The sequence below is a fragment of the Conger conger genome, chromosome 4 (assembly GCF_963514075.1).
Source record: "Conger conger chromosome 4, fConCon1.1, whole genome shotgun sequence".
Taxonomy (NCBI): Eukaryota; Metazoa; Chordata; class Actinopteri; order Anguilliformes; family Congridae; genus Conger; species Conger conger.
The window spans coordinates 56,465,295-56,537,383 of NC_083763.1; the positions used below are offsets into that span (position 1 = coordinate 56,465,295).

Below are 72,089 nucleotides of genomic sequence, written 5' to 3' on the forward strand. Positions count from 1 at the left end.
GACATTTATTTATTCAGCCCCTGAAGACACTGAAACTGGTATGGCCAGTGGAATCCTGTGAGCAACTATGGAATTGGGGAGAGTACCATCGATTGATCATAGAAACTGAAGTTCTATAAAACTCATCATAAAGATAGTTTTCATTATTTCCCTCTAGATAGATTTTTCATAGGATGAGTTTGGAAGGTTCATGAATAACTTATCGTACCTTATCTTGTGTGATATTATAAAGCTTATAAAGATTATAAGCTTTATATAGTGAGATTATAAAGCAAACCAGCTTATAGAAACATTATTGGCAGTCTTTGCTGGGCATCCACCACCTACTGTCATCTCTCATGTGCTTATGAATTATTCATGCACCTTCCAACTCATTCTACAAAAAATATGAGTTGTAATATGTTTGATTGTTGCAGCATATGGATGAATAAACTAGCTATTTTAATTGTCCTTGGGGCAAGTGGTCTGAAATCACAATGGAATTGGCATAACCCATTGTCCAATAAATACAGTGCATCCAGTAAAGCACTGAGAATACCTATTAAATACTGTTTTTTGTTTTTTTTAATCAAAACGTCTCACAGTCCTGAGAAACATTAACATACTGTAGCCTGCTAACCTCATGTAAACACACATAATCTATATAGGCCTACACTTTAACATTAATCCCAGAATCTGGGGGGTTTGTCTCTTCCATATATTAATATTCTGTAACTTAATTTTTTGTTAAATTCCTTCCATTCTGACAGAAATAAACTACATTTATTTCTGGCATACAGGGTACATAAGGATTTTCACAGGTGATACTCTTTCAGCCAGCGATTCTGTTTATTTTTGAATGGCATATGCCTTTTGACTCTGCTACAGTTTGCGTCAAGACTGATGTCAGACTGACATGTTGTTTGTCAATTGGCAACCCACAAGACTGTTCTTTCGCCAAGTTAGGTATATCAGTAACACTGTTTGTCCTGCATGGTGTATTTAGAGGTCTGCACTTTTCCTGGGGAAAAGTACAAGCAAACATCTGAGTTTGGGAGAAGATAAAGACATGAACAAAGAGAAACTCATCTACTCAGACAACTCATCTACTCAGGTGACCTACAGTATATAAAGGTCATATATAAAGATTGTTTCCTGTTGGTCTCATTCCTGGACTACAGCATGAGGGGGCTTCTCCTTTTATTCTCTGTGGCACTGACTGGTAGGTTTTGTTTGCCTGTTTGTTTGTCCTCCCCATTAAAAAAAAACATCTAATGAATGTCATTTTTTTAACCATCTCCTTCATTTCAGCTTTCAGTCAGAATATCAGTTATGGTAAGTAAATCTCTTTGGAATAATATGATTAATACTTAGGTTTAATGTCATAATTCTAATATTCTAATATACTACAATATTGTAATAATTTCAATATAATTTTGATGGGTTATATTGAGGTTACTATTGCCTCAATGAACAGCATGAAAAGGCAATCGTTTATTAATATTAATATTGCTTATTTTAAAAATCCTCTCAAATACTGAATCGTTAAAAATAATAAGTTACTTTCTCAAGTAATATATTATATTTACAGAACCGGGCTTGGACCCCAAAAAGACTTATGAATACAAGTATACGGGTGTCGTCACTGTTGGACGTGACATGCCAGATCTTGCAGAGTCTGGACTGAGGCTTACATGCTCTGCTAAAATCATTGGTGTGTCAGCTCAAAACTTCCTCCTCCAGGTAAAAATAAACTATCCATACATATACAGTTAAATGCAAAAGTATTGGTTTTGGCAAAAGTACTATAAATATATTGCACAAATATTTTGGCTCTGTACTCCAGCGCATTGAATTTGAAATAAAACAAAGAATATGAGGTTAAAGTGCAGACTATTTGCTTTAATATGAGGGCATTTTATACTGTATCAGGTGTATCAGGTGATCTGTGTAGGAATTACATGCCTCAAGAAATATACCCCAAATTTTAGGGGAGCAAAAGTAGTGGGACAAATGAACATACTCCGAAATAAAATTAGTTGCCATAGTTGTCTGAAGTCTGTGACCCGGCACTGGATATCTGTCTTGGTGATGTTTTTTAGGTGTTTTGCCTTCAGTCTTGTCTTCAGCAGCTGAAATGCTTGCTCAATTGGATTCAGACAGGTGATTGACTTGGCCAATAAAGAAGATTTCACTTTTTGAGCCTGAATATACACTCAGTGAGCACTTTATTAGGTATTTCTCAGACTTATTATTTGGACTTCTGCTGCTGTAGCCTATCCACTTAGAGGTTTGATGTGTTGTGTGTTCAGAGATGCTCTTCTGCATACCACTGTTGTAATGCATGGTTATTTGTGTTACCTTCACCTTCCTGTCAGTGTTGACCAGTCTTGCCCTTGTCCTCTGACCTCTCTCATTAACAAAGCATTTTCACCCACAGAACTGCTGCTAACTGGATGTTTTTCACACCATTCTCTACAAACTCTAGAGACAGTTGTGCATGAAAATACCATGAGGTCAGCAGTTTCTGAGATACTCAAACCTCCCTGTCTGGAACCAACAATCATTCCACAGTCAAAGTCACTTAGACCACATTTCTCCCCATTCTGACATTTGTTCTGAAACACAGCTAATCCTCTTGACCACATCTACATGCTTTTATGCATTTAGATGCTGCCACATGATTGGCTGATGAAATATTTGCCTTACCAAGCTGGTGTACCGGTCTACCTAATAAAGTGCTCACTGAGTGTACTTCAGTAATATATTTTGGGTCATTGTCTTGCTGTATGGTAAAGTGGGTTTTGAAGGATTTGTTTGGATAGATGAGATGTTTCTGAACACTTCTGAACTCATCCTGCTGCTACTGTGACCAGTCACATTCTCAATGAAGAAAAATTATCCAGTTCCAATAGAAGCCATACATAACCATACCCCACTATATTAGTAATTCACTAATATATTGGGGAGCCAAGCCTAAACTTAACAGTATATAGACAGTAAATTAACAGTATAATCTTATTATCAATTCTAAATTTAACAGGCATCCAATTAAGTGTTTTGAACACCGACTGATATGTTCACATGTCTTAGTTCTATTAAGAACCCTCGTGGCTGCATTATTTCCAAGTTGGATGTATTTCAGGGCTGAGTGCAACCAGACAGTAAACCATTACAGTAATCTAGCCGAGAGGTCGAAAATGCATGAACCATTTTCCAGCATCCCGGAGGGACACTGTTTTGTCTACGTCTAATCAATATGTTCAGATTTCTTTTCCTCATGTTGGCCTCCTTTGGCACTCCTTTGGTCCTCATTTTGAGATACAGCAGTTACTCCATGACATACATTACGTTACAGTTATTTAGCTGACGCCTAAATCCAAAGTGATTTTCATTGATTTGACTCCCCAGCCAATCCCCCTTTGATAAATGTTGGGTTAGGGGCCTTGCTCAAGGGCCCAAAAGCAGTGTATTACGGCTGCACTGGGCTTGAACCACTGACCTCCCAGTCAAGCACCTTAGCCACTAGCACCTTCCCACCAGATGCAAATGCCCCTCCCAAACTCTAGACCTTTTGTTCACCTTCTTGCGCATGAACTAATGATGCAAAACACGGCTAGCCAAGAAACACCTAAGCAGCCATTTATCCAATTACCTTTGTGCCCAAGAAATGGGGGGACTATGTGTAAAAGTTCTGTAAGGATGGCTTCATATGGATGTGAATATCCTCAAATTAAAGATGACAATCTACACTTCAACCTCACATAACCTCATATGCATTGTTTTATTTTAAATACAAGGTGACGGAGTACACAGCCAAAACAGCGTGCCTTGGTCCCAATGCTTTCGCATTTAACTATGTGTGTTTATGTGTGCTTCCGTGAGTGCGTGTGTATGCATATCTGTGTGCACCTATGTGCTTGCATGTGTATTGCGTGCTGTAAATGTTTCACAGAAACATTTTATTGACTCCATAAATATGTTGCTGTTACATAGGTTTCCAATTTGACCTTTGAAGAGTTTAATGGCCTTCCTGGGAAGGTTGGGTTCAATCCCTCACCGAAACTGAGTGAAAGGATTGCCGAACAGCTCACCAAGCCGGTCATGTTTGAATATGTGAGAGGACGCATCGGGGACATACGTGCAGCAGCTGAAGTCTCAAACACTGTGGTCAACATCATGAGAGGGATTCTTGGGTTTCTGCAAATAACAATCAAAGCTACACAAAAGGAACTTTTGAACTTCATGAGGTATGTATCCAAGTATCATGTACATTGCAAGACACATTCAAATTGCTTTACACTGCTTACATTTGATATAACATTCAATTTAGCTTTTTTGATCATGGAAGCAAGTCAACTTCTTGCTTATGTTAATGGCAGTACTGAATTTAAATGTATTGCTTCTACATATTGCACTCTAACAATACTATTCTATAGACACTGTAGTATCAGTACAAAACAATGCAAATAGAGGGGAGGGGAGAGCATATTTATTGTTGTATACATATGTATACACAGACATGGACAAATTCAAATCTCCATATCTTTACACAGCTAGGAATACATGGTATTTTCCATTGCAACTACTTAATTGAAGAAGTCCAAACCTCAAAAGAATTCTACGTTACTCAAATCGTGGATGTAAATAACTGCCAGGAGAGGGCAGCAATGTACAGTGGAATGACCCTCGCACTCCAAAATAAAAACTGCAAAGAGGTTGTTTTTTCTTTTTGTTTTGTTTACTTTTTAAATTGTAGAACAGTGAGATGATGGATAGATGATGCATTGATTATTTTCTCCTTTCCTGGGACACAGAGAGGTGACAATCTCAAAACAGCTATGAAGTACACATACACACTGAGGCCAACAGTTAATGGTGCCCTGATCACAAAAGGTCATGCCCAAGAATGGCAGTTCATCGCTCCCTTTAATGTAAACGGAGGAACTTCCAAACTAAAAGCAATGTAAGACGACTGTATGCTCTATACATTTATCTATATACACAGTGCACAGAGAGAAAATGCCTAACTCAATTTGTTTCTTCCCCCTCACTTGCAGCAAAGACATTGTGCTGGTCAGTGTAGCAGACACAGTGGGAAACCCAGTGATGGGTCCCTTGGAGAACAGTGGAAATCTGATGTACAAATTTGGAAATGAACTCAACCAGCTTCCATTGTTCTTAAAAAAGATAGATGATCCGCTGCCTAAAGTAAGCTTTCAAATATAACATCTTGAAGCCCTGTGCTTCAGAACATTCTCTATGATCTATGACATTTTTCATTAATAATTGAATTGCATTTGCCTCTAAATATTTGCTGCAGATTTCAGAACTCATTCAGCGTTTGGCGCAAGCTAACATAAATCAGGTTGACAGTGCCAGTAGTATGGATATCCTTCAACTGTATCAACTTCTGCGTGTGGCAACTCTAGACAACTTGGAAGCTCTATGGAAGCAGTTTTCTGTGAATGCAGAGTACAGGTACTCATTGTATTATATAGTTTTTGTTTATTTGTTTATTTGTCAGGGACAATGTACAATAAACATGAATCTCAGTTAATGAGAGGAGATGCTTTGCACCAGATTTGAGCTCCTTAATTGACCAGATATTGCTTTGACAAGACGGGAAAATTAACCATTGTCAGTGTTTATTTTGATGCAAAGTCTTAGAGCTCAGTCATGTAATATGGAAAAATAGAAACCAGACATGGAAACAGCCAATAGGGTTATTTAACACATACTAAATTACATTAAAGACACATTTCATTTCGCTCAGGAAAAAATAAACAGAAAGCACAGTAAAAGGTATGTTCTGAACAAGAAAAAATCTAAACTGTGACCAGCATATTTAGAAAGGATGATGCATCTACAAAGACAGCACTGAAGCTCTCTTGATAGAAGATATACTTTCGGAGACCAAGCGTAGTAGAGGCTAATAGCTTATTTACAGCTTCAGTGTGCAGTGACTGGAAGTGATGCAATAGAACAGGTCAAAGTTCAGTAATGTGGATGCACACTCATCAGTCTCATAGTTCTCATAGTTCTCAACAAGTACCCCAGACCCAGTAATCTCATGTACTACTTCACTGTAGTTCTCCACCAATTTATCCTCATCATCATTTTAAAGCACCATTTAACTGACACAAAGATGGTCACTTTCTATGTTTCCATCTTTTCCTTTATTATCAAAAATATAACTTACAGGAGGTGGCTATTGGACTCTGTTGTTGAAGTTACAGATGCCAGAGTCATTCAGTTCCTAAAAAACAGATTTCAAAAAGCAGAGCTTACAGCAAACGAAGCAGGCCAGACATTACTTGTGGCATTTCATCATTTAATATATATAGACCTGGCCAAGGTAAGTCTGGCCCAGCCATACTTAAACACACTAAACAACTTGTCATACTTCACTCAACAGGACCTGACTGACATATTTAAAATGTTTCCTTCAGGAATTTCTGACATTGCCTTTTAGTCAGACAGCTGATGTGCTATGGAAAACTATAGTGCTAGCATATGGTTCCCTGGTCTACAGGTACTGTGGTAACATTGAACCATGTCCAGTGGCTGCAGTACAGGTAAACAATTTCTCATTACTTATGGGTAAAAATGATTTTTGTGTTGAAACCTAAACCAATGTTTTTTTCATTTATAAGTATAAGTATGACAAATAAGTGGCTAGCACTGCAGTGCTTTATGTGCTTTCAAAAATGGCGTATTACTCACAGCTTTCCCCACTTCAGACAGCACACACAGTATTCCTTATCGCACTTTCTCATGATCACAGTCCTATGACAAAAAAGTGATTTAGCTCAGTTACCTTAGTTACACACCACGTGAATCAATCTACTGAATTCAGAGCCAGAGCAAGTCCAGAAAAATCAGATTTTGTTTTCTATACAATTATTATTTGCACAGGTAGTTTTCTTTGTGTTCATTCCTAAAATACAGTAATTCAATTCCTAGAAATTAATGCCAAAAAACTCAATTTTAAGTAAAATGCTTGCATTTCCTGAAAGCCTCAAAAGACAGGAAATCAGCCCTAATGATATATCCCTCAACATTGTGATTATACATAAATTTGGCTTTCCTTTTTATGTTGTGTTCTGAAATTCTGAAATGCGTAATGCACTGCATTACATGCCCTTCTAAATTTGCATTTACTGTTTTCGCTGGGCCTTTACCACAGCCTCTGCTTGATCTTGCAATTGATGGCCTCAATAAAGGCAGTGAAGAGGAGATGGTCTTGGGCCTGAAGGCCCTGGGGAATGCGGGTCATCCCTCCAGCATAAAAACCATCATGCACTTTCTCCCTGGCTCCTCCCCAATAGGGGCTGTCCTTCCCACCCATGTACTGAACGCAGCTGTGCAGTCTCTCAGGCTTATCGCCGTCAAAGAGCCCCATAGTGTGAGTCTTAACCCATCCTTAGCATTTAATGGGATGCAATAGTTCTTAATTAATAGTATGTATACTATATCCAGGGCTTTTTTTTTTTTCATCATACCTCTTGTAATGCTTGTAATTGCAGGTCCAGGACATTGCTTTGAGTGTTTTTGTACAGAGGGACCTTCCTCCTGAAGTGAGAATGCTGGCTTGTATAATTCTGTTTGAGACCAAGCCCCCATTCGGTCTCGTATCAACTGTCACAGCATTCCTTTTAGAAGAGACAAACCTCCAAGTTGCCAGCTTTTCCTATTCTCTTATCAGTGGATTTGCCAGATCTCGCTCTCCTGACAATCACTATTTGTAAGTGTATTTTAGGTATTACTTAAATAGGTATTTTCTTGACATAACAGCATTATTATTTTAATGAAATACATTTTTTTTTTTTTTTTTTTTTTTTTTTTTTTCATCAACCTTACTTCCTTTCAGGTCCAGAGCTTGTGATCTAGCCATTAAAATCCTTGGATCTAAACTTGGTCATCTGAGTTACCGCTACAGTAAAGCTGGGCGCTGGGATTGGTTTAACGGTATGTTTAAAATCCACTTACACTGCTCAAATGGCATTTGGGTTCTCTTCTCATTCTCATCAGTGAACTCCTCAGCCCACGAAAGCTTAGAGACTGCTAACAAACAGTCTTGAACTCACTGTGCTTCCGTGTACAGTAGCCTGGGTTTACTCTTATCCCTCTCACTTATTCCTCCATTACTGCATCTGCACTACACTCCTGAGGCACTGAGTATATTGTGTTTTATTTTTTCAGATGCCTTTCTGGTTGGAACAGCAAGCAATATCTACATGTTACATAATACTGCCAACTCCTTCCCGACAGCTGTTATGTTAAATGGAAATGTTTATTTCCTCGGTAGAATACTACAGCTTCTAGAGGTAATGCTGAAAGATGACCATTTTGTGTTCAATCAAAAAGCTTTAGTATTTAGAAATTATTTTAACATGATTTATTCATTTTTTTTAAATATGTTATGCTCTCTCTCTCTCTCTCTCTCTCTCTCTCTCTCGTACACACACATACACACAGCTTGGCGTACGTGCAGAAGGAATCAAAGAACTTTTCAGCCAGATTCCACCTTTACTCAATGGGGAATCAGACATCAATAAGATGAAAGCAATGTTAAAGTTGGTGAGTCCTTGTCACTAAACACTAGCCCATCACGGGCATGAAGTTGGTATCTTGTACTAACAGTATCTACATGATCCAGATACTAGACTGCCCTTTTAAGGTATTAAATGTACAATTTGTGCCCTTATGAAAAAATTACATGTTGAATTTGACTTTTCACATAGTCAAATCACAAAGTCACATTTAACATTAAAATATTCACCTGTGAATGAAAATGTCCACGTGTGAAAAGAAAATAGGTCAGTTTGAATCATTAGCATCTTCACAAACTAAAACTAACTTGTGCGCACCAAAAACAAATTTGAGCTTGAAAGGATCTGTCTGGAAGAATGGGAACCTGCCAACGTCAAGGTATAGAAAGCTTGTAGAGAATTCGCTAAGAAGACTCAAAGCTGTAATTACTGCCAAAGGGGCTTCCACAAATGATATGTACTGTGTATGTAAATGAGATTTCAGTTTTAGATTTTTTAAAAATTAATTTGCGAAAACTTCTAAACATGTTTTAGGGTTATTGAGTGTAGATTGATGAGCAAGTTGAGAGTAGGTACAGTGATTAGCATGTTTTTGAGACGGGTGCGTGGGGGTTGGACCCAAAATGCACGACTCAGAAACAATGGTTAGATAAAGTCCCGTCAGGGCTTTATTCGGGACGAATCCCAGGAGCGTAGTCAAAAAAAGCAATGTCCATACACGTAGATCCAGCCAAACAAATATTAAACAAACAAAAAGCACGGTGCCGAGGGAAGAGGCAAACTCGTAGTCGGTAGACGTGCAGGAAGGTCCGGTAGCAGGAGAGCTGTCAGCAGGGCAGATGTACAGGCGGACGGCAGGCAGAGTCGTAGTCGAGGGCGATGCGGAAGTCGAAACCATAAAACAATCAGCGAGGCAAAAGTACAAAGACGGTAGGCGAGGACGTGGTCAAAAACAAACGATGGTCAACGAAACAGAAATCAATAAACAATAGTCGGTAAACAGGCTTGGATCTAAACGTGAATCAATCAGAAAATAATGCTCAAGAGTTGCGTAGTAAACTAGAGGCAGACAATTTCGCAGTGAACAGTAGCGCGACTGGGATATAAATGCAGGTGTAGACAGGTGTAGACAATTAGTTAGAGCGTAGCAAGGAAATGGAAAACAGGTGTGATGGATGACAAGTTTAACAAGGTGATCGTTAGTAATAAACCTATCCTGCCCTAGCATTAGTAAATTAGTAAATGACATGCACGAGAAACGTAAGGTAACATGAATACATGATTAGTTTGTTAGTTTCTACCCAATCCTGATCTAGCATTAGTAGTTTTAGTAAATAGACAAATGGAAACAATTATGGAGTGAATGACAGAAAGAGAGAGAGAGAAAAGGCGGAACGCAAGGTTTGCGGAAAGACATGTAAAAGTGTATGTTTAAACAGTAACCAGTCTACGTAACAATAAACATAAATCAAAACATAACACAAAACGAAACTAAGATGATAACCATTCAACATAACAAGGTATTATAATCGTAACGAAACATAACTAGACATGACGAGAAAATAAATCGTAACAAGAAATAAACTAAACAACATGACGAACCTAGACTAACCTAATACATGATAAGACAATACAAGACTAAGACAAAATGAATAAACATAAAACATGGCGAGACAGACCTGAAACGTGACAGTTTTTTTTTTTTTTTTTTTTTTTTACACACACAACCCAGAAACTGAGATTTCTTTCTTTTTTTCTTTTTATCAGCTGTCAGACTGGCAGTCATTACCTAAAGATAAGCCTCTTTTATCTGTGTTTGCAAGAGCTTTTGGACAAGAGGTATTATTTGCCGATATAAACAGGGATATGATTCAAAGTACTATTCAGGTAAGTGCACAAAAGCCTTCACGTACTAATGCACATTTTACTCTGTTTTACTCAAAATGCAGCAATACAGTGTCACACATATTCATTAACAAATATGGACTGAAAACAAGTCTGAATTAATTATGATTGTATTGTTTTAGGCACTTACTGCTGGCAAAGAAGTCCCGTATGGAAAATAATTGAAGATATTCAAAAAGGGATAGCATGGCATTGGACAAAGGCGTACCTTATATTTGAAACTCGATATATACAAGCAACAAGCCTTGGCTTACCCAGCGAAATCAGGATATACTATTCTACTGTAACTGGCATTACAGTCAATGGTAAACATTGGGTTTCTTTTTGGTCTAGAGCACATTGCATGCAGTAAGCAAGTCATCTCTCTTTCAGCCCTTGTTGGAGTATGCAACATAATAATATTCTCTTTTTCATTAGCTAAAGCAACTCTCAGTCCACCACCAACAGATAACCTGGGCCAACTTCTGAATTCTGATATTGCAATACAAACAGAAGGAAATGCAGGGTAACATTTCCCATTGTCCTTCATGAAAATCCACAATTGTGAAGTTACAGGACCTACAAACACAGATATTCCACAGACACATCTCCCATCTCTCACATCTCAGATGCTTGTTGTTGGAAAAAGCATTATGTGCAGTGTCTAATTATTGTGGTGAAATACATTTCTGTTTTCCATGGGATTAACACTGTTATGTTTCAGTCTGGAGCTGAGTTACAAAGCAAAAGCATAGTGACAATGCCCTGGAATTTTGAAATTAATCTCAATGTGAAGTCCAAAAAAATCCAAATTGATACTTCCCCCTGTCAAAATGACACAGACTTTTTTTCATTGAAGTAAGTTCCTGTTTTTCATGCAACTATCGTCTGTCAAAAGAAAATAACATTTGTTTTTGACAGGACAACCATCTAAATTATTTATTGTTTTCTCGCTTGTAATGCAGCTTTGATGTTTATGCTGTCTCGAGAAACATTGATGACCCATCTGGGGCCATAATGACTCCAATGATGGCTGGCCTCAAGGAAACCTATGAGCATAATGCAGAATCCATCAAACAACAAACTGGGACCTCTGAACAAGAACAGGTGTGTGTGTGTGTGTGTGTGTGGGGGGGGTATTGTTGTATATACAGTGCTGTGAAAAAAGTATTTGTTCTCTTCCTGATTTCCTCTCTATTATCGCATATTTGACACAACGAATGGTTTCAGATCTTTAGACAAAATGTAATACTCAAGTAAGGAGTAAAACTGTTTCAAGTTATGAGTCAAAGGGCCAGATGAACTAAGCCTTTTGAGACGATTTTCAAGCGCGCCTATGGTGCATACATGCGTATTTTGTCTCAATCTAGAGCATGGGTCTGGTACGCGTGTCATCTAGGCAAGTCATCGCAAGGTGCGTTTCTCTCCTTAATGTATATTCATTAAAGGGTGGATCACTCAAATAAAGGGTGGAGATATTATAATTGTTGCTGAATATGTATTCCTTTGAATTTACCAAAGATCACACATTTAACAATGGTTGTGTCAGAGTGCGGGACAAAGGAACCAAGAGCAGACTCAGGGATAATGTGAAAAAGGCAGGCAGAGTGTAATAAAAACCAGAAAGACAGACCAAACAAGCAAAAGTACAAATATGAAATCCAAAAACACAGGGAGTCCAAAACCAGGAATAGATCAAAAAACAGAAAATCCCAAAACTAATGCACAGACAAACAGATGGTCAGTCCAATACAAGCTAGAACCAGGGGAAAGTATAGAATAAACAAGGGCTGACTTGGAAACTGGAAAAGACAAACTAGCAAGGAGAACTGAAAAGGACAGGCTTGAATACAATACTAACAAGCACACAACAAGAAACAGGTGAGACGAATGACGAGACAGGAAGGAAATACATATAAGGAGTGGAAGGCGGAGACACAGATAAAAAGAAGAACAGGCAGGACTACAGAAAGAGAACAGGGATTTAAGACACAAAATGCAGAGGAAACAGAAAGATGTGACTGTGGGGCTTCAGGGGAGCACGTGCCTTCAGGGGGGCACAGGACCTTTTTTGTTGTAAAATTTCAACCTTTTTAGGCATAAAGCCCAAGGAACAGTACACCGTTGAAAACATAATTTCATTAGCTAAAATGTTCCTCAATTGTCACTCTAATACCGGACTCCTAATTGACTGTACAATTATCAAAAGTTATACTGTTGGTGACTCCCCATGGAGAGGGACGTTGTCTATACCATGTGACCGTGTTACTGGGACTGATCAGAGAACCTCATAGTTGCACTGACCATGTTCCAGAGAGCCAATACAAAATGTAGATAATTGCATTCCTATGTACAAGTACTTTTGTGCACTTATAAAATGGTTAAATGGACAAAAATTATAATTTCCCCAGATAATGGGATTTCTATTGATGCTATTCCAAGTAAGCATGTTTTTGGAATTATGTACTATGATGGATTTGGTTCACTGGATCCTCACCTTGAAAATGACACCAATATTACCCTAATTTGTGTAGCTTGTGGATTCAAAAAATGCAGAGAACGTGAGGTCCCCCTCATTTGTTTTTCCACCCCACATTACAAAATAAGGAACTAAAGCAATGACATTGTAAAATAGTTTATACAGATAGAACTGTGAGTTTTAGCGCTTTCAAATGGTATATGCTCTGACCATATTCATTTTAAATTACAACATGAAAAGAGGAATGAATGCAATTAATCCCACTCAAGTCAAATTCCTACTTGAGGGGTTAAAGTGGATATTTTCAGCTTTTATTAAAGAGTATTTTCATTTTGGTTTCACCATTTCAAAATTACAGCAGTTTTTACACCTCATTTTAGGGTGCCAAATGGCTTCTCAGATGTTTCTAATTAATCAGGTGTTTAATGAAAATATATTCTTATTTGTAAATACATTTCAATTATTTATTATTTTTTTGCACACAGATGGGAAGATTGTCAGACGTATATCATGAGAGGAAGCAGATGTGTGTGGATGCTACTGTCTATGGGACAGCAATGTGCATGGAGGCTGAGGCCAAGAGGACACATTACACTGAAGAATATCCTCTTTATTACTTCTTGGGATTTACGCACTTTGCAGTGAAACTTCAAACGGGTACAGTAACCATTTATGTTTATGTGACAAAGACAAAATCAAGGAAACTCCAACACATATGAGAATCATATGCTGAATCTGCATATGACTGCAAATATTCTGGAGATTATATTTTCTATATTATTATTTTTGTATGTATGAATTCAGGGAAATGGAACAAATGTATTGGAGTAAAAACTGTATTTCTTCCCTTTGTAGTACCAACAAACAAGCCTATTGACAAAATACACATTGAGTTCAATGCTGGACCATACAAGGCTGCCCATGCATTCCGTCAAATGGTAGAACTCCACATGCATCCCAAGGTACCAATTGCATTCAGGCATTCAAAGATATTTTGAATTAAACTCATTCTTGGGGGACTGTACTACAAGAAAGATATAGAGGTCCTGGAAAATATTCAAAGAAGGGCAACCCGATTGATTCCATGTATGAAAGATAAAAGTTATGAGGAAAGACTTTAAGCTTAATAAAAGGAAACTTGGGTTTAACAAAGTGAACTACAAGCGATTTTGCAGGGTGAGTTCGGTAAGCACAACAATACGCAGACTCAGGGAGAAAGTAAAAATCAGCAGACTTTAATAAGACAGGCAGATCGCGGCAGGCAGAGGTCGATTTCCAGCTAACAGATATGACAGGGAACATCAGGTGCATAATTGTATCCAAAAACGGGTAGGCAGTCCAGGAACAGAGTGATGCTAAAAAGCTACAATCCAGGCATCAGCATACAAATACAGGCAGAGGTTGATATCAGGAAATCCAAAACAGAACTAAAACAGAAAAGATGCCACACAGGTAAAGGAACGGGAAAGGGAAAGCTAGAACAGGGGACAGGAATAGAGCAATTCATGCAACAATGCAGTAAGAAATATCAGCGTCTCCAGCTAAAATTACACGGCCGTCTTTTAATTTGAACATTACAAGTACTGTACAATGTTTCTCTTTATGAATTGCTGGCAGTTTTCCCTGTGGCCCACAGGTATCTCACTTAACACATAATGTGAAAATATTTGCCAGCAAGGTCCAGTTCCAATTCTGCACTGGCAGGCATGGGTCAACCCAAATATTTTCTGACACACATACTCCCCCTGCATCAGGGTCTGGCTCTCGCCCGGTCTGGTTTCACACAGAGAGTGATCACAGCTTGCCAGGACATGCAGCGGAGGCAAAAACACTGGGGGTTTTCAAGACCAGGCTAGATAATGGTGCTAGATACTATTTAGCTTTTAGGCAACCTAAGCAGTAGTTACACTTTAATGGTAGGAGAAAGCGAGCATTGCTGGGCTGAATCATTATATTATGTTATGTTTTTTTACCTAACTCCATGGTCCGGTACAGTATATGGGATGGCCATCTGCATGTAAAAAGAAGGCAGTGTGGACCTACTATGAATGTAGTTTGTAGATACTTCAATTGCAGTACAACAGGGGCATTTACTTTTTTTTAATTTTTACTTCTTTAGGATACTACAGGGAACTTGAGTTCCTCCTCCAGTTCCTCAGTGAGAAAGTCCCATCAATCAGAACACCAGTCATCTGCATCTCCGGTATTCTGTGTTTGCTGATCTAAATTTGTTAATTTCAATTATTAAACAATTACATACCCAGTCAGATGAAATATGAGCTGTCTTTTTCTACAGTTGTTAGATGTGGTGCCTGACCCTGTGGCAACATTAATGGCGCTGGCGATAAAAGGTAGTGCCAAGCCAGATGGTTACGAAGCAGCTGCATACTTCACCCAGGCCGCCCAGAAGTATGACCTACAGCTGCTCATCTCTCAAGTGGGTGAGGAAGCCAACTGGAAACTGTGCACAGACGCAAATATGGATAAGGCACATAGCAAAACAAAGGTAAGAGTGTAAGTAAATGTCACTGTCAGGCATTTTATATGTACATATCTTTTTCTGTTATCGACACAGTAATTATAAATCTAGAATGTATAACCTGTTACCATGAGAGTGGCTGAGTGTGTGCTCCGTCAATGCCAAGTCGGTGTCAAAACTCATGAATTCCATCACATGAAGATCACTCAAAGCCTTGAATAAATGAATCCTCTAGGTAATTCGTTTTTTTTCTTCAAATTAAATGTCTGGTCTTGTGTATGTGCTACTGTACCTCAGATTCACCTCAGATGGGGGGCAGAGTGCCAGACGTACAACATGGCTATAAAGGCTGCAACATCACACATGCCTGGATCACGTCCAACATTGTATACCAGCATTCACTGGGAAAATATGCCAGTGCACATGAAAGAGTTTGGAAAGAGGTAACACTTCAATCATGGATACAATGATCTTTCCATATATGTATAAAATAATGGCTATGCCCATTAAAGGGGCACCTATGATTATATTTGCATATAGTCAAACATATTTTTCCAAAATATTTTTTAGAATTCAAGAATATATGCCTGGCATGGCCTTTCTTCTTGGATTTTACCAGAAACATGTGAAAAATCCTGAAAACCAAGTTTCTGCTTTAATTGTTGCTGCATCATCCAAAAGCATTGACTTGAAGATAAGAATTCCAGAGGTAGGGGTTGATATGTTTTGTTCATACAGATTCTTATTTTAGATGCTTCTGGAATTGTATCACCAAAGTCCTGGTGTGGCACTATGCATGTAGAGTGTGTATTTCTATAACTATAGAAATACTAGTGTCTATTTCTATTTGGTGCTAAAATGTCACAGTGTGTTGTGCTTGCTGGGGATTTGTGACTGTATTTATGTCTCCACCAGCTGACAGTCTATCAACAAGCAATCCCGCTTCCATTTGTAATAGTTAATTTTGAAGAAATGTACGAAAAATCTATTGGGTTTGGCGAACTATCACTTTTCATGTTTAAAACCATAAATGGTAAGTGTGTTCCATGCATTTTTAGTTGCTAAGAACTAAATGTTTTGTATTCATTTATTTACAGCTCAATGCTCCATTTCTGGAAGCAAATTTAAGACCTTCAACAATATCAGATTTAAGGCAGCTATGCCCAAAGATTGTTACCTCCTTCTGGCACAAGACTGCACTACGGACATGAAGTTTCTGGTTATGATGAGAGAAGACACAAACAACAAGACTGAAATCACTATCAGAACACCAATAGGGTGACTATAAGTCCTGTTACACCTGTAAAATTCATGTAAATTGTGCAGGCATTGGCTTTGGACATAGTTTTACTATTATTTATCTGTTTTTATGTTTCAGTTCTCAGTATTGTTTGCCCCATTATCCTTCCAGGTCTCTGAATTTGAGCTATAGAACTCCAGGAACCATTCTGATGAAGCTAAATGATTCTCCAATATCATCATCTGCCTTGCCACTGAATGATCCATCAGGTAGCATGACAACAGATTAAATAACAACTATTCAAGTAGCAAGTAATTGCTGTGTTTTTATTGATTATGTTCTTCCTTTTGAGAAAGGAACATTACTGATTGACAAATCAGATGATGGCATTGTAATCCAGGCACCAACCCTTGGACTTCATAGCTTGTATTTTGATGGGAAGAATATAAAGGTGAGTTGCCTGAAAACATGACCTTTTAAAAAACAGCGTGCTCCATAATGTTTGGGACAAAGACTCATCATTTATTTATTTGCATCTGTACAAATCTGTTTAGATTTGTAATAACAAAATTTGTGGTTAATGTGCACATTGTGAGATTTTATTAAAGGGCATTTTTATACATTTTGGTTTCACCATGTAGAAATTACAGCAGTGTTTATACAGAATCCACCCCCACTTCAAGGCACCATACTGTTTTGGACTCAACAATGTTGCCTAATTCATGTTTAGTATTATGTTCCATATCCTTTGCATGCCATGACTTCCTGATGTCTGTGACCTATCAACATCATCAGAGTCTGATATCATCTTTTAAGGTTGCCCTACAAGCGATACTAAAACTCTTTGCATTTGAATTGATCTCTATGGCAGTTGGGTGTGGGACTAGATTCCGCTACAGTATGGAACACATTTGTTGGCTAAATGGCTCAGAGTCTTTAAGTTGTGGGCGGCCTGTAGCGCAGTGGTTAATGACTGGGACCCTCAAGGTCGGTGGTTCGATCCCCGGTGTAGCCACAATAAGATCCGCACAGCTGTTGGGCCCTTGAGCAAGGCCCTTAACTCTGCATTGCTCCAGGGGAGGATTGTCTCCTGCTTAGTCTAATCAACTGTACTTCACTCTGGATAAGAGTGTCTGCCAAATGCCATTAATATAATGTAATGTAAAAAGGCCAAGGTATCAAATGAGCCTCAAACCACCATGCTGCTGCCAGATATGCAGTACATATAAAAATAATAGTTTCTCCTGAATATTGTTTTCCATTGAATTCATTGATGCCATTACACTTGTATATGCTGTGCCCAGGTAGTGATTGAATCATGGATGAGAGGGAAGACGTGTGGTCTGTGTGGAATAGCAGATGGAGAGACAAACAATGAATTCAGGAAGCCAAATTTACAGATAGCCAAGAGCCCCAATCATTTCCTCAACTCATGGGTGCTGCAAGGAGAGGCCTGTTCTGACAGTGAGTTTTCATACATATTGTTGGCTTAATTAATTTTGATATTAAACAATTATACCAATAGCGCTACCAAATCTATCATATATAATTGCAAATGAATTGCCCTAAGCAAAGGCACAAACTTATTCCAATTAAGCGAATTATACAGTAAAGCCACAAATTACATTCCCTCACAGAAATATCCCTGCCCCTGAACAAAACAAAAAAAGAAAATTAAATATTTGGTGTACGTGTTGTTATACCTTGAGCCCCATAGGGTGATGCAGCTGTTATTTGTCTTTTAAGCCTGTAGTCTGAGGAGGCAGCAGGTGAAGCTGGAGAAGATGGTTCATGTGTTGGGTGCCCAGTCCGGCTGTCAGTCCATGGAGCCCGTTCTCCACTGTAGAGAAGGCTGCTCTCCCACTCGCACTGCTGAGTATGCAGTGGAGTTTCAGTGTACTCGGCTCAGTAAGTATTCTCACAGCTTATTAATATTCATATCAAGAATAGTCTTCCCTTCCAGTTCTGTGGGGTCTCTGACAAGACATTGGCTAAACATTATTAAAAATACTCTTAATCTTGATAACCTTTGATCTAAGCCATATCCAGCCAAATTAAGGTAAAATCTAACAAATGACATCTGGCTTTACAGACTCAGTTGCGGAACCAAAACCTGCATTTAATAACAGAACAGAGCATGTGGAAGAATATGTGGATGCCCACATCTCCTGCTTCTGCAACACAAATGAGTGCGTGGCAATCTGAATACCACTCTGCTTTCATGAAAAGAAAATTGAATTTTAGTAAACATTAAAAAATGAAAAATATATTCTTTTCTTCCTGCTTTTTCATTTGTATTTATTCATCCTTTTGAGTATTACACATGAAGGTGTGAACATGAATATTTCAATGGTTTGAGACATGGCCCATGAATTATTCATTTTTATAAAAAATAATGAAGGAAAGAGTTTCCTTAAATAAAAAGCCAGAGTCCTTAAATTGGGGTGGTGATTTTTTTGGTGTGGGAAGCCTGCTTAACACTGAAAAAAGGAGTTTGAAAACCAGTTCTAAGGTCATATACAGATCCAGTATATCCCGTTATGATTATTGAGGAGTTTTTTAGTTTTAAGTACATAAAACAATAACTACATCTATGAACATTTAACCATGCAAAGCCTCTGGGTAAATTATACAGAAAAGGGATATAATAAAAAAGTAAATTCATTTTGAACAATGCAAAGAAAAAACCTTTGTTCTACCAGGGTAGTGTGGACTGAAGTCGGCCAAGGTTGCAGCATTTACCACTGGGTACATTTTCTCTAACATTGCATCAGGGGCTTAATATTAATCAGTTATTGTCAGTAAAGCATGCTCATGTCCAGTTGACACTCAATTTCAGTACTTCCTGTGGAAGCTATTGATGCAATATACATGCATATGGTAGGCCAACAAAGACCTCCACAGTTGATGACTTAAGAATTGTTACCGTAATGAAGAGAAAACCCCAAACACCTGAGGATGTGCCAGTCATACTGTCTGCAGAGGACTTCACGAACAGAACTACTGAAGCTGCACTGCAAGATGCAAACTACTAGTGAGTCAGGTTACAGTTTGCTAAGTAGTACCTAAAAGAGCCTGCAGAGTTCTGGGAAAAGGTTTAGTGGACAGATGAGACCATGACTGACTTGCATCAGGGAGCAAAGTGTTGAGGCCATTCAGCAGTACTTTTGTGAGCATGTATTGTGGAATTCAGAAATCATTGGATGCAATCTGTAGTGTGTAGGGCCGACATTGGCTCAGGTTGTAAGAGTAGTCGTCTGGCAGTTGGAGGGTTGCCGGTTTGATCCCACCCTAGGTGTGTCGAAGTGTCCCCGACTAAATGCTCCCCAAACGCTCCTGACAAGCTTGTTGGTGCCTTGCATGGCAGCCAATTGCCGTTGAAGCATGAATTGTACAGAGCTTTGGATAAAGGTGCTATATAAATGCCAAACATTTACCATTTAGTGGTTAGAGAGGCTAGACAGAGATGACAAGGTCATAATTCCTTAGAATGGAAATTAATGATGGGAGGGAAAATATTTTTAAACTTAAGTCAGTGGGGGTGAAACTTTGTCACCAGAAAACAATAAAAAAAACATTTTTGTATCATGAATACCTCTGTCAGTAGTTTTAACCTTTTAGCCTCAAATTCACATAATATGTAGTATTTGACTTGAGCAGAGTTTTCAAACTGAATAATCATATTACAATACAGTAATGTTTAATTATGGCATTTACAAACAGGAATGGAATATTAACTTGAACCATATTATTAAAATGACATTGAATCCAAACAAAAAAGTGTGAAAAGAATATCCATTCAAGACCTTGGCTCGAATGCTTTACATTTTGTTAAGTCATGATGATTTTGTAAAGTCGTGATGAAAATCAGCATATAATTTTACCTAAAAGCATGGTATGCCTATCTCCATTGAGGCCTTTCAGCAAATTCTGTAATGGGCAATTTGAGCTATCTGAAGATAATGTTGAGCTTGCTCATCTATTTAGATCTGGGGGAAAAGAAATGGTTTATAACCACAATTATGCCGTGTGTGGAGTGTTGATCCCATCAATATTTCCTGCACATAAGGCAAAAAAAAATATTGAACTGAGATTCATTGTCAAGTAGCAGCAATACCCAGGGGAAAGCCCTTCCTACATATCCTTTTGTATGACAACAACAGTAGTGTAGGCTGTTTAGTGCCAGGGTTTGTACAATAGATGCAATCTTCATTAACGGAAACAGTCTGGTATAGCATATGGACAAATACATTATTGTTTTTAAATTTAGTGCAGGAAAACTGGTTCTCTTGAAAGGGTTCTGTATTAATCGCATTACACTGCTCTCCATTTGGTTTCTTTAAATACAAATAGTGAATCAACAAAAAAAAAAAAGAACAAGAAAAGTTGTTGATTTTATGTTGATTCAATACAATCCATACCACTGCCAGAAGCATATTTTGATAAAACACAACAGGGAATACATTAAAGTAAATAACCTTTCTCTCTCACTGTCAAACCTTTATTATTCAGGAAGGACACTGACAACTTAATCAAGTGAATTGATTCAATAAATGCACAGGCCAGCAATACATTAAGTGGGTGCAGAGTGGTCTTGTCTCTATAGAGCTAATGCAGTAACCTTGCACTGACTGGTAAGCCACAAACAGATAAAACAAATGCATTAGATTGAACACAATGATACATACTGTAGAGAAACAGAAGCCATGTTGCCAGCCATGTTGCCAACAGTGATGTTTAAGAACCTATGCAATCACTTTATTCTTGAAATTGACATGTTGATAAAACAGATGTATACTTTATGCAAATATTCAATAATAATAATAATAATAATAAGAATAAGAAGAAGAAGAAGAAGAAGAAGAAGAAGAAAATTAACTTTTAATAAAAATGGATTTATTGAGTACAAGAGCATTCTGAGCCATATTTGACAGTCACATCAGTAATCAAGACAGCATAACTTGCTCATGTTTCAGGAGTAACATTATCTGAGCTGATTGTGATTATTCAGCAGTGATTAAAAAAAGGTTAGCAACCGCATATCATCTGGCTGCTAAAAACAGCCACTTTCATTGTGCGGTGGCAGTGGAAAGTGCAGTGACCCAGTACCTTACTAAGTGATTTTACATTTGAGTTTATATTTATTTATTCTTTATGGGGAGAGGGGAAGGGAATTAAGGTTTAATTTGAATATATTGTTGAATATGAATTGTTGCTATGAATATGAATTAATGTTCCAATTAGATTTTTCAGATTCTTTTTTTTTTTCAAGATCTGTCAAAGATGGGATGCAATACATCCACATCGCTTTACATTTAACCTTTGCATGTTAAAAACTATACCAGACATTTTTCATTCCTTTATTTAGCTAGGGGAGGTCAATTGAGAACATGTTTCTCTTTTTCAAAGACACCCTGGGAGAAATGTCAGTGAGAACAGTTTATTGGGTAAAGGGCCTTCCTGAAGGACCCACTAGCAGAGTTCTTCCCCCTTTTTTTAGGGATCCAATTAATCTCAGCAGATGCAAGTCAGCATCCCCACGTGCCCACTGGGGGCTTGCACAGAAACTCTGCAGATGCCCGTCAAGCAACCTACCACTAGGTTACCCTGCCAACCTAATGGCCTGAGCCTGAGCCATATTATCATAACTTGCCTGCTATTTGCTTTAGGCCATAGATTTCCCTCCACATCACACTTTACTGCATATGCTTCCTAACCAGCCACTCTAGATAAAAAGTAAAAATGAGGCGAATTTAACCTTGTTGTGCCTCTCCAGCAGAGATACAGTAGAGCCTTGATTTCATGGTCTTGATCCCAAGACCTCCAGCAGCAGAAGTCCAAAAGGTCAAAAAATATCTCTAATAAACATTTGTTCATCTTAGTTTAATAGATTGATATAGTAATAATATGTACTTAATAGGGTGTTTGTTCTATTCTTCAATTTCAAGAAAGTCACACATGATTGTACAGAATTATGGAAGGAAATAAGGAAAAAAGCAGAGATGTACTTGAGTCATCAATTTTATGATAACCTTTGATCTGAGCCATATCCAGCATAACTCCCTAACGTTGTATTATCTATCCACGGCCCGTTCCAAACCATAAAAATGCATGCTTCTTCACGCTCACTCACCCTAGATTGGAGGGAGGAATCCCCAAAATTGCCCAGATATAATATGACCGCCACCAACAGGTGCATTCCAATCTAAATTAAGCGAGTGGAGGGAGGCTTCATACTCTGTGAACTGCTGGATTTTCCACCAGAGGCAGCAGAAAACCTCACTTCGAGAAGCAAAATTACCAAAGATGCATTGCGATGCACTCTTTTGTTCTGTTTATTTACATTTTAATTGATGCCATTCTTCTCTCTCTATAGCTCTTTTAAAAGTGAACTAGTAATCTCACATGAATTTGTCAATACAAAATGTATGGAAGCTGTATTAGGGGGAGAATATGTTTTGTGTTTGTTCCAAATGATGCATGTTTGTTTTGAACATCAATAAGCAGAGTCTTGAATTCATAGGAGCTCTGTGCATGCTAGCTATATGCAAGAACAAACATTGCATGTGTATTGGTTAGCTCACTATTAGCTAAAGTGATGCTTCTAGAGCGGCTGATTGCTGGCTTTATGTCAGTTTTCTATCAGTCAATGCAAGAATGATGTATGTGTAAATTATATGAGTAAGCCAACAAATAGGCAAAAATTACTTTGATATCTAACTATGGGTGATCAGAGTATTTATTTCATATGAGTGCTCTTCAGGAATATTGACCTTTTTCCGAATACGAGTGTTGGCCTGCTTTATTTATTTATTTTTTACATTGGTTGCAGTAGCTGTACATCAGTGACAAATGTAACATAAAGTTAACACTGTTTCGTGATAGGCCATTTCCTCCCTGGTTCCACCCCCTTTGATGAGTAAAACTGACTGCCTGGCTGCCATTTTCCTCGCACCTCTCTTGTACAACTTTCAAAAGACTGTTGTGTGTACTTGTTCCGATCATAGATTAAGGATATAACTACTTAACTAGTATCTTGTCTAGCATCTATGTAAATCATAACTAATTATATTTTGTGCATTGTTTATCAGTTGTCGACAATTATAATTTGCCAGCAGCACCATTAATTTCACAACAGGCTGTTCATCGGAGAGATTTGGCAGTAGGCTACACAAAACTGTTAGCCTACCTCAGCTTGAGCCATGCATACAGTCAAACATACATACACACACAGGCATGCACACACACACACACACAGTACACAGCTCCAGACCCAGTGCTAGGATGAAGTGACTAAGGGGGCAGTTATGCTATGCTATGCCTATTTCTGCATTTTTTTCATCCTGAGGGTGGAAATATAGTGGCATTTTGACGAGATGCTAACAATTCCCTACCTTACTATTTCCATGTGCTATGTGAGTCATTGCCATAAACAGATTGCCGATAGACATAATTTGACATGCTGCCACCATTCTATTGACATAGAAGCAACAATCTATAACTGCATAGGCTTGATAAAAATCAGCTGACAGTAGCATTCAGGGGCTATTTCATGAAGTGGGATTACGGAGTTAGGTAGATACCTGCACTGAATGAAATCGTGAACTCTCCTAAATCAGTAACATGGAAGTAAAAAGCTGTTATGGGTTTCATTCTGCTTTGTGAAATACCACCAGTTTAGTTACAGCAGTGCAATGCATACATGTAGCAACAGCAGTAATAAACCAATAGAGTGCACCACGATAATCTTTTATATTACACCCACTGTTAGATTAATTTACACAAAGAAAAAGAAACAGATCCGAAGATTAATTAAATGTAGGTATGCCTGCCAGAATTAATATATTTTCAGCCTTCCTGAAGTGCACTCAGACTACTTCAGATCACATGTAATCTAACCAGAATCTAACCAGTTCTTTAGCAAACTCGCTAGCGAGCAATATTTAGCTATGTTAACATAGCAATCCTGAAAATCCACAACAAATAACTTCACCGCAAACAACTTAAAAAATGAAGCAAGCAGATATAACGTTAGCTATCGCCCGAACTTGCACAACCACATTTTTTTGACGACAACAAAATGACTACTTAAGAATACCTAAAACTTAAGAAGACTCCTTTGCAGACTATTATTGCTCCCAAGATGTTAAGATTAAACAGATTAAGATTTAATAGAGTGGCTGACTGGACTGCAGCTTGCACAAAAATGGAAGCCACCACACTCCATGTCCAGGTCTCATTTGGTAAATAGCTTTCCCATGTGAAATCTTTGTTATGATTTCGGTTGTTTTGATTTTTGACATTTGATCACAAAAGAACTGCAATTAGTGGCACTTGTGTTTATTGCATATTGCTCTATATCCACATAACGATACATTCTGACAGTTTTATGGATAATTTTTAAGAAAAACTGAAGAAATTATGGTATTTGAGGAGAGGCAGAAAGCCGGCTGACTGTACAGTGCACACACTCTGTGAGGGACAATGAACAGTGATGCCACGTTGACCTGACTGACACTGATTTGGCTATCTGTCATAACATGTTCTGTGAAAACCCCAATAAAGCTTGGTCAGAATGAGTGAGGAAGAACAGAAAACTCAATTTGAAGTATTCACTATTGACAGAAAATCACCCCAGGAAGGTGAAAGTATGCAAAGCAACCTTTATCACGGTTCTTGGTGAGATCGATTTCTTATGCAGAGATGTAAAAAAATATCTAGCTTAAAACCCCCTATTAGATTTCCCTGAAAATAGGATCCTGTTGAAAAAGGTATTTGAAAAGTAAGTCAGTTGTCATTAATTTTATTGCATGTGTAGATTTATACCATTTTGCTACAGTGTTTTGCAAAAACTGGCATATTATTTTAAATAGCTCAATTATGAAATGTAGAATTTTATCCCCATTTATAAGTAACAAAAATAAAAAAATGCTTTTTCTAATGAAACTCTTAATTGGACCATCATCTGTTCGCATGCATAATCTATATGTAGATGCTAATCAATTTTATGTAGAAGCCCATGTATTTTTTATTTTTTTTCAAATAACAGCACACTCGGCTGAATTGGATTCTTGAATTGTGTTTTCTACAAACATCAGACGTACCAGTTTGAGTGAAATAAATGTTTTATATAGTTAATGCTGCACTAAATTGTTCTCTATTTGACCTATATGTAAAACACATGGAGAGGGAAACAAGTTTAGATGTCAAAATCAATAATGAGCCACTAGGGGGCAATCACACACTTTCCTTTAATTGTCCTGCAGCACTCTGACTCTTTTTCTATTGAATCGTATAATTAAAATGTTCATGTATTGTTAGTAATAATGTATTCCTTTTGATTCCCGAGTTTGATGTGAATTTATAAAGTAAATGAACTGGGATGCGGGGAAAAAATAATTCTGCAGAGGAGTTCATTGTGAATGGCATACATTGAAGTCAGTCATAATCAACATAATTTGAATTAATAATTATATATATACACCTTGGTACAATAAAAATCCATTATATTGGAACAGTCATACTGCTTTTCAGCAGTAGCCTTTTAAAAGACACAATGTTTACGTTTCTGGCACCGCAGAGTGGGCCCACAATAGGATCACTAATCTATTTTAGAATATTTCATATCCCTTTGGAATTCAGGCTGTTCCATTGCTGGATATTTATAAATGCAGAATTTGAACCTGTGGTACATTGTGTCATTCAGACAGCACTACAATGACGGTACCGTTCATTTACGATCATTGCACTGATCCAGAGCACAGAATCTTGCAGCTCCGCATCTCCTGCAAGGAAGCCGAGTGATCTCCTAACTTGTGAAGTGCAGTTGCCATGGAAACTTCACAGTTCATCAAGGTTCTGAACAATAAAAGGAGTCAAAGACTCCATTCATGTCACTCTCGCACACACATACATGCTCACTCACACTCACACGCACATGTACGTGCACACACACACACACACACACACATACACACACACACAAACACACACACACACAACCTGGATATGGATATGACTAAATCCAAATTGAATCTCACATTTATTGTAGCTGACCATTTCCAAAACATCCACTTGAGGACATAATATGGTCTGTATATTCAGATTTTGTTGCAAGCAAGTCAGCTTTATGTCATTACCAGGAAGGCATGTGGAAACATTCTGTTAAAAGTGTCAAGATTTTAACAAAACAATTAACTAACAAAAGAAAGAATATATCTTTTCAAAATACATGTATATTACACAGGCATGCAAACCTGCAAACACAGAAATGTCTTTTTTGCATGCATGTATACTTTAAAACTTTAACAGAAAACATGATAACTTTTTTACTCACATTTGTTTCCTGTAATGGTCGGTATGCAGCTGTACCGTAAATGCAGTGAAGTTATATTGAAATATAGGGAGGTATTGACCTTTTATCGGTCAGTATTTTCTGCTGTAAATCCCCACATCCTCCCTTTCCCCTCCTTTCCAGCAGTGGTTTGAATGTCACTGAAACCATTATATTAGATCTGAGGAGAAGCTACTCTATACAGTATGTTAGTTATGCTTCTGTAGTATAATCTACATTTTACCACTCATAGCAATGAAAAGAAATCCAATTAGGTTACCCTCCCCCTCTCCACCTGGTAGATGTTTTTTCCTATGTGAACATTAACAGCTGTTCAGCTTCTGCTCAGAGGAGGATTTCCCCTTTAAAACAAATCACAGCACAGAGTGTGAAATCATTAAAATGCTAAGGGACTTGCGTTTCTTTAAGGAAACATCACACAATCCTAAAATAATTAGGTATGAAATAAGCTTTGAAGCTCAACAGAATATTAAAGTAAATAATTTCTGAGTTTAACAGGTGATATGCGGGGCATTTAATTATTTGGTGTTGATGAATATTCTGAGCATGACTCCTCCAGTCCAGCACCATTCTCTAATACAGTTAATTGCCTGATTGATTGGTTATGTAAATGCGAAACTGATGTATCTATTTAAACCAATTGTGCTCTCTGTTTGGTGCAGCCAACAGGGGAGAAATATGGGTCAGAGAAAAATGAAATAATACCACTGCATACTGGGTGTGACTAGGCAATGGTCATGTGCTGTATATGCAACCCTGTTAATATGACAATAAAAATAATCATGCTTCTGCATAGGAGCCAGTACTTGCATTCATTTGATGGCATCTTATAAAAACTGTTATAGGTTTTCAATTCTGGAAGGCATATGCTAGCGTGTGTTCTTCTTTTTTCCTCGACAATTGAACCTTTTCTACTCGATGCTGCAACTCGTGCAGGTACATCACAGGCACCCAATCAACATGGCCAATCAATATATTGACGGAACATTCACAAATAAACAAATACTTGACAAAATGGAGCCTAATGAGTATTGTTTTAAATCAGCATTTTTGGAAAGAAGAAATGTTAAACATATTGAAAATGTAGTGAATTTATCATGCACGAGCAGGGAAAATCATCGATGATTACTCTTCATCCACTTGTTTTCCATTAAAATGAAAATGAAATGCTGATGCTATATGTCCAGTAATGCTGTGGGTGCTCTTCAACAGCATACTTTGCTGACATGAATTTCTAACTAAATATGATTTGCATCAGAGTTGGCATCACAAGAGACAGTCTTTAGATACAGTACCACTTGAGCGCTGTCTCACCCTGCAGATTATAGAGTAGGAGAATAGAATAGACTAGAATAGAATGCCATCAAGCAATGTTGTACTTCTGCCATCATGAGCTAGTGGATTGATTGTGAAGCCTTTGCTTCATTGCGGCAACAACATCTAGGGCCATAGTTTCTGAAATCAACCTGCATTGCCGTAGTGGCAGGTGTGTGCCGTATTGGGCATTGCTACCAAATCTTAGCATTTTATGAAGTACCCACTAGGCTACCCCACGCACCTCGAGTCAGTGAGTGTGGCGCACCTTGATTACTTCATATCCATTCAAATTAACTCTTTTCATTACCATTAAGATCCATGCATGGCCTACTGTGCAGGTTGGATTGGCTGGATTTTTTATTGTTTTTATTTTTTATGTACTTCAAACAAATATCATAAGAGGAATCTGTTTGAAAATCCATCCAACATATATTCTTTTGTCAGAATTTCAATAAAGCATTGTCTAAACATTTATAATGGCCTAGTTTTAATTCCAGGCGGCACGGATGGTGCAGTGGGTAGCACGGATGGTGCAGTGGGTAGCACTGCCGCTTCACAGCAAGGAGGTCCTGGGTTCGAATCCCCGTCGGCTGGGGCCTCTCTGTGCGGAGTTTGCATGTTCTCCCCGTGTCTGCGTGGGTTTCCTCCGGGTACTCCGGTTTACTCCCACAGTCCAAAGACATGCAGGTTAGGCTGATTGGAGAGTCTAAATTGCCCATAGGTATGAGTGTGTGAGTGAATGGTGTGTGTGCCCTGCGATGGACTGGCGACCTGTCCAGGGTGTATTCCTGCCTTTCGGAACTCAGTGTGGTGTTTAAGAATGTAGGGTATCAATGAATGGATTCCAGATTAAGTCAAAGTGTAATATGATTGTGTTCCTTGATTTCCAATTCATGAGGATAGTATTCTTGGTGATGATTAGGGCTATTCTACTGGATGTGTTGTTTAAGTTTATGTTGGATGTATCTCCAAGTAAGCAGAGTGGAGGGGAGAGTGGGATATGGCAGCCCAAAGAAGAGAGAGGTTGTCAGTGATATCCCTCCAGAATAGTTTAATTGGAGTCTATAAAAAACATTTTGAACATACTGTACTCTGTGAATAATCTTGTATTGAACGAGTTGCATGTTTCTGTTGGTGGATATAGAGCATATTTTTTTTTGCAGATTTGGGTCCTTATGTGCACAATTATGTACACCTACTTATACATGTGATTATTGAATCAGCCAATCGTGTGGCAGCAGTGCAATGCATACAGTCATGCAGATACAGGTCATGAGCTTCAGTTAGTGTTCGAGCCAACCATCAACATGAGGAAAAAATATGTCCTAAGTGACTTTGACCGTAAAATGATCTTCTGGGATTTTCATGCACATCAGTCTCTAGAGCAGGGGCGCACAAGTCCAGTCCTGGAGGGACCGGAGCTGGTTACCTTAATTTATTTTTCTGACAGCTCTAGAAATGGTTCACTCCTGTACTTGAGCAGAGTAAAATATTTAGGATACAGGTGCAGCTGTTGCTGGTGCATATACAAATGTCTGCTCAAGGCATAAGTTGGCACAAAATCCTGAAACGGATCAGCCCTTGCTATTCACCCCTGCTCTAGAATTTGCTGAGAATGGTGCAAAGAAAAAAAATCCAGAGAGCAATAGTTCTGCGGCCAGAAACACCTTGTTAATGAGAGAAGTCTGAGGAGAATGGCCAGACTGGTCAAAGCTGACAGGAAGGAGACTGTAATCCAAATAACCACACATTACAACAGTGATGCAGAAGAGCATCTCTGAACACACAACGAGTCAAACCTCCAAGTGGATAGGCTAGTGTATACATTGATATTACACTTATTACATATTATTTATTATGCCAAGAGAGAAATTGTTGCAAAATACCAGATTGATCATCGAACAGAGTTTACAAATGTGTATTAATAACAAATCTGTAATTTGTGGCAGTAAGCACTACTGCAGCTAGCATTTTAACTACTTTCACGTAATCAAAAGGAAAAGATTGGTCAATTTGCGTTACGCCATCCTTCTCAGTACAGACGGGTGGAAGAAAAAACAAAACACCGTAACCGAGCGATCACAGTCTACAGTGAGAATAGCTACCAACAATTAAAAACAGAAATAAATACAGGAATTAAAATTATAAAGAAAATGTAATGAATGAAATGTAACCAATGAATTTCCTGCTTGTGGGATTTAGCAATATCAAAGACAAACTGAACAGCATACTATCAACGAGAACTGTTAATTGCTGAAACTTGTGCCTGAGACCTGGGTTGAGCAGGTGGCAAAAGTTGGCGGCAAGAGGGTGAAATGCGGACCTGTCTGACCAGAAAATTGCAATAAGCTACACCAAATGGGCAATTAGCTGCTCACTCTTGACTGACACACCCTGCACAGCTACTCTCCTCCCAATTCAGCATGCCGCAAAATCAACAGCACACCAGCTCAACACGGCTGACGCCGGATGGAAAACATGGCCCGTAATGTCAGTAATCTGGGCCTTCCAGTCAATACTGCAGTGCTATTATTTATTTTATTCTTCTTCTTTTTTTTCATGCTATATCAGCGGGAGCACCCATTATGTAGGTTACATGTCTCTAAAATGCTCATTTTAACCCCCAAAGATACACAATCAAATCTCCAGTTGTCTGCATGATGAACTCCAGCTTGTATGATCCCAGCACTGAACTCATGCTACTACAATACCTCCAGCACAGCCACACTTTCAGTGGCATCATAGTCACTAAGGCAGAAGAATCACATGAAACAGCATAATATAATACATCCATAGCATGCACATCTGGCAAAGATTTATCTTTGTAATGAACATTTACAAGGGTGGCCAGTATAAAAGCCTTCTCTGGAGACTAGTGCCTTTAATTCCTTATTTCCAAAAAAGCTCTCTAGCAAATTCATAATTCAGCATCAGGTGAACTGATACAGTCAAAACAAAAACAGGTTGGGACCTCATGACCTTACTTTGGGGAAAATACCAAAAAGGGTATCCTTGAGTGAACCACAAACCTCAAATGAACTTTTGAATTTGTTTTGAAATGTGTTTATAGAGGAAGTTTCCAGCCAGTTCCATACCTACCAGTTTGCTTTACCAAACAATCGTGCTGCTGGGTCCCTGTCATAACATGACATTTTAAAAATTAAATGTTCACACAGAGAATACTGACAATATTAGCTGGCTTGTAGGCTGGCTGCTTTAATGAGACTTTCACATCAAGTTTAAAGCCATTTGTAAAATGAATTTAAGTCTATTTATTTAATCTACTCACTGATGCAGGCTAGCCAGAGGCATATAGGTATCCACATGCTCAGTTTGCTTGGTTTCAAGTTGTCATGGAATTTCTCTGGAGAATATGCAGAAAAACAAGGAACAATTGCTATTTAGCTACTTATTATTAACTTTGCAACACCTATGAATTTCCCCCTGGGTTGTTATACTATGTTCTTCATTAATCGTGCTTAAAACATTGTCAGTACTTGTAGAATTAAACCATGGATATGTGGGGGAAAAATGTATCCAGAAGTCCTAATAATCTGTTCTTATATGACATATTTTGGGATGATAGATGGCAAAATGAAAGCTCAAACAAATAAAAATGAAATAGGATTAGAGTCTTGAGTAGTTGTAAGATAAAGTTTCTGCCATCTCTGTTTCTCACTCAGCAGTTGCCACTGGGAGCAACACATTGAATATTGCATTTATGGTGGTTACCATTTAAGGGCAGATGACATATTCCCCACAGTTGTGCTGAAATTAATTCAGGAAAGAATTTCATCTCTAGACTTTTTAAAGTGAAATAGTGCCTTAAAGCCTTTTTTCCTCAATGGCACTCTATGGAGGCATATCAATGCATACAATTCAGCCCAGATGTTCAATCATCTTTGTTGCTTTGGGGTTACCAGAGAGATGAGGCGTTCTGGTCTGCACAGTGGGCACAGCGGATCCATTTTCTTGTTCCACATGGACAGGACCAAGCGCACCAGCGTGACAGGGGCTGCTGGACTTGAGGCTTGTGGGGCTGTCTTACATCGAGTAAAAGAACTCCCGTGGAGAGGGGACAGAGAGTCGCTGCTGCTCTGAGCAGGATAGCATGCCGTGGCAACACAACCCAAGTACAGTACACTATGGCAGAACTTAAAACCGGTGGTAATATAGGGATGTCATGTCATTGCTGGGCTGAAATGTTTTGCATAAAAACTGAAATAATTACTAAAAAAAAAAAACTGACGACATTAGCTCAGGGTTCAGCATTCTGAGGGTTGCCGGTTCGATCCCACCCTGGGTGTGTTGAAGTGTCCCTGAGCAAGACACCTAATCCCGCATTGCTCCTAACAAGCTGGTTGGTGCCTTGCATGGCAGCCAATCACTGTGTGTGTTATTGGGCGAATGAGAAGCATCAATTGTACAGTGCTTTGGATAAAGGCGCTATATAAATGCCAACCATTTAATTAATGAATTGCTAAGGTCACTTGGATCAAGACCCTTACATTTCTTTGAATAGGTATAAACTCAAATATGATTAACGAAAGGACACAAGCAAAAACACCAGATTTCTCTGATTGATAGTTATTTAAAACGTAAAATAATCAATAAAAATCAATATTTGGTTAAAAGCCCAATCAAGCGCATTCACCAAGCCCATTTAGAGTGAAAGCCAGCACAGTTTTGCTGGAGCAGGATAAGGAGTGAATCATCTTCAGTCACCACGCAGTCAGATTTAAATGGCACACAGAAGGTATTGCAACATTGGATTCTGGATGTGGATTCTGAAGTTTGAAAGTTCACTATTGCATCGGGTATGATTAAATAAGAAACAAGATGAAAAGAAAGCATGGTGGTGATGACTTATTGTGCTAAGATACATACTTGGTATTTATCATTAAAGTATATTGCGCAGTGCTAATGACGCTACTTGCATTTATGATAAAATTCAGTCCATGAACTGTTAGATTCAGCTATTGCTATAAGCTATAAGACCTCTAGTCGGCTCTCCAGGTTCAAAATATATTGAACTATATATAGTGTACCTGGTCATATGCATATTGACATGCATTGTTTTCATATATGGCTTGTTCTTCCCTGTGAAATAAGAGAAGCACATTTGCTTCCTGGCAATCTTGATGAGACAATAAAGCTGTATCTGCAAATATCCATCTGCCTGTGAAATGAATGCCACATGTGTGATGTAGCACACCTGGTTATCCAGACAAGTGAGCTTGCATAAGCAAAAGATTGTCCAGTTGTTTATGGAAATTAATGCTAGAAGATGAATTTTGAGAAACATAAAAATACTCGAGTCCCCAACAAAGGGAGCCAGCTGTATTGTTGTTCTTGAACAGAGATTTTATTTAGTGAATAGATGTGCTGCTTTTGTTTGGTTATAGAGCTATACTGTACATGAATAGATATACAGATGAATAGAGATGAATATATGAACAGAGAGAGGGGGAGAGAGGGAGAGAGAGAGATAGAGAGAGAGAGTAGTGTTAACATTTTAAGCTATATTTTGTGACAGTGATGGCAGAAATGTGTCTGTATGCTAGTGTGGAATTGCCTGGAAAGGGAATTGTGGTGATTTCCTTTCTGCTGCAGTGGACACATGCACTTGGGTTGCATTGCCCAATCAGTTCCAGCATTTAAATATATTTATTTTCTTAGTAGGTACCTGAGTACAGGGAAAGAACATTACACAGCATAGAACATGCCCAAGAGAGGGAGACAAAAGTCAAGCTGATTGCTGAAAGCTTTATTTTTGATTCGTTGGTTTGTTCCACTTTGTTATATTAGATTATTATTTTATAGCTCTTACCCCGCAGGGGAGAACAGTGAAGTTTTTATTTTATGTTGCTACGCTTTGCCACCTTGTGTCATATTGCAGTTACAAATAATATGCTAGTCTGAACCAGATCAGTCCTGTCTCTTTGAGTTTGACTATTCTGTACTATACCTCTCAGGGGTTACTTGCGGCATGTGACAGTGGACAGAGAAAATACATTTGTAACTTTCTTAATGTATTTTTTATTTACAACATACATATTTACGTACATGCCTACCCTTTCTTGACATGTGATCTACTTTTCCAATGGCCAACACAGTGTCATCAACTTAACAGAACAGACATCAGACCAGGGAGATATTGACACGATTTATTAAGTAAATCAAACTTTTTTTCATTCATTCATTCATTCATTCATTATCCTAACCCGCTTATCCTGAACAGGGTCGCAGGGGGGCTGGAGCCAATCCCAGCATACATTGGGCGAAAGGCAGGAATACACCCTGGACAGGTCGCCAGCCCATCACAGGGCACACACACCATTCACTCACACCTATGGGCAATTTAGACTCTCCAATCAGCCTAACCTACATGTCTTTGGACTGTGGGAGGAAACCGGAGAACCCGGAGGAAACCCACGCAAACACGGGGAGAATGCCAATTGCATAAAAACCTGTGTTGCCATAAAAGTATTCATTGGACCAGTAACCAGATCATATCTGGACAAAATCCAAGATATAGATTATCCACGGGATAGGTATGGAACGTAAAATTCCCTAAAACGGAACAGATTTATCATGTCACCACCACGTCTGCTCTGCCCTATAAATGAAATCAGAATGTTTGTGAACAAAGGTCGCTAAGATACTTCCGGGTGGCCACTCAGCCATGGAATGAAGTAACGTTACTTAAAAATCGACTGAACCAGAGCTGTGTAGAAACAGTCAGCTAGATAACTATGGCGGAATTGTGTTGTGTTTCGGACTGCAATGCCAAATGTAATCAGGCACACAATGCATTGGGATTTTTCAGATTCTTAAAAGGGAGGATAACCCAGATCCTACAGTCCGTTTACAGGGCGGTCTCAGTTTTAACAGGTGCTTGGCACAGTCAATGACAGCTGACACAGAGACGCCCGACAATAAGCTTCAAAGTGTCAGAAACATGGGGGGGAAACAAAAAACAAAACCAGAACTTCTCATTGTATTGCTCATGTCCTTCACAAACATTGTCAGCTAAGGATTGTATTCGTAATGCATATTTATAATGACCTATCAAGTATTAATTGAATGTCCCGGTGTAGAAACTAAGGAAATTAATCACAGAAAACTAGGTTAATTGTTGATACAAATCCAAGCAGCAAAATCATTTTGACTTCACTATCTCAATAAGTACAATGGCCGCTGTATTTAGTGGGGTGTGACTCAAGAGATGGAATAAATTGTAAGTGAATTGAAAATATGCAATCCTTTTCATAGAGCTCAGATAAAACGTGAAATGAAAATAAATATGGGAAATATAGTGAAAAAGTTGACTGGGATAAACATTTTGAAAGTAATAATAGGTAGTATGTGACTGTACAGTTGTAATTGTAAGCCAGGCCTTTCCACCACAAGGGAGCCAGAGAAAGAGTAAGAATATTGCAACCAAAGAATAAAAAAGATGAAGCGATAGCCTGCAAGGAGAAGATGAACCTGGAGGATGAGAAAGAGTGCCAGGAGAAACAATAGTTTGAAGACAAAGAGGAATAGTGCAGTTAACATGGCCATAAGGAAAAAACAAGGGTTTGAAGTGAAACCCAGCAGCAGTGGGGAGCAAACAGAGGGAACTGAGCCATGGAGTAGCTTGGAAAGATGAGACAAGCCAAGCAGAATTCAGTGTTAGTTGAAGAATTGCTGGTGTTTTCTCTCTAGGGAGGCATAACTGGATGGATGCTTTATCTGCTCTCTCATGAGTGATGCTGATGTACCTCAAAGAAGACTGCCAGCAGCTGTGTGATCAGTCTTTTAAATCACAGGACACACCACACACACACACACACACACACACACACACACAAAATACAACTTTCGACGGGACTTTATAAATAACTTTCCAATGCTTGTTTTAAGCCATGAAGTGCAAGGTGATATTTTAATTTATTTATTTACTTATTTTTTGTGCTCAATGTTGGCCAAGTTACTCTTGTATGCACAAGATAAAAGCTTGCTCATACAATGTAAACACTTATGTATGCAAATAATATGTTGAGTGGTATATGGGGATTTTCACAGGAATCGTTTCAAGTTATTTAGCTTGAGATAACTCGTATCGCTTGTTAACTGCATTTCAGCACATTAATTTAAGATCAGTGTGATTAAATACAAAATACAGGCCTGGGTAAGAGCACATAGACACAAACCATTACAATAGGCTTGAAGAACCAGTCACTGACAGGACTTTTTTTAATGTAAGCAGGGAAAGGCCAGACTTTAAAATAGAAACAATTTGTCTGACAATTACAGCAACCATATTGCCCCTGCCAAATGGTTAACTTTAAGCTAACTTTTGGCTTGGTAATTAATTCTGGGAAAACAAAAGCTGCCGTTGGAAGTGGTGTTTGTTGGCCAGTAGGGGGTAGTTTTCCCTCTGGACCAAATGAGCCCCATGCCTCTGCTGTATGGGTCTCAGTTAAAAGTGCTGTCCTAAAAGATCCCCATGGCATTTATTATAAAGGATTGGGGTTGTATGATTTCCTGGTGAATTCCCAACTTGACACCCTCAACCTGCCAATTAATCATCCTCCATTTTAATTGGCCAAATAGTTTTTGGCCTCTCCACCTCAGGTGATGTGTGGTGGGCATTTTGTTACAAAATGGCTACTATGCATCAGCCAGGTTGACGCGACAAATTGGTGGTAGTTGTGGTGAGTCTCTCCCTTTGTTGTAAAGTGCATTGCCATCATGAAAAGAACAATATGAACACAATCCATTATCATAATAATCTAGAAACTTTATGACACTTCTGTGGGCTATAACAGAAAAGTCATCTTCGTTTTTATACAGCATTGCTGAAATATTATGCCACCTATTGTATAGGGAGCTAGACACAATATTAGGCTATCAAAGTAGATTTTCATGTGTTTGAAACATTGTAAACATCTCAATGTCAGAGCAAACAATCATGATTGAAACAACCACTGTAACTAACAGTTGAGCATACTTGAGCTAAATGACATCAACAACAGCAATAATAATAAGCAACATATAATGTTAAACAACATATAACTGAAGAACTGAACTACTCCTTTCTGAAATTGTTGTTTATATGAGCCTGCTTGTAAACAAGCTTGGTTTGATCATGGTGGCTATCTATCTATCTAGCATGAATGCATTGTACATAATATTTAATTGTAAGTAAATATTTAAGAAACTTAATAATGGCAACTTGACTTCATAGAATATACAAATGTGGCCTACATTTTGTTGCTTCCTTCAATGCTAGTGTTGTAGCCAAAAGGAAGCCTGCACACTGATATGCTCCTTACACACCTTTATTGATCCCAGTGGATCTTTGTCAGGTCTAAACAGATCAAGTGTTACCACACCCATACATGTAGTATGTGTTACAGATCATCTGATCCCCCGATCCTCGTAATCATAGGCGGAGAGTTAAATGTTCAACACTGGATACCAATGATACAGCATTTTCAAGGAAGCACACCTACCAATACAATTGTAGCTTTTATCAGAAAACTGCACATGAGCTGCAGGTAGTTGCTCCTGTTGGTGACCAGTTCACCTAAACACTCCTTCCAAAGAGAATTATGAAATGCACTCAGCTTACAGTATGCAGATCAGCAATGGTACTAAAACATAAAATTAAATGAGTTCATTGTTTTTATTTCCCTCATGAACATCAGCAAAACCCAATGGCAACTTCAACTAAGTTAATTGTCGCAACAGAAAATTAACTGCAGTATAAATATTTTTTAGTTTTCTCAGTAGAGCTAGGTGGCACAGACACCTAAATCCTCATAAAACTGATTGCATAACACTAGCACTGATGCCATTGAGAATGCAAGGGAAAAATGAATATTTTTTGTAGTGTAGTGTAGTGATGTCTAAATCTCGACAATACTTTGTTTGGCTAGTACAGGCAGCTTGTTTATTCACAAAATTATTTTATTGTAAAGTGTGTGTACTTATATTTAAGGTATTGCTAAAGTATCACATTATTTATGAATGTGACTATACATGAGAGGAATTTAAATAGCAACTGCTGCAGCCATTGGGTTTGCACATTTGCTTGTAATAAAAAAATGTTGCTACATGGCAGTTGAAAATGAAATGACCGAGTGGAGCATTGTTTTCAAAGTGTACTTCTGTAGGTTTATTTTATATATCATGCCCTTATTTATCATTACCGTTGCTGATCTGGATACAGTCAGATGAGTGCATTTTCTATTGTAAAACCATCCCTGGCTGCAGTGATTCATTAATCATGATTAATTTGGGAGTGTTCATATTACCATGTGTAGCCTCTGAAGAGCACACAGCCAAAGACTGCATCATATTTTACTGTATACATCAGAGCCAATTGGCCTGTGCTGTTATTCCATCAGACGACTGCTCTTGTTGATTAGTTGGCACAGGGAATCAGGCACTTTGTCAATCTGAGGAGTCTGTGTTGTACAATGAAGCGGGGAAATATCTACAGACTTAGAGTGGGTCATCCTTGGGAAATGGTCAGGACTCAATTCTGAATTGTGGGGTGCATCATAGAACATCATAGACCATTCAGTTCATGGAATTATATGAACACACATGCCATATAGGAGTGGCTCACTGCCATTCTCTGCCTTATGAATTAGAGTGCAACAGCCCATTCTGCACAAAGGCCTTGACTGTGAAGCTCAGAGGCTTTATTACAGGGTATGGGTTAACTTGCACAGTGCATCCTGGGTTTCCTTCTCTTTGCTATTAATGTACTAAGAAGGTGAAATTTGGGATTATACTTTCCGATATATAATCACAGGGAATATGTTCTTAACATGATGTAAGCTGTATGTGTCTGAATTTCTGAGGGAAGAAATTTTGCATGGAAAATATAAATATATTGAGCTGCTCAAGCTTTTGATGCATGGTGCTATAAGCCACTTCAGTAAATTACAGAAGGCAGGGAGTGGCACACTCCTACGATCCAGGTTTCTAGGTGGTTTTGGGGCACCAGCGCATCTGATTGGCATTGGAGCTGTCAATCAAATGCAGATGTTTCAACCATTTACCATCACTGTTGTGTTTATGAATACTAAAGTTTCCCTTCTCAAAGGAGGTGTTCCTGTCTTAACTGGCACCTAATCGATCCAGCAGTCTGTGAGTTCATTGCAGGGTCATAGGAGTAAGGGGACAGGCACTTTATTATGCCTTGATTTACCAGGAATGTTAGTTCCTGGTTTGACTGAGAGCCCACCAGGAAGTGATTCAGGGCAGGGCTCAGTCAAAGAACACCAATATCCCTGTGTATCATTGCAAGGATATTTATGTGTCACTATACTTTTTTGCTTCAGTCCAACCAGTTAGCGGAGAAAATAAGAAATAACAAACAATAACACAACAATAGAACAAAAACAATATGGTTCTGTCCTTAAAAATATGTATTTGCTCCAAGATTTATGGAGCTCATTGCATATAAAATCAGGTAACGATGATATTGCATAAGCTGGGACTGTTATGACAGGACTGGCAGATGCTTTGCAAAAGAGCCAAACAAAATACCAATTAGGTACCCTGTTGTTGAGGCACAGTAACAGAACCAGATTCTTTCCGTGAAAGGACTGAGCCTTAAGCCTGACAATGCCCTAAAATGGTTACTTTAATGATATACGTATATCATATCCATGGCCATACTCCACTTTCAAAAGGCCCCAATTTTGTTCAAAGTGATGCATTAGGTGTCCAAGGTAATGATCTTTCTGAAGTGCTGAGTGGATGACTCAGATTCAGTAGAAAATAAACCACACAAGGTTCACAAAATTGGCTGAACAACAATTTCTGCTAATGGAAGTTTTTGCTCTACTTCCCAATTACCTTCCCATTTTTTACACACTTCACCAAACTACAGAGGATTAGTTTGTACCAGGGACTTATTTTCTCCACATTAGATTTTTTTTTTAACCTTTTATTTTAGTACCGTGCCAGACATATAATCATAATATCATTATTGTCCAGCCCAAAAATAAAATAAATGACCTTTTTAAAAGATTTATGAGACTGTAGCTATACAACAAATTATCTTTAAAAAAATTCTTAATCAGTTAGAGGAGAATTTCAAATTGATCACAGACTAACACATTTGTTGCTAAAAACGAGGTTTCTTTCATTTCTGCCATATTTTATGTCCTGTCACAGGAAATGAATTTCAAGTGAATGACTGGGGAGTTGACGCTCTGCTTACAGGAACGTGCTGTGTTAGTCTACCAAGCTTAGCCGGCAATTGCGCTGATAGTCATTATAATCTTCTGCTTCCCAAGGATGTGTACAGCTAGGCAAGCGTTAATGGCAGATGCTACGCGACCTCCATTAGCTCAGTTATCTCCTCAGTTTCATGAAGCTGAACACAGAAACCAATTTGCTGCTGCTCCATGGATACAACTGTGAGTGGTAGGGGTTTTTATTATTTTGTTTCTTAGGCTTAATTACTGTCATACATTGGCATACAATACGCATCAACAAACAAACGGAATGTTTTAAATGTACGTTTGTATATATGTATGTACAGTGGTGTGAAAAAGTGTTTGCCCCCTTCCTGATTTCTTATTTTGTCACACTTAAATGTTTCAGATCATCAAACAAATTGAAATATTATTCAAAGACAACACAAGTAAACACAAAATGTAGTTTTTAAATGAAGGTTTTTATTATTAAGGAAGAAAAAAAATCCAAACCTACATGGCCCTGTGTGAAAAAGTGATTGCCCTCTAAACCTCATAACTGGTTGGGCCACCCTTAGCAGCAACAACTGCAATCAAGCGTTTGCGATAACTTGCAATGAGTCTCTTACAGCGCTGTGGAGGAATTTTGGCCCACTCATCTTTGCAGAATTGTTGTAATTCAGCCACATTGGAGGGTTTTCGAGCATGAACCGCCTTTTTAAGGTCATGCCACAGCATCTCAATAGGATTCAGGTCAGGACTTTGACTAGGCCACTCCAAAGTCTTCATTTAGTTTTTCTTCAGCCATTCAGAGCTGGTGTGTTTTGGATCATTGTCCTGCTGCAGAACCCAAGTTCGTTTCAGCTTGAGGTCACGAACAGATGGCCGGACATTCACCTTCAGGATTTTTTGGTAGACAGCAGAATTCATGGTTCCATTTATTACAGCAAGTCTTCCAGGTCCTGAAGCAGCAAAACAGCCCCAGACCATCACACTACCACCACCATATTTTACTGTTGGTATGATGTTCTTTTTCAGAAATGCGGTGTTACTTTTACGCCAGATGTAATGGGACACACACCTTCCAAAAAGTTCAACTTTTGTCTCGTCAGACCACAGAGTATTTTCCCAAAAGTCTTGGGGATCATCAAGATGTTTTCTTGCAAAATTGAGACGAGCCTTAATGTTCTTTTTGCTCAGCAGTGGTTTTCGTCTTTTTGCCCAGTCTCTTTCTTATGGTGGAGTCATGAACACTGACCTTAACTGAGGCAAATGAGGCCTGCAGTTCTTTGGATGTTGTTGTGGGGTCTTTTGTGACCTCTTGGATGAGTCGTCGCTGTGGTCTTGGGGTAATTTTGGTCGGCCGGCCACTCCTGGGACTCCACTGTTCCATGTTTTCGCCATTTGTGGATAATGGCTCTCACTGTGGTTCGCTGGAGTCCCAAAGCTTTAGAAATGGTTTTATAACCTTTTCCAGACTGATAGATCTCAATTACTTTCTTTCTCATTTGTTCCTGAATTTCTTTAGATCTCGGCATGATGTCTAGCTTTTGAGGATCATTTGGTCTACTTCACTTTGTCAGGCAGGTTCTATTTAAGTGATTTCTTGATTGAGAACAGGTGTGGCAGTAATCAGGCCTGGGTGTGGCTAGAGAAATTGAACTCAGGTTTGATAAACCACAGTTAAGTTATGTTTTAACAGGGGGGGGCAATCACTTTTTCACACAGGGCCATGTAGGTTTGGATTTTTTTTCTCCCATAATAATAAAAACCTTCATTTAAAAACTGCATTTTGTGTTTACTTGTGTTGTCTTTGAATAATATTTAAATTTGTTTGATGATCTGAAACATTTAAGTGTGACAAAATAAGAAATCAGGAAGGGGGCAAACACTTTTTCACACCACTGTATGTACGTACGTATGTATGCACATATGTATCTTAATGCCCAACAATGACATTGTGGCAGGGCTAAGCCTGGCAGAGAGAATTGGGAAAATCTTAGGCCATGCCTACTTGTTAAGTAGGCATGCACACTCACAGTGGTTTTGTGTTTCATTTCACACTCCTGCCTTGGGAGATCTGCCGGGTGGTGGTAAATTTGCATATATTCTTTCGTTTTTCCACAGTAGCTACTTGTTGTTTGCACAACTACCACCAGGTGGCAAATGTGAGCCCTCTAATCCATCACTGTCTGAAATACAACTACCACCAGTAGGGGACAGCAGAGTGTCCTATTTCTAATATAGGCCTAGGTTTCACAGTCCATGAGCTCATCCAAAACTAGCCTACTATCTAAAAATACAGTAAACTAGATATATTCATAAATATTTGCTTTACAGATAAGAGGCTGATAAGCATCTAAACTGCTGTTTAGATGCTTTTAACAATATTGCATCGCTATTTTGCGGTTTTATCACATTACAGTTTTTTGTGTGATATAAATATGAACGCAGCAATAATTTGAGATTTTTAAAGTCAGTGTGAAGTATCAAATAACTTTTATTACTTTGTCATATGTTATGCACATTTCCATTTTTTGGGGAAGTTTCTACTGCAGGTTGCAGAAGAACAATGCAGCTTCTGATTCTGCACTGTCACTCATCATTTAAAAAAGACCCAAGAGAAGCACAGCCACTCTGTCAATTGACCTACTGGCCTCATCAAGGCTTTCAATTTGATGCAAAGGGGACTCACCAAATGACTAACCAAAATACACTGCCCCCAATGCTGACATTTTGTTCATCCTACAATGAGATGAAAAGCATACAGAGTCTTTATAGGAAGCTTTCTAGATCTTCTAATCAAAGGAATCTGTGAGGCATCCCACCCCCTCCCTCCCACCCAAAAAAAAGCCTTTTTCCGTTTTCTCCTTTTCATTCCCCTCTGGGAAGACAATGACGGCAGTGTCAGCTCAAGGCATTTTGCTGCCATGTTCTTACAGTACATGAATATTAGCCCTTAGATTGTAACTGAACATCAAAGTATTTGATTGCTTTTCTGACCTTTACATGGAAATTCATTGATGCACTTTATATTGATTTGTTATAACCAGAATCTATTAGTCCAATTAACAGTGGTTGACATGGATCCAGAATGTGAGGTAATGGTACTACAATGCAAAAGTAAAAACAACAATTACAGAAAATATGGGATCACAGCATACACCATAAAGAAGACAGTCCATTTCAAAATGTTGGTTTTTGTAATTAATTACTTGAGAGCTTAGAGTATGCAACTACCCTTTCTTTTTATGATTGCCCTGCGTTAGTCAGAACCTTGCTTCATTTTTGGATATGCAACTTCCCGCCCTATCTATTATAATTAGATCTGTCAAAATACAGTGCAGTCCATAAGTATTCGGGCAGTGGTATAATGTATGTTTTTTTGCCTGTACTCTGTACTCCAGCACATTGGATTTGAAATTAAACTATTTTCAGCCTTAAATCAACTGAAGTTTCAACTTCATTTTACACTGATAGAGTACCTGTGATTAACACTGAACATTTTATTGTGTGGTTCCAATGTCAAACAAATAAATGAATACAATTACTGTGCAGGGCAGCACGGGTGGTGCAGTGGGTAGCACCGCCGCCTCACTGCAAGGAGGTCCTGGGTTCGAATCCCGGTCGGCTGGGGCCTCTCTGTGTGGAGTTTACATGTTCTCCCCGTGTTTGCATGGGTTTCCTCCCACAGTCCAAAGACATGCAGGTTAGGCTGATTGGAGAGTCTAAATTGCCTGTATCCATTGAAGATGGCGAGCATACGCACTTCCAGTTTAGTAAGGTGCTGGGCTGAAAAGCGCATCAATGTAAAGAAGGAAGACCACACACTGACCTGCCTTACACAGCTTTAATAAAGACAACTTTTCCATCCCGGGGATCTTCGTCAGGTCTAAACAGATAATGTCCTATTACACCCATACATATACATGTTGCTAACAATCTGATCACACACCCACTCAAGGCGAAGACTTGATTGTTCAACGCTGGTATATAGGAAGAAAATAAGAAAATAATATGTACAGGTTAGAAACAGGGGCAGCATGGATGGTGCAGTGGGTAGCACTCATAGCAAGGAGGTCCTGGGTTCGAATCCCGGGCGGCCAGGGCCTCTCTGTGTGGAGTTTGCATGTTCTCCCCGTGTTCGCGTGGGTTTCCTCTGGGTACTCCGGTTTCTCCCACAGTCCAAAGACATGCAGGTTAGGCTAATTGGAGAGTCTAAATTGCCCGTAGGTATCAGTGTGTGAGTGAATGGTGTGTGTGCCCTGCGATGGACTGGCGACCTGTCCAGGGTGTATTCCTGCCTTTCGCCCAATGTATGCTGGGATAGGCTCCAGCCCCCCTGCGACCGTGTTCAGGATAAGCGGGTTAGGATAATGAATGAATGAATGAATTACTGTGCACTTCTCATAGAATATCCATAGACTTGATTTAAACTGATCAAATGAAACTGCTTTTCAGGCTTTGACTGATTTTCCTAGTGATTGGTATATCAGGTAAACCCCGGAGGAGATGGGCGCATAAGCCACTGCTACCTGTAATAGCAACACCACAGGGCTGTAAAAATGGCATGCTCTCTTGTAAGGAGAGCAGAAAAGACTGCTATCTGCTCACAGGTTCACCTAGATAGAGGCCAGGAGAGGTCCAAAAGGAAACTAACAGCTCAGTTGTGTAAGAAATGGAATAAGAATCAAAAGCAATGTCCATGTGCCCTCCACTCTGTAGGGGATCCATTGTTAATGGGCCCCACTTTGTAAAGGAGGCAGTGTTAGTGAGCCCTCCACTGTCAGGGAAGGATTTTTAAGGGCTCTGCATTTTGTAGGGGAGGCACATTTTAATGGCCCCTCCCTCTGACACTGCTACTTTCTTTCAATGCTTACAAGAGCTCATAGGAAATAAAGCCTTCATTCAAATTAGCACGTATATAGCAAAAATCAAACAGAAGGGGGGATGCAAAGCAAAAGAGCCTCACAAGGGAAAAATGTGTATTGTTACAGATCTGGAAAATGCAATATAGAGAATACATTTACAATGGTAATAGAAGCCGGCCAGCATTCAATGTGAAAGTGAAGTGAGTCCAGCAGTCAGAAATACCTAATAAAATGCTTACTGAGTGTATTTGTGTGTCTTTTGGATCACAGCATGGCAGTCCAACATTGCTGTTATATATGGTCCCCAGTGTTGGTTTTTATTATGGATTGTTGACGGACATTGGTTTATCATTCCAGTTCCTCAATAATGTCCATCTGCACCAGCAGCACTGTATATATTTTTTAAATAGACAAATATTGCTTAAATGTATTGTATTACAGCCTGCATATCTGTTTGTGGGCGGCACGGATGGTGCAGTGGGTAGCACTGCCGCCTCACAGCAAGGAGGTCCTGGGTTCGAATCCCCGTCGGCCGGGGCCTCTCTGTGCGGAGTTTGCATGTTCTCCCCGTGTCTGCGTGGGTTTCCTCCGGGTACTCCGGTTTCCTCCCACAGTCCAAAGACATGCATGTTAGGCTGATTGGAGAGTCTAAATTGCCCGTAGGTATGAGTGTGTGAGTGAATGGTGTGTGTGCCCTGCGATGGACTGGCGACCTGTCCAGGGTGTATTCCTGCCTTTCGCCCAATGTATGCTGGGATAGGCTCCAGCCCCCCTGCGACCCTGATCAGGATAAGCGGGTTCAGATAATGGATGGATGGATGGATATCTGTTTGTGGTTACAGGATTATTGTACTTCTAGCTTACCTCTGTGCTTGATATTTCTTAGACCCTTGTGAACAGCACAACAGAAAAATTCAGACAAAATTAATTTCCTCACTTTTCCCTTTGATCAAATCAATTGTCTGTCCTTGAGAATGCATTAATCCCACTTTGCTGATGTAAACTCTACGAATTTTCTGCAATAGCTCCATATAATTCTGCATTCTCCCATTAAAATTCACCACTGACAGAGGCTTTCCGTTTCAATTTTAAAAGGAACATTCCAAATACTCCTGAGTTACAATTTCCACCTGCTTTTCTGTTTGGAAATGTCTGATGCGCACCGTATCGATGTATCTAGCATATCCTCAGCCCCTCAGGGTTTGATATTCCTGATGTTGAATATGACTTCTTCACTATGGAAATAGGTTATTTCATCTTAGAACTTACATTTTCATTTGATTACAGGAGGAGCTTGGAGTATTAATGCTTTTTATTCCGCCAAACATGAAACAATTGAAGTAGCATTTTCATATATATTTGAATTTCATCGAGAAATGTACATATCCTGATTATATATCGCCCTGTGAAAGCATACTTATAAATGTAATATAAAACGCAAATTCATACAAAAACCCATCACGTATTTGTTTACTTCCAGGCCAAAATAAAATTACACACGCTATAATAGAGGTGCAAAGGCAGTCATAAGAAAATGTGCAATTGCTTTATTCTATATTGCTGTCAGCAAATGTTCCCAGCCTACATTTTAAAATTAAATGAAAAAGAGTTCTGCTAAAGCACTGTGTTTCGGTGGTGTGACACTCCCTATGATCGAGTATTGAATAATGGTCATTCCAGGGCTGACTGTGACCTGTGGCCCGCCAGGATGGCACACAATTTGCCATAGCACAATACAGAGAGTGAGGCTTTAGTCATTGCATCTGCTGCTCAATCAAGCACCAACAATCTGCCTCACTCCACTGTGCATGTTCCGTAGTTGTCCACAAAATTGCCCTGGAGATTATCTTGGGAACTAGAGTCTGAAAAGAAACAGGGCAGGATTATTTTTGTATGTGTTGTTCAGTGATGAGACATGAATATGACTGGGATTGTCATTTTCAATGCTTAAGGACAAAGCCATGTTCTTTCTTTGTTGTAGTTTATTAAATGGGTATATCTCCTATAAATATTTCAAATCATATGGTCATATTATGTTGATGTTAATGTGTCAAATGTGTTCCTTCGTGTGTATATGTATTTAACACACATTCAGTAATTAGTCTGAAATTTAAACAATAATTTTTTTCCCTTCGTAAGCTCATTGCAATACTTGGCATCTGATCATTTTCAGCACAGGCTTTTCAGCTCAATCTAAATAACAATTTAAAAGAGGGTAGGCTTCTGCAGTCATAGCATAACTGAAGCAGAACAACAGCAGATATCGTAATAGGCAGTAATTAATTTCAGCATGGTTCCATAACATCCACAGCCAATAGTGACAGTTCTCAATAAATAGTGCTAAAGAATTAAGGACCACCATACTGAAAACAACTAGAAAAAAAAAATATATATTATATATATATATATATACAGTACATGAACATCTATTCCAAATTGTGGACAAAATGGGGGGAAGCATTTCAAATAGTAAAACATCAGTCAGTAATTACATCAATTAAATATCTGTAATCAATGCTACTTAGTGAAGATGAGGCTAAAAGTTTCACACAATCTCCTCATTCTTGTTATCGGTGAAACAGTGTTGAAGTGCCAAGGAAGTATTCTAGCTTGTCTTTGAGAAGTACCTTGAAAATTAAATAAATAAATAAAAATCCCTCTTGATATTAGTGTTTGTCAAACAGCTGGAAATGAGTGTAAGGGTTATTTGCTCTGCTATTTAAGATTTATAGTTATGATTTTGGTGAGGCATCCCAAGTATCATAGCAAATAATTGTTCCATATGCTGCTTATAATTATGAGCATTTAAGAGATGAATTAAGAGTGCTGAGACACTGAAAGGAAATAGAAGAGAATCATACTCTTTTGAGAGCCATCAACAGTTAAGACAGTTAAGTTCTTCCTCTACATAAAGAGCAGGTAAAATAAACATGTTTGCCTGCTATATTCAGTAATGTGCATTTGGCCACTTTAAGGGCAAATTCAATAAATAAGATGTTTTATCTTTTGGAGATTCAATAAAACCAACCTTATGCTCATAAATGTTTATAAAGGTCAGCCTTAATAGAACACAAAACAGGAAGAGGATTGTGGCCTGAAATCTGTGGTATCTGGGCTGGAGGCAGGAGCCTTTTTAAAGGGCAAATGCTCTTCTGTCTTATGAATGTGTTTGCTTGTATCAAACTTTACAACCCCCACTGAAGTTAATAAGAAATAACATGCAGGCAGTCGACAGAGGGGTGGTAGTTGCATTACCCTCCTAGGATGCAATATTATTGTCCATCCATCCATTATCTAACCCGCTTATTCCTGGTGAGGGTCACGGAGGGGGGAGGGGTGGCTGGAGCCTATCCCAGCAGGCATTGGGCGAGAGGCAGGAATACACCCTGGACATGTCGCCAATCTAGGCAACACTATTGTAATAAATGAAATTTACCAACCTAGTGTGTACAGGTTGATTAATGCACCTGGTCATAATTAACACACCACTTTTATGTGCAGTGGTAATGAGGAAGTTATTAAAGCCAGGCGAGGGGAAAACATTGATTTGTTTGTTGCTGCAATGCTCCTTTGTTGGACAAGATTCAACCCGCTCTGAGAGTTTCGTGATTGTTTCCTGGGAAGGAGTTGGCCAATTCGGATTCAGTTGCACAGTTTACTAATTGACAAACATTGACTTCCTGTGAAACTGAGCCGATATGGGGAGTGGTGGGTGTGCTTATGGGTGGACTGCACTATGCCATCAGGCTTGAAGGGTCCAGGCAAATTATACGCAATTCAGTTAAGTGTTCTTCATCGCTTGCCCTTGAGACACTGTCTTGCCCTTTCTGTGCACCCAACCCTCATGCTGACAGTGGCTCACTGCCCCTCAGAGGTATCCTTTCATTATTCTGTATTGTGGCATTTTATGGTGTGTTCTGACTTAACTGGTGTGTATTGACTTGCACTTAACTCTCTGGTGCGCAATTTGGTGTGCACGCTCAGGCGAGTGTGCCTGTACCGTATATGCTCACACACTCGCATTTACCAATGTACAGTGTTGGTGTCCGCAGCATCGTTCACCCTGGCTATCAGCCTATTTCGTAGATGAAGCCATGTGTGAAAATTATTGCCACAGGTAGTTTTTTGGCTACTTAGTACACCACAGATGCAACCAGTCAGAGTCTACATCCATATGAAAAGCATATCAGACACTGGAAAAGTGTGCTTTCTCCTGTACGCCTACTTATTCATGCGATTATGAAATCATCCAATTGTGTGGCAGCACTGCAATGCATAAAATCATTCAGATACGGGTCAGGAGCCTCAGTTAATGTTCACATCAACCATCAGAATGAGGAAAACATTTTGTCAGATCTCAGTGATTTCGACCGTGGCGTGATTGTTGGTGCCAGATGGGCTGGTTTGGTTTAGAATGTTGCGAGGGGAAAAGCATCCAGTGAGTGGCCATTCTGCGCATGGAAGCGCATTGTTGATGAGAGAGGTCAACAGAGAATGGCTAGAGAGGAAGTTTGAGCAGACAGAAAGGCTAAGGTAACTCAGATAACCACTCTGTTAACAATTGTGGTGAGCAGAAAAGCATCTCAGAATGCACAGTGCAATGTCGAACCTTGAGGCGGATGGGCTACAACAGCAGAAGAACACGTCAGGTTCCACTTCTGTCAGCCAAGAACAAAAAGCTGAGGCTGCAGTGGGCACAGGCACACCAACAGCTCAGGAAAAACATAGCCTGGTCTGATGAATCTCGATTTCTGCTGAGGCATATCATACTGATGGTAGGGTCAGTATTTGGAGCCAACAGCATGAATCCATGGACCCAACCTGCCTGGTGTCAACAGTCCAGACTGGCGGTGGTGTAATGGTGGGCATGTTTTCCTGGCACAATTTGGGCCTGTTAATACCAATCATCACTTGAATGCCACAGCCTATCTAAGCATTGTTGCTGACCATGTGCATCCCTCCATGGCCATAATGTACCCATCTTCTCATGGCTACTTCAAGCATGATAATGCACAATGACACAAAGCAAAAGTAATTTCAAACTGGTTTCATCAACATGACAATGGTGTTGAATCCAATAGAACACCTTTGAGATGTGGTAGAACAGGAGATTCGCAGCATGAATATGCAGCTGACAAATCTGCAGAAATTGTGTGATGTAATCATGTCAACAAAATCTCAAAAGAATGCCTTCATGCCAAGAAGAATTGAGGCTGTTTTGAGAGCAAGGGAGGCCCTACCAAGTATTAGTATAGTATTCCTAATAAAGTGCTCAGTGACTGCATATATGGACCTCAGCTAAATACAATATGAAACTGTGAAGCAAAAAAAACACTTGATATCACAGGAAAACACAAATTAGGTCAGGTATTTTCCTGTATATACACCAAGTATATAATTATCTTTTGCAGCATCTCATCCACAATCTTCATTGACATGTAAAGTATAACATGGTTGTTGAAAAGTCAAGCTACAAAAGTATTATAATGAGTCATAAAGGCAGTGAAGTAGAAAAGAGCTTGTGTTATGTTATGCCCCATCAGATTGCTTCTGTGAAACCTGTCTGAATCAATTTGGGGGTTATTTCATTAAGTTTAAAACCTTCATCAGTAATAAAAATTAACCACCTGAAATGATCTTGATAAATTATGTAATTATATCATCACTAAGTTTTGGATTCACATCATGAAAACCGGCAATTATGCTATGTTTGTTGTTGGCTATGAATTTGCAACCTGCTGTCACTTTGGATAAATGATACACAATGATCATAGTTAAGGATGGTGTTTGTCACTGAAAATATTGGCTGAAGTCATGGAGCAGTCATGGCAAAGTAGAAAAACGCAGAAAATTGAAAAGCTGCAGAGATCAATGTTTTCAAACAATAACTTATTAAATGAACTAATAGATTTCACAGTAATAGGCACAAAAGTGACCACTGCTTGAAATTTAAAATAAAATAAGCAGACAGATGCTGCTAGGGAAAATAAAATGCATTAGACTGCTGCATTTGATTACTATGGTCTATCTTGGAAAGAAAGATCATGCTTTTTTGCCTTTGATTTTACAGGTCACTGTTAGAAACAGATCATGCTCAAACTGCATTGGGACATGTCCTGTTGCATAAAATAATAACATGTTAACATGTGTCCATGTGTCTTTCTATAAAGATTGTTTTGATACAACATGTTGTGAGGTTTGAGTCTTTGATGGAGTGCCTATCTCTAACAAGGTTACCGTACCAGGACAAAGAGCACTCCATATCAACCCTTTTGATGGGGGCAATCAAACATCTGTTTGGAACAACTGACAAGTAGATCCCAGTGTATCTGTATACATTCTCACGCTATGTTTCTCCCAGCCTTCAGTAATAAACTTGGCTAAAATTCTTAGGCCAGTGCAAATCATACAAAATTGCTAAAAATAGGGAAAGACACAGAAGTGCTAAAAAATAGAGTGGAATCTGTAACTGCTGTGACTTCTGTGACAAACACAAACACCCAGCCATTATCAAAATAGTTTTGATCATTGCAATGGCAGACATTGACAAGTATTTTGATACACAGTAAGTCCATTTTCTATGCTTAAAATTTCTTCTCTTTGTGACAGAGACCAATAATTCTCACAAGTTTAGAAAAAAGAAAGGTGTTACAAGTCACCCCCTGAAGACACAAGGATTTTTTTTTGTTTAAAGGCCCAGTCTTGCGCATTAAAATTTGGAGATGGATTAATTACCATGGCTGTCTTCCATGCTTGGACCCAGGCAGTCACCATGGGACTGAGAGTACACTCTGTCTCCTGCTGTGGACTCCATCTGCTAGTCACTGGCCACAGTAGTGTGTCACACCAACAAGCAAAATGAGGATGCCATGTATTTGTCATCTGCGCCCGCCCCCCCCCCCCCCCCCAACCCCCCCCCTCCATGGATATCAGCACTTCCATAAAATACCCAACCGATAAATATCTGCTTTTATAGTCAGTGCTTTCTTTTACATGGATTCACAGTACTGGAATGCTGATGAAAGAAATGTTTTTATGTCCTTCCTGGAGAAGCCAAAGAATATCTCGATTGAATTGAATGCATTTCTTACATTTCTATGTGATCTCCCCCCTCCCACGCACATACAAAAGACCCTCCGGTCGTTCTGCTTTCTAGGTTATGCTGGGAATAAGATCAGTGAATGACAGTGTGACAAATGATGCATATGTAGACCTTAATCTTGAGAGACTGGAAATGGTTTCAGCTGTGCCATTAAACACTGAGGGCAGTGTCATGGAAAAGACGCAAATGAATCTACTCGCCTGTGCTGGGATGAAAAAGGAAACACCTCAGGTGTTTTTAGACCTAGGATTATATCCCACTCAGTGTAAATAAACAACACCAAGTGCTGGCATGAGGAATACGAACAATATAACGCAATGAAAATGATCCCCTGGAGCAGAGGGAAAACATGCCTCTCAGATAAAAAATACACATACCATCCCACAAGTCACTGTGAAGAAATACATGGCATGATAAAACACAGCTGAACTGAGTTAAACCTGTTTGGTTGTATAATATGGAGGAAACAGCCTCTGGAGAATTATTATTTTGTTTTATTGTGACAATATACAATTGCTAGTTATAGACATAGAACATCATTTGTTTTGTGCTGTGAACTGCAGATGTGTTCAACTGAGTTCAGGTTTGTTTTCAAAATGTTCTGCAAATAAATAGTTAAGACTTGTGTTATAATACTTAAGCTGTTTCTTCAGCCTTGACCTTGTTAAACAAAACAGGACCAAAGGCCTTCCGGAATTCAAGTTAAATTAAGCTTGGATTGTATTTTTTGCACCAGATCTCCATAAATATTTTCATGTTTGCATGAAGACACAGTACTGTATTGACTCACTGAATTGCTTTCCAGGAACTGGGATTGAAAGTAACTGCATTTGGTCTATTAGAGCACTATTAATATTTGTCATGCTTTTAAGTGTTTCCTTAAATATATTATTTGAATATGTATGAACAGGTATAATATACTGTATCATTATTTTCTTTGTCTGGAGATATGTGATGGGACATGGTTAAAATCTAATAGCAAGTTTTTATCTATTTCTTGTGACTTGGCTCTGAAACAAATTTATTCATAGCACCAATATGTGTGACTCAGGCAAAAACTGCAGTGGCTAATTTTAAAAATGTAACAGATGGTTATTCCACAACCTGTGAAGGAACCATGTGCTTGCTTATTACTGAAATCCTGAAGCTTTCCTTGCTATCTTTTATGCATCAATTTCAATTACTTGTATGCACAATATGGCTAGGCTTCCCTCATTATGTTGTAAATATTAAAATGGCATATTGTCTATGAATTACTGTTGACAGAAGTAATAGACTGCAACAAACAGCAAATTCAGTTTGCTTTTGTTTGTCATGCTATAAACACTGAATGAATTAGTGTCGATTCCAAATGGCAATTGCATTCTGTAGTACTGCATAGTATCCTGCATCTGATTAATATTATTTCATTCACTTTTGTATTGGATGATTCACTTTTATGCTAATAATCACATTCCCATGGTTGCATGGATGATTCAGGAATTTCATTATAATATACATTTATATCTGTACTAAATAAAGCTACAGCATCTTAAAATAGGTTATACAAAAGTTTTAATGCTTTCAAACAGTATATCCTGTATATATTAGTGAATGAAAATTGCATTGTTAAAAACGGAATGAATGCCAAAAAGCCCCACAATGGCTCAGAAGGGGTTAAGAGCAAGATAGACTGCTCAGTAATCTTGGTAGTAAACACATCATGGTATGTCCTGGTTATGTCTTCATATATACTCTGATATTACATATTACTGCAGACTATATGAGGGTTAGTTGAACCATAATAAAGTCTGTAAAACCATAGAGGGTATATCTTTGTCTCATCACTGTACCACAGCCCTTCATCTTTTATTGTTGATATGTGGCAAAACACGTATTGAACCCAAGAGGCTACATCTGGCTATTTGTTGTGAAAATAAATTGGAATACAATATAATAATACAGAAACATAGGACATAGGGTGAGTTAGGATTAGGGATTTTAATTAAGTAAATATTGTTCTTTATTTGCTATGCTTGGCAGGTTGTAAAACTCTCTCCGTACATATCTGCTGGGTGGGCAGAATCTGGGGTCATGAGCCATAAGCTGCCTTTTATAAATTCAGCAGCCATTTGGTTAGGGCAGGGATCTCAAACTGAAAATCCTGGAGGACTGCTGTGCCTGCTGGTTTTTGATGTGTTCTTGCACTTAAGTGCTTAATTTAAGTCATTGGCTGTCTAAAGAGTCTGCACACTTTGTTTCCAAGGCTTACAGTGGGGTGCCAAAATTTGGCCACACATAATTAAAATGTCTGTTGCAATGAATCTGTACGTGATCGAGAGCAAACCTGAACTCAGAATGGTATAAAGTTAAACATGAGACTTTTCCGCAAATTTTAAAGCGAGATTGCTTTTTATTTTCATTTTCTACTGTTCATAAATTATACAAAAAGGAAGAGGGCCCTGCGCAAAAGTTTGGGAACCCTTTTGGATTATTCTTTTGGATTGTTACTTTTTAAAAAGATGAATACTAAGGTCCAGACCCAGGTGATTTACTTGTTAGGTCTTCAATGATACCAGGACTTAACTTTTAATTCTGAAGTAACTCCATGCCTTCTGAAGTATCCAACTGCAGTGGCTGGCTGTTCTGTCTGGTTTTAACAACCATGGGCTCCTAAACAGTTCCTCAATTCCACCAGGAAGGACAAGGTTACAAAAACTCTCTCAATGTTTCAAACAACCTATTTCCACTGTCTGAAACATTATTAGAAAATGGAAGACAGATGGAACAGTTGAAGTCAAGGCAAGGTCTGGAAGACCAAGAAAGATTTCTGATAGAATGGCTCGAGACCTGGTGAGAAATGTTCAGAAGAACCCACATATCACTGCAAAAGAGCTGCAAAAAAGAACAGGAAACACAGGTCTAGCTGTTCACAGGAAAACAATACAACATGTTTTAAACAATGAAAACCTACATGACAGAGTTGCCAGAACGAAAGACCTCAACACAAAATTAAGCGTCTGAAGTATGCAAACGAAAACATTGAAAAGCCTGAAGCATTTGGAACAAGGTGCTTTGGACTGACAGAACCAAAATTTAACTTTTTGGCTGCCACCAAAGAAAGTATGTTTGGAGAAAAAAGGGTGAAGCCTTTGTAGAGAAGAACACTTTGCCAACGATGAAGCATGGAGGTGGATCCATTATGCTGTTTGTAAAATTGTGGTTTCTAAACTGTTCCTATGAAAGTACTAGAAATGCACTGCCAGTATCCGGCTTTGATTTTGGCAAGAAAAGAATGAAAGACTCAGTCACCCACACACAGATTATCCAGATTCCTGTGGGATGGCAGCATAGAGAGAGATTCGCTGTTTAATTAGGCCGAAATGTCTACTGCATATACACAATAAAACATTTTTCCTGTAGTTTAAGCATTAAACTGAACTAAGAAGGACTTATCTAATGTAGATAGGTAACAAAAATGTTTGATAAAACAATTGTGAAAATGGTTGCTGCAGCTATTTATTCCAGGTAGGTCTATCAGGGCCTGAGGATTTGCTCTTAAGGACTTTGGGACATGTTATTGACTATTTCACTCGGTTGTCTCTCTGGATTTAGAAATTCTTGTAAAATGTGGCATCATTAATTCCAAGTTTCAGAAGTCTTTGGCAATGACATTGTGTGCATTGATTTTTGTGTACCATCCTTCATAAGCACTACATAAACACATAAAGTGTTTATGTTAATAACTAACATAAGGATCTTGTGCCAGTTCACATGGCATGTCATGGTAATGTCACTTGCTGCAACAATGTTGACAAAACACACCATATGCCTATTTGAGGTCATTGACATAAGTGCTTATGTCGCGCTTATGAATGTGCTATGTATGTGCTTATGACGGAGCTATATACGTAGCTCTTACATGTATGTAGGAGCCTTCAAATAGAGTGTTACCGAAAGTTACCCAGTCTGACGGAAATTCAAGGGCTCATTCTACAGATTCATTATAGTTACATGTAAAGTCTAAGTGATTAATGTTCTTTTTTTTTTTACAAAATATGTTAAATTCTGCATTCTTTCTGACAATGTTTGGTGATATTTAAAACTGTACTAATCGGTTCATATCTGCGTTATTGGCACTATCAGAACCATATCGCACATTTATATAATTATGATGACAAAACATGTGAGGAAGAGCTGCTCTGGTCTTGGTCTCTCCTGAGGCAGAGGCGAAGCAGCATGCGAAGGAGCTGCTTCCTCTCTTCCCCTTGTGTAGGGAAGCAGCCCCTTCTCCCCTCCTTCAGACCGTACCACGCTCCCTTTGCATCCACGGACATCATACGATTGTATCTCTATATCAATGTCCGCTGTGTGACAGCTACCGCCTCCACCACCGCCTCATCCTCGGAGGAAGGGGTTAGTTCACACCTTTCCTCGGATGAAGGCACCAGAGGAGGCTGAGTCACAGCTTCCTTGCTTTTCTCACCTTTTCCCTTTGCCTCTCCCTGCTTCATCCTCCCGTTCTGCTGCTCTCAGCCGTCTGGCCACCTCCTCCTCCACAGGGGTGTAATGAGGGCTACTTTTGTCCTGTTGTCACAAGGACAACCAACAAATTTATCTTATGGCTACGCTGCCGGGTGACAGCTCAGTCCCCGGACTCAAAGGTTAATCTGCCCCTGACTGCCCTTTACCTCCTATTGCACCTCCTCCTCATTCCACTTTTTTTTTTGACTCACAGCACCTCCCCTTAGGATTGAACCGGACCACTGGTAGGTATCAAATGTTTTTTTTTCTGTAACTCAATATTAATTTGCGAAGGTGAATATAGGGCAAATGCTTCTGGCCAACAAAACACAGCAATTTCGACTAAAAATGGGAACATTAAGCGGAAATTTTATCACCACAAACCACATAAATGAAAGCTAAAAAGGCCAAACCGGTCTTGACACTGGTGTATCCAGCTCACCTTCTCCTCTATTATTCTTACAAATTGCAGAAACAAACTAAACAGCTTACACACTATCATGAAAGTCTAATACATTTTCAAAATGTAAAATGTATTTGATTTGATTACTCTTTTCAAACTCTAGAATACTTCCAATATTGATAAGCCAGAATATGGAAATAATGTGTACATTTATGCGAACCAGACCTGAACTTACTGACAGATATATCAAACATATATTAAATTCATTTTTCAGTCAGTCTCTGATACTTATAATATAATAAAGGAGTCATCTTCTCTGAACTGGTTTTATTTGTGGTTGTATATTAAAACTAATCCAATATATTACTGTCATACTGTTCCAAACCATCCTCAGTATGCAGCCCAGTGAAAAAATGTGATACATATTTTCTACAATAGAATAAGAACGAGGCTAAAACTCTGTAAAGATGACATCGGGTGGCTACAGTTCAATATTATACAGGGCGGCCGGTAGCATAGTGGTTAAGGTAAATGACTGGGACACGCAAGGTCGGTGGTTCTAATCCACAATAAGATCCGCACAGCCGTTGGGCCCTTGAGCAAGGCCCTTAACCATGCATTGCTCCAGGAGAGGACTGTCTCCTGCTTAGTCTAATCAACTGTATGTCGCTCTGCATAAGAGCGTCTGCCGAATGCCAGTAATGGAATAGATGGTCTGTACATTGGATCCTATTGCACAACACAGTTTAAAGAATGGGATGCTTATGCATGTGTAACACAACAGACCCCACTAGTGAAAAGTATCTATGATATGCTGTATTCTGTAAAGCAGGCCCTCTGATACATTTACAGTAGTTTATAGTATTTTTTGTGCATATACACCAATACACCGAGGGTGGCAATAACTCTGGAGCCCAGTGTGTATATATATCAATCATGCATATGGGTTGGTGCGATTTGTTTATTTTATGACGTGTTTCATTGCCATATGTTCCTGCTCACTGGTACATGTTTTGGCGTAATAGAAGTAATGTGAAGGTTAATCAGTCCAATAAATATGCCAATAGAATTGATATATGTGCCAGCAAATGACACATTTGCCACCCAATAAACATGTGAACACACAAATCCGTTTTCCAACACACCAAGGCATATGCCTTTCAATATAATAGATTTGCAAGCCAAATTATAGGCTACATACCCACATGAAAATCGATAGTTTATATATCCCCGAAAGCAAGTGCCTAGCCAAATCAAGCTAATATGTAAGCATGAACACCACCCTAATTTTTTTGTTGTGAAGTACAATCCAACCCAAAGGAATTTAAATTCATTTTAAATTAGTTTAACTAATACATGCATTAATTAAATGCATTAAAATATGAACTGGGCGTACAAGAATGTAACTGGACCTTCAAGATTCAATCAAGGATATGCTCCAACCCAATTAACTAATTTGAACTAAAATGTGCAAAGGGAAATTTTAAGCAATGTGTCAATTACATTTTGACTCAGAAGGTTGGTGGTTCAAGCTCCTGTGTAGCCACTATATTACATTATTGGCATTTGGCAGACGCTCTTATGCAGAGCGACATACAGTTGATTAGACTAAGCAGGAGACAATCCTCCCCTGGTGCAATGCAGGGTTAAGGGCCTTGCTCAAGGGCCCAAAGGCTGTGTGGATCTTATTGTGGCTACACTGGGATTAGAACCACCGACCTTGCGTGTCACCGACCTACGCTACAGGCCGCCCCCATAAAATCTTGAGCAAGGCCCTTAATCCCATGTTGTTCCAAGGGGAATTGTCCCCCGCTTAGTCTAATCAACTGTAAGTTGCTTTGGATAAAAGCACCAAATAAATGACATGTAATGCAATGCAATAGATATGATAGAAATAAAAGCTGTAGAGAAATACAATACACATCTGTAAACAGCAAATACATGAGATAAAGCTAAGCTTTTCCTTTATTAATGTCTGTGCTGGACGTATAACCAATTAAGAGCTTCAATAGAGTAATCTAAAAGGATTGAAATTGGACCTGCAGTTAATAAGATGCTGAGGCCCAGTTTTAGGCAGTTATTCAACACTTAGACAATATGAGTAACTTTTGTTAGTGTAATGATAAAAATGAGAAATTAGAAAAATCTTTTCACATCTGTTTCAAATCCAAAATCTTACAAAACATTGTAATAACATTGTCAGTTTTGCCTTTATCATTGGCTTTGTAGCCCGAAGTACTGCCATATTTTTACATTCAGCGCCCTGCTTTTCAAAAAGTTGGGAACAGTCAGTGTGATCTGCTGCTGCCATTATATCTAGCTAACTTCTCTTCCTCCGTGACAATACAGAGCTGTGCAGCCAGCTTTCTCTCACACAGTTCCACACACGCACACACACACACACGCACACACACACACACACACACACACACACACACATTCCCTTCAATGCTGAAAGGTACAGTACTTGTTTTCCAATGGATGGCAATCATTTTGCTGCTATAGAAAGCAATTTTCATAAAGTATTGAATTTCGGCAGCGCAGTACTTTTTTTAGCACTGGTATACCGTGCAGCCCTATTTGATAGCGCTTTACAGAGGCACTGCCACAAAGACGCTTTACAGTAAAATAAGAAAACTGGAAAATAGTCAGATTGGAAACTCCTGGGCCTGAACCCAGCAAAAAAAAAAACAGCAAGTGAGGTTAAAAACTTCCCAGTGGGAATAAAATCCCCTAAACAGTGGTGAGAAAGAACTCTCCAGTGGGAAGAAAGTCTGCTTAGTGGAGGTGGGCATTCTAGGAAGGGCAGCCATTTCACTGCAGGCTGGCCAAGTTAAACTAAATGGTAATGGGTAAATCATCATAGATGGGCAGATTTTATTATTCCATTGTAGCTCAAAATCTACTTTTAACTCTGAATATGCTTTTAAATCACTTCGGGACAATCATGCTACACAATGTGCTGCAAGGCAAGCGGACATGTTTTTCACAAACATTAAAACAACAGAATTAACGCAAAATCTGTATGCCGAAGATAATTCAAGTAATTATTAATCCAGAAAGAGAATAAATTGGTAAGAAGGTGCAGTCCATCTACAGCTTTCTCTGTTTGAATTCCCAATGGGACACAAACCCTTCATAAGAACACATCCTTTTAATGTACAGCATCACAAAATGAAATGCTTTTCAAAAGGGTCACATTCATATTAATATTTGCTTCAGAATGTAATCCAATATGCCTGTACAATATGTTTGATATCAACTGACCTCATGGCATTGGAGATTTCTATAGTGGCATACTGTGCACAAACTCTGCAGTTTAACCTGAAAGTCTGCTTAAAATCCCTCTGAGGGATATTATTCATAAGCACAATGTTATCATTCACTCACATCCTCGTATTATTCTTATTTGCTTTTCAAAGAAACCAGTGAAACAGCCATTTGAGAGATTTATATCATACCTTCCAAATGTAAAAATCTGGATAAACCCAAACCATTTGCTTCTCCAGCAGAACAGACATTAACTTATTGTCCCTAGCCAGCTTTACAGTAATATGAGACTTCATGTGACATATAACTGCTACTCTAAGCTACCCCAAAAATAGAGATTAGAAATCTTGTAGTTATACTTAACCCAGAGTTCTCCTCTGAGCTCTGTGCAGGGAATTTATTGTAAGTAAGAAAACACCCAACAACACTTCTGTTCTCCCTATGAAATACTGCACAAGTATAGCAGACATAAAGAGCATTTATTGAGCTTGTGTCATTATACTTGAGTGATTCTATTTTTCCATAACACCTACTGTATACAGGTTCTATTATCACTGGATGCTTCTCATCTAATCATGGCAAGGAACTTTTAGTTACAGGGCCCTTTAACTCAAATTACTTGTCCCAGATTGTGAGACAGAGTCTGTCTTTAGCTTTAAATCAAGACCAAAAATGCATCTTTTATTTACCATCTGTCCAAAATAACCCAAAATATATAGCCTTCCTCAGTTACCTTATTATTCTCAGTGGCCTCAACACCATTCTAATCACCAGTTCAGCACTCTTACATTGTATATAAAAATGTGTATCGTTATGTATTCCTTATGAACATTGACATGTGAATATATTTCTCATTTATGTGCGTGTGCTCTCTCTGCTGCCTTTTGCAAGGTGTCAAAGAAAAGCGTTTGTAAGTAAAAGTGAATAGCCTAGTTGCTAAATGCTTTGCTGATGTGCCAGTTCATCTGAAATGTAAAAGTGTTATGATATGGAATGTGTTTGTTAGACCAGTGATGTTTTTGTGAGTAATATTTCTGAATTAAAATGTATTCAGAAAACTAAAATAAAGTTTCAAATTAACTGAGATGAAAACATGGAAAACCACAGTGATGAATAACACAGAAAAAGAGAAGGAGATTCAAACACTGCAGAATGGCCAAGTGAATAAAGTGATGGTACAGCCTTGCTGTCCAGTCTTAATGGAGCACCCTGGGGTTTAACCCAAGTGGCAACGGATGTGAATTTCATCAACATTTGAATGACAATCAAAATGCAACTGACATGACTCAAAATATTGTGAAAACAGACACACGGAGAACACACATATTATTTGGCAATGCCCCATGCTGCTTCTGGAAGAGAGGATGAGTGATACATCAACACACAGTAGAACAGACCACAGATTTAGAAAATGGCAATATCAGTTGATTTGCAGTTCAGAAATACAATAAAATCTATGCCATAAAGGTAACACGTGAGACTGACTCTATGTTTTATCTGTCAACATTATTTTTACTAGACGGTTTAGACTATTGGTATCTAATAGTCTACAAATAGAAAATAATTCTTATTCAGGACCAACCCTGCTATGTGGGAGTATGATGGGAAGAGATAGGCTCATAATAGGCATCATCTTGTAGGAGGTGATAAGCTCTTTATCATGCTGAGATGCATGTGTAAGAACTGTACCCCCACCTTTGTATGATGCGCAATTTATCAAGAGCTAAAACCAGATGGCACGAGGAGAAGTAACATCTTCTCAAAATCATGTTACACCGAACAACATAATGTGTCCAAGGAAGTGTTAAAGTACATAGGACAAAATGTTGTGTGGTTTGTAATAAGGTTTTTTTTTTTTATTGTTGAAGAATATAAATCACTAGACATTTAAATCTAAGGTTGCAAAAGCCCTTTCAATTTTAAGTGAGAATGGCTTAGCTGTAGATAAAGTAACAAGTCCTTTATTGAGCAAACTTCGTCATCAGCATCAAGATAAGAATAAAATTGAGTTATCATAAGTTTCTGGTGGGTGCGTTTTCGAGCCACTCATCGTTGGCGTCCCCTTCCAAAAAATCATTGTTACTTTCAGCACTCAGGCCTGTATGAGTTGGGTAACAGACTCTTTTTGGGACAGTGGTAGGTTTGTGATATAACGAGGAGTACATTTGTCATCTCTGTAGTCAATTATGTTGCTCTTGTGCTTGCACAATTTCATCTGCTGGAGGTCTAAGAGGTAGCTTTCCAGAGTGAATTTAAATGCAAGATCTTTTTCTTGAAAAAGAGATCCACCTTAATGGTCGCCTAGTGAAATCTGGGACCATATGCTGATGAGTTTTTATTATGTGAACTGCGGCTCTAATCACCAGGAGAGTAAGGTCAAGAGAAGTCTTGTTAAGGGGTGTTTTTTAGCTAGCAACACATGGCCATTTAGGTAAATTACATTGATAAACATAGTACATAAATTGCTGATCAAAATTATGTCATGGTTCATGGTTGAAAACCAGTCAGAATATAACTGACAAAACAAATCTGTGAGTGAGTTGCCATAGATGGTTAAAAATGATTCCAACAGTTTTTCAGAGCTTTATGGGTGTTTAATTTAAACACCTCTCACCTTTAGTATGCTTGGTTCGGTTGCCACAATGGTTGAAATTCACACATGCTGAGCAAAAGGGTCAAAATCAACAGTAAGATAATGTGATGTGAATGGGAATGCCTCAGGGAACTTTGTGTGCCAGAAATGTAAAGAGATTATCAGCGACCCTAAACACTACTAAAATGATAAATACACTCTGGATCATTCTGAGTGTAGATAGTGGTCCTCGTCAGTTTCGGATATAGAAAGAATCACGCATTTCTTCTTGTCTATCATATACGTGTGTTTTAGCCATATTCATTGAACTTTCCACATTTATCTCTTGAATTTGTAGTGAACAACTATATGCATTATTGATAACAAAGAAATGTTCAATATTACACAGCATAATGGTGAAAATGAATACATATTTCAGTGTATTCATTTAATTTTATATGGTGAAATGTTGTATGAATTGTTTACTGCTGAAAGTCAATACAAAAATATGCACGCCATGCATTCATTTCCCCCATTGTTTGGGCGCCTTCAGACCATCAGACAAATGGCTCTAGATGTTTCTTTATATTACCTATGACTAAAACGGGCCCAGAGTATCTCTATGTATAGAAAATGCAATAAATATTTGGTAATTCAGTTATTTCCTGAAGGAATTGTTAATTTAGCCATTTAGTCATTTTCACACTGTACACTGCAATGTAATGTAATGTTGTAATGTAACCCAGTTCCTCCAAAGATTAATTCCTTAGGATTGCCACCGCTGTTGCTTTGCTTTTGGTCACAGCAATGAGAGGGGCTCTAAGAGCACTTCAGGGAATGGCAAGTTTGCTTACTGAGAGCTGAACCAAAGGAAAGAATCATTACATGATGGTGAGTCATTTCCTTTCATTCACCATACAAATTCATTTAAAAAGAATTAATCATTCACAAATGACACACCACTTCTAGTCACTGCGTGTCACTCAGGGGAAGCAGTATCTCACGTGTTAGTGGACAACCAATACCCGGCCCAGACTTCATGACCATATAAAGGTCCCCCCCTTTTCCCTACTGTGCAGTCTCTGGCTCCAATGTGTACAACACGGCAGCACTTCTGTGGTTTTAAAACACATTTCACAAGTCCATGGAAAGTCAGTGGGTGACATCACATTCACTTTGCCCATCATTTTTCTAAGCTAAGAAAAGGAGGTAAATACAATATTAATTGTTCAATATAAATCTAAAGTAGTTTTAAATACATACAGATTCTGTGTCCCAAATCCATACTAGACATATACTAATATAGTGTACTATAATATTCTAAGAGCCAAATTTATGTACATGAAATTCTTAGCGCAAAATGTGGAGTGACGAGGGTTTGTTGGTGCGGTCGCAATCTGCCTGAAATGAACCGCATATTGTGGTTCCAGCCCCGTGCGCCAGTTTGATACATACAGCGCATGTTTCCAGAATGTGTCACATGTGCACCTGGAAATAGTTGCAAAAGGATTAGCAAATCTGGCCCTAAGTATCATAATGTACGTATATGCTATGTGCTAATCCTCATGGTGTACTGTTTTGTCAGCTAATACGCAAGACATTTACATGCAAGGCACTTGCTCTTCCAAATTCGACATAAAAGTGTGTGCGTCATCGCATTTTACTTGGCGGGAATGTCACACCAGGTGGCACCAATCAAAAATATTATATAGAGGAGCAATTACAGAATGCAAATACATTGAATGCATATTACTACAAAAAGCCCAGTGGGAAAAGTTACTGAAAAATTAGGAAAACAAATTAAGCATAAGCTTGAAAATAACCTTTTTTTAACGTAAATCATGCAGTTTATATAAACCTTTGCTGCAGTATTTATTATCAGTATTAGGTCAAAAAGCATGTACATAAGACTGAGTGTTGCAAACTTTTTTTAATATCATTATGAAAATATGATTGTGAAATATGCTTATTGTTTCCAATGCACAACTCAACAAAATATAGTTTCCGGGTGGAACTAGATTCAATCTTAGTCTGCCACATTCCAGTTTCAGATTTGCACTAAATTTTCTGCTTGAGTAGACCATTTTGGAGAATAGCACGTCTCAGTGATTTCAGCTCTGCTGGTTCTTATGATATTTTTTCTGATAACTCAAATCCACATACACAAATTTGTTGACTTTTAGGTCAAAAATAATTAAATGTTTGCTATCTACTTTCTGTAGGAACTCCTTTTTGGAGTTTAATACCAGTTCATGAATGGGTAAACATTTACATGCAGTACTATGAGAATATCTGTTCTGAACGGAACTCATTCCTTTTGTCTGTTGTTTCGCTACTTTAATAACATAAATAGTCAGGCTCAAAAGTAATGAAATTGATTTTAATAATGGTATACACATACTTATTTAAAAAAACTTACTTGATAAACATAGAATGACAGTCTATGATACAAATTGACAATCAATACAATATGTGAGAACAGGCAGGACTATGTTTTCAGTTATGTTATGTTCTTTTTCTCAGTTCCTTTTCTGTAGCATATTCACTCAGACTCATCTTGTATTTATAAGTTAAGTAAAACTGATTGAAAGATGTTTTCCCCAGTGCAGAAACAGAAGTGAGAGTAGGCTTAGGCTCTTTCTGCTTTAACAAGACATATGTGCTCTTCTTAGCAGGCTTTCACCCTAGCCATGTTATCCGTTCCAGCATTGCACCTCTGCATAAACATGGTGCTTGTCAGCTTTTTCAGAGCCTTTTCCAGGCCGGACATAGCTTGATTAAACTTGTCAACACTCTCCCTATTCCCGCCAGACAGCTCTTGGAAATGCAATCTCCTCGGGTTGTATCCCTGGATGCTGACCCCTGCAACTCACTGTGGGTCATTCTCATACCAGCTCACTTTGTTCTGTTCATACAGCTTACCACAGCAGCACAGCCAATATTGCCTTATCACTCTGTACAGGTACTCTGCTTCCAAGACCCAATTAAGGCAGGAATATCAAGCAGCAAAATGGCATCCATTTTCAGAATTTGCAATGAAGCAAATAGTGTACACAATTATGTTTTTGGTAAGGAATGATCACAGCTTGTGGTGCTCAGAACCAATGCATGCAATGAACTAACCGGAACATTTAAATGTGAATATTTTTATTTAAAGTGAAATTTCTGAATCATCAGGAAAAATACCAAAACACCCATGCGATATCTATGATGTCCCAATTATTAACCTTCCTGTGAAATGGACTGGAGAGCAAGGTGTTTCAGCCTCCATCCTATAGGCAATGGTGTAATCAGTACTAAACAGTTAATGGAAAGTGATAATTATACAATCAAGAACAAAATTAAGAGCTTGTTGGACCAAGGGTGAAAGTCCCATGGGGCTCCAAAGAAGGGCTGTGTGAGAACAGGGCTTTGTCCTTGCTCAGCACTAAAAACACCTGATTCAATTAATCAAGATTTAAATTGAAAACCATTGTCCATGAGCTGAATCAGATGTTGTAGTGCTGGACTAGAACAAATCCAACCACATTGGATGTTCTCAGATAAGCCAGCCCTATGCTAATTGAATGATTCGTTGAGATGATAAAGATACCATAAGGTGTTTATTGCTGAACAAGTCGCTGCAGAAAGTCTTGTATTGACCTCTTCCTGTTTAAGGATGAAACGGCAGGTCGGAAAAAAATAATCATTGTCCCATATGTATAGTGGCCTTATGTATATAGCATGTCCCCTGCTAGAAAGGTGGGTTTGATTCAACACCTCCACTCTTTACAAACCCAGTGAACTACGAAGCGACAAGAGTGTAGATGTATGTTAGTCACTACCTAACAATGTCCACATTATTTTCATATATCCAGTGCACTAAATTAAATTTCTACAATGCAAAGTATCTGACATCTACACTCTCCTGTACATGTGTCAAACATAAGGTCTGTGACCCAAATATGGCCCACAAATTTGGATACAGCCTGCATAAGCTATCCTGCATTGGTAAGGCTGGGTGCTGGACAGTTCATACGATGCAGCACGCTCTCTCCAGTATGCCCCAGTGTTCCCCCATTCGTAGACTCATCAGCAAGGTTTCCACAAATAAAACGTTGATCAATAATGGAATTTATTTATGAGAGGTGCACCATTTTCCTCTCTGAAGCCTCTCATCTCGCATGAGGCTTGGGTGCTTAGCTGTCACTTGTAAATTAACTGCACATGTGGCCTCCCTGGCTGAAGCCCCAGATCTTTATTGTTCAGCCCTGAATATTTTTGACAACACAATTTGAATTTAGCCCTATCATTCCACTTTAAGGTCTCCGATATGCATTAAAGAAGACTTATTATGTGAGACAAAATCAATGCAATCATCTGTAATGAAACCTTTAGTTGTTTACCACAGAATATTTGCTTCATCAACTGAGTTTGGGTTATTGTCCAAAAATGTCACATTTTCATACTCTGAGCAGTGATAACGGTCATCATAACGAGACGTTCAAAGCCTAGTGGGGCTGAATATAGAAAGTGTGCACAGCAAAGTGGAAAAGCTTGGGAAGCTGTCCAAAAAAAAAAATGCTTTCCGCAAAAGGTTCTGATACTGCTCAAGAAGCTAACCTTAGTCTAGCTAACGAAGCAGTGACTAGCCTAGCTTCGGAACACAAAGACCTTAGTCTAGCTAGTTCTAGTGCAGCAGTGACTAGCCTAGCTTGGGAACACAAAGAGCAGAGGGATGGACAATGAGGAGGGTATTTATCTGCAAACAGCGATCACAGGAGCCAGCGATGCCAGCAGGCGAAGATAGCACCAAATCAACAAATGAGTCCATAGTGTTTGCCAGTGAAAAAAAGGGCAATGTTTGCTCCGGAAAGTTCGGATGATGGCCCAGCAATACTACCAGAAGAGAACAACAAGCGAAAAGTTTATTTCCCCCTGGTCGATGCAGCCGAGGGATATTCACAGCTGTACATTTCATACAAATTGTTCAGATTTCTCTTCAGCTCCAAGGAGATGCAAACACTAATCACTGCATGACAAGTGCCTGCATCTTGCAAAGGAAATTGGGGAAATTGATGCAGCTGATCTGAGCTTCGAGATAAGAACAGCTGTCAAGACCTATCCCAGCGATGTGTGCAATTCACCCATTGGCATACCGGGAAAATGTTTTGGATTTGTACCCAAATCTTAGTGTTGCCCTGCGCATATTGTTAACTGTGTTGGTAACCGTGGCATCAGGAGAGAGAAATTTCAATCTGTCGCAAATTGGATTACTCCAAGATAATTGAAGAGTTTTCAGCAGCCATAGCAAAACAGGTCCTCTTTTGAATGGTAGGTCAATGGTATCATTACACCTGTCTTAACTCAAAAATAGGGGTCAATATGTGATAAATTGGCATTTTGTTCTCTTAAAATTGTTAACGTAGGGGGCGACATATTCCTATTTTGCCCAGAGTGCTGGATTGTCTTCCCCCGGCCCTGTTTATAAGGTAATTACCATTTACTTTGTTATTGCCTAAGAAGTGCCAATGATAAAAGGTATCAAAAAGGAAATGTACTTTTATCAAAAAATTACATAGTATACCTTTAAAGGTAGCATTAAAAAGGACAGCCAGGAGTCCATGGGAGAGAAAAATGCATTTAATTGAGTGACGCACACATACAATTTCCCCCTGGATTGCATGGGCCCTTTTCCTGTTTATCTCCTACAGCAGTTACTAGCTTGGCTGGCTTGCTTGCAACATTAGTTGGCAAATCATCAAGTGTGTGCTGGGGGGGTATTTTGGAATGTAACATTATTGCAGTGCACAGTGCAAACACACACACATACACACATGCAGACACACACACACACACACACACACATACATGCATACAGTGGGCTCCAGAATTATTAGCTCCCTTAATAAAAATGGCTGCATATAATAAACAACACCAATAATAATCAACAGGGCAGTCCGTAAGTAATTGGACAGCGGTAAAAAATAATAATAATTGTCTCTGTACTCCAGCACATTGGATTTCAAAATAAACAATGCCACTATGCAGCTCGTTGACACCCCCGGACCTATTGTCCCTCCCTCCAACTACTCATAGCTCTTCACAACAGTGGTTGATGGGCCAGTTCTTACATTAGGTCACTTCTAGGTGTGAAACCGAAAAATTGAGATCTGCGCCATGATATCCCCTTTACCACGTGGCTTCACATATTCCACAGTCAGGAAAGACGCTCAGGGATGCGTGTGGGCCATGGGAAAATGGTGAGCATTCGTGTGGGGTCGACTCTTCACCTTGCGCACAACTGAATGACAAAACGGCACAGCTGCTCGCTGCTCCCCTGCAACCTGTTACACTGCCAGGGCAGAAACTGGGGTTGGACATCGTGGGCCTTTTTGAAATTGCAAAATGGGATTCCAAATATGCAATAACCCTGATCAATTACTAGAGTAAACGGCCAGAGGCAGCCTTCACGCCCTCAGTTAACATTGCCGATTGTCACAGCCTTCCTCCCTACGGTCTACGATAATGGACCGCAGTTCACGTCAGCTGCATTCGCCCATTTCCGAAAGGAGAGGAACATTCAACAAGCATCAGTTTATAACTCGGCTTCAAACAAGGCAATTGAACAATTTAACCATGTTTTAAAACAAAGCATTCAAATTGCAATTCAGCACCCTGGAAACCAGCCGTCATAGGCTTCAAGTCTTCGCGCCACTCAACATACCATGACGGGTGTGTCACTGTTCGAAATGCTCCATGGCAGAATGATGCGATCCAAGCTCAACGTTCTTCCTCCTCCGTCAGTGTTGAATGCGATTACACAAGTTCATCAGCGGTATCTTGTCTTCCATGAAGGAGACAAGATACGCATCAGAAACCCTTTCCACATTCTGAAAGGATGGCCCAAATTCAGCATGCCAGTTGATGTCAGGAGACAAGCAGTACCGAGCACCTGTCCTGGGAGATGGAAAGTCTCAACTCTGTTCCCTTCCCTTGCACCAGAGACTGAAAAAATAATAATATTTTTTGCTAATTAACCATTAGTCCAGTGCATTCTGGGATAGCTTGTCAATCAGTGGTGAGTAGGTGAGGATCGGAGCAATGCCACGTTGGAAAAATTATCTAACATCAGCATTATTTTATAAGGAATAATCACCCATCATACACATGTATGACTGTGTGATTTCAGCTGTTCTGCTCTGAAAATATTTGAGGCAGCATTTGGAGGATAAACAGACTCTGAATGTCTCAGACATGCTCAGATTTCTCTTCCCATCAGGTCTCAGTTAACTTGGCACTGCAAGACCCGACTGTGCATTTTAAACACAGCTCTGGGAGCAGGATAAGCAATAACTACAGAGCATATTTGAACACAATGCTAAAAAGCCATCCTAAGTAATCCCCAAACCCCCCGCAGATTTGTAGACACAAGGCCATGTGGAGCAAACCTTTCCCATGAGGCAGTCAGCTAGAGCCTTATGTATTTTTCTTATATTATAACAAGTTCACATATCCCCAGTGCCTTCATTCCATGAGTTGCACAAAAAAACAGAATCCAAAAACAGAAACATTGGTCTGTTAGATTTCGCATAAAATGGGCTCTCAATAGTTTACTTAATCCCTTCACCTGCCATTTTGCCCTGTTTATTAATTCAGATTTGAGGTCACTGATATTTTCACATTTCTTTTTATTGGTTCGGCTGTGATTGTGTGTGAGATTAAAAAAATATAGGTATTTATTTGGTGCAATGGGAAATAGTGTATTTCATCCCAAAATGTATTTAGGTATGGAATTTCTATTTCTCACCATTTACCTTTTGGTACTTTTTTGGATTAAATAGTTTTTGTTAAGACAGCTTGAGCCTTGTCTTTGTAGTTGTTGGTCCAGGATCCCAGGGTTATTTTGGGTTATTCATACAGATCATACAGGGTGCATCAGCGCTGGTTACTGCATAGGGTGTACCAGACCTGCTTCAGCATTCTCCTCACACCTGACTTCCACATACACATTGGAAAATGACCCCATTAATTTGTCTCATTAAATGGGTTTCAGTCCCAAAAGTCTGGGAACCTGTGAGCTGGCCGTTGCTGCTCTAGATAACAGTGTATAAGAGTTTGAAGAGAACATGACAGTGGTCTAGGAGAACAGTGTTTCTGCACTCTTTTTTGCTTCTTATGCAGTGCAATTCAAGGCAGGTGGTGTTTTTTTGTGTATTAGTGTAAGGTGATCTAGCTCAGTGTGAGGGGGTGTTCCTGCTCCCACCTAATTATAATGAACACTGTGGAAGAATCAGTGTGGAGATTCAGTGTGGTTTACTGCAGTAGCAGTGCCAGGATTGCCATTTTGGATGGGCCAGTCAAAGTGGTGAATGCACAGAATGTTCACAATTGAAATATGCCGGGCTCTATCTTACACCTGCCGTAAGGCGGAAAGAACCCAAATGAAAGTGTTTTCCCATCCAGCTGAAAGCGATTGCACTTTAGACTAACAGAAACCTTGTCTAAAGCCTAATGTCACAATAGTTTTATTGTTATTAAATCAATGACTATGCATAACTATTACCTATGTATGTGATCATCGCAATCCATGGTCTGTCGCCCTAGTTGCTTATAATCCAATGCTTGACAAGAGAACCGACTAAACTAAGTGTGCATTCCCTTCCATGTCTATGACTCATTTTTCCCCAACAGTCCCCTTCCTTCTACTTCTATCTATAGAAGGATTTCAAATGGGCTGCCCTCTACTCCAGGCAGCTGTCAAGCAGATATGTTGTTCAAATTTGTTTTCACCCCAAAAGGTGGGGGTAACACAAAAATGGTTTGCTCAACCACTTTGTCAACAACTAACAAAATGCTTTCTATGTTTACAAATGCTTCCTGAATGTAGAAA

The 72,089-nt window shown here is 38.9% G+C and overlaps 1 protein-coding gene across 1 annotated transcript; it reads left to right on the top strand.

Annotated features, from left to right (window-relative positions):
• The first annotated feature begins 1,048 nt into the window (after positions 1 to 1,048).
• On the top strand, positions 1,049 to 56,909 carry vtg3 (vitellogenin 3, phosvitinless). Its single transcript, XM_061238999.1, is given in 31 exon segments — positions 1,049 to 1,103; positions 1,571 to 1,722; positions 3,976 to 4,209; positions 4,212 to 4,229; positions 4,536 to 4,697; positions 4,797 to 4,945; positions 5,040 to 5,190; positions 5,303 to 5,460; positions 6,184 to 6,337; positions 6,432 to 6,557; positions 7,169 to 7,387; positions 7,509 to 7,726; positions 7,853 to 7,950; positions 8,185 to 8,309; positions 8,461 to 8,562; positions 10,302 to 10,421; positions 10,562 to 10,580; positions 10,583 to 10,744; positions 10,857 to 10,944; positions 11,091 to 11,276; positions 11,384 to 11,525; positions 13,383 to 13,554; positions 13,753 to 13,859; positions 15,194 to 15,403; positions 15,674 to 15,819; positions 15,947 to 16,085; positions 16,292 to 16,327; positions 16,969 to 17,067; positions 17,921 to 18,080; positions 18,363 to 18,524; positions 56,725 to 56,909. Coding segments are annotated over 31 exon segments (4,254 nt in total).
• Positions 56,910 to 72,089: the final 15,180 nt, after the last annotated feature.